The sequence below is a fragment of the Cryptomeria japonica genome, chromosome 9 (assembly GCF_030272615.1).
Source record: "Cryptomeria japonica chromosome 9, Sugi_1.0, whole genome shotgun sequence".
NCBI classification, from domain to species: Eukaryota; Viridiplantae; Streptophyta; class Pinopsida; order Cupressales; family Cupressaceae; genus Cryptomeria; species Cryptomeria japonica.
The window spans coordinates 263,662,045-263,734,133 of record NC_081413.1 but is presented as its reverse complement, the minus strand read 5'-3'; the positions used below and the strand labels follow the sequence as shown (position 1 = coordinate 263,734,133).

The window sequence follows — 72,089 nt, the reverse complement described above, 5'->3', positions numbered from 1 at the left end:
TATTAAGCTTTATTTCCATTAACCCAGTATTTTTAACAGAGGATAGGGGGACATTTCACATTCACAGAAACTCTGTTGTGCGACAGGTTCACGAATCGCAATGTGTCGAAGGCGAACCGGCCCTAATGTTATAAAAGGGCCGGAATAGCGCCGGTGAGAAAATTAGAATGCAAATCGAGGCTGCACAATTTATAGAAAATGAGGTCAGCTTCGAAAACATTTCTGGAGTGGAATTCCGTGATGGTGCACAGCCATGGCGTAAGGTGTCCGGTGAGCGCATTCCAGGCGACGTCAAATATTGGGAGGAAGGAAAGCTCGCCGATATCTTCCGGGAGGTTTCCGGACAGATTGTTGTTGGAGAGGTAAACGATTTCGAGGTGTGAAATCTTTCCTATTGATTTGGGGATTGGGCCAGAGAGGTTGTTGTGAAAGAGGTACATTTCCCTCAGGTTGGAGAGCTCTCCAATGGAATCTGGGATGTGACCGGAGATCCTATTCTAGGAGATGTTAAACCGCTCGAGACTCATCAAATTCCCGAAAGAAGACGGCAGGGGGCCATTCCATGAAAGCAGGCGGTGGGAAGGGTGGGAAGTGTCGTCGATAATCCCTGCCTTGAAACTCAGCAGTGCCCGCCGGTCTTCTCCCCAGCATTCCGAGGACCCGCCCTTGAGAGCAATCACTGATACGACCAGCAATGCGCTAAATAATTTCAATCTTTTTTCGCTGCAATTCGGTCTCTAATCTCACAGAAATTTGCTAACCTCAGTCAACCGTACCACTAACTCACTCAAGCGTAATGTGTATACTAAAACTAACTTTAACCCTGACTGAACCCTAATCAAAACCCTAATACTAACCCTTATTCTGACCCCAAGCTTTATCCCAGAATGGTAACCTGATCAAAACCTAACCTTACCTTTAACAGTAACCTAACATTAATCAAATCTATTTTGTTTATATTTTTATATAATTTTAATTGAATCGTAATCCTAATCCTAATTAAACCCCATTTCTTACCGGTGCTTTAGTCATAATCCTAATTAAACACCTATCACAACTTTAATTGAAAATTATATGAAATTCAAATCTAAACCTAACCCTAACAACAACCCAAAGATTCATCTTGTAGCCCTAGTTGAACCGTAACCCTTATCTTAATTAGCCCCTAATAATAATTAAACCATAATTCTAAATCTAAATATAACCTTAATTAAATCGTTATAGAATCATAATCCTAAGCATAACCCTTAGATGAATTCAACTAAATAATTGAATCTTCACACTAACCTGAATTAAACACTAACCCTAATTGAACTTTAATGCACACCCTAATTTAACCCAAACCATGTAAGGCATTAAATGAACTCTCATTGAACCCTTATCCAAATTTAAACTCAACCCCAACCTAAGTGAAATTTCATCGTAACCCTAACCCTAACCCTAATTACACCCTAACTCTTATTGAATAATAATGTTAACCTTAATTGAAATATAAAAATTACATTAACTATAACCCTAACTATAATCATTTAAGTGTAATCACAATTGAAATTCAACCCTATTTAAACCTAACCTTGATTGTACCCTAACCGTAATTGTAATCATAAGCATAATCATAATTCTAATGCTATAGTCATCCTTAATAGATTCATCTAAATTTTAACCCAAACCCTAATCTTTATCATAACTTTAAATAAACACTAACTCTAACTAAACCTAACCCTAACCCTAACCCTAAGATTTATCGTAGAACTCTAATTATAACCTTAAATGGACTCTAACCTTACTTGAATCCTAAACATAACTCTAACCATAAACTGTAACCTTAATTAAACCCAAACCCAAATACAACTACCCTAAACCTTATTAATCCATAATAGAATCCTAACCCTAACCATAATTGAACCCTAACAATAACTTAACATTAATCTTAACCTTAAATTAACCCTAACTTTAATAATATATTTTTTTAATTGAACCCAAACATTAATTGCAACATGAAATACATTATAAATATATAGAAGTGATATATTTAATTCTAGTTTTAAGAGTTATTTCATCTTATTTAACAACTATTTATTTTAATGAAGTAAAATTACATGCATTTGATTCAAAATCGTCTCCATATCAATTCTTGGTAGTTAACACTTTCACACTCACGAATTTAATTCTTAACCATTACAATCTATGTTTTTAGTATATTTTTATAGAGAAAAACCTATTAAATTTTTTATCTTAAATTAAACTTAAGTGTATTTTTATTGATCCATTAGACTATTTGTAGTTCTTAAAATTCTCAAGTGCAGTGAGGCAAGTCTTAGGAAGACCAAAGGAAATGTAGGCTTCTCTGAGAATAGAGTATTTTCTCCAATTGGATTGGGGGATCTTGATTAGAGAATCCAAATGTTTTAGTTGTTTCTTAATGAGGATATCATTAAAGCATGCATACCTTTGAGGTGCCACTTTTTGGCAGAGCACCCTTATAGTAGGGAAAGAGGCTTCTCTTTATGGTAAAAGTTCCACCAGATAAATATTAGGTACCACTGATTTTCTTGTTGTCCAAGATAACATCATTATGAGTAATGAGGCTTTTGACTAACTCACAAGCTTTCCAAATGGATTTGAACATCGTGGATCCAGTGAGAGCCATTGAAAAACTACCTATAAGTAAATAATTGAAAGGGAAAAATTTCCACGACTTGGCATGCTTAGGGACTAAAAGACTAATCTTATTTCTGATAAGGACTTTCCAAGGCTCCCCCTCTTCAAAGACCTTGAGAATTCATTTTTCTACAAGTGCTATTCCTTGAAGTTTGAGACTCTTTTGTCCTATTCCCCTCATCTCTTATCTAAGTAGCACCACTGCCATTTGATCAAATGTTGCTTACCATTACCTTTCCCATCAAACCACGAGAACCTTTTGAATTGGTTTCATATGTCATTGATTCGTTATCCACTAAACAACTGCATAAAGGAGTAGTAGATGTTGTGGGAATAAAGAATTTTTTGACAAAACTAAACTCTTGCAACCATCAATTCACACATAATGCATACATCATACATTCAAGTCATACATTTGCACTCCTAAAATATGAGAGATCATTTAAAACCTAATTGAGGGTCAGCTAAAAACAAAATAAGAATTATTACACAAAATAAGCCACCTGGAACAAAAATACACAAAGCAGTCCACTCCAGGAGAAAGAGGGGACCAAAACACATCACAATACATGCTTCCAAGATTAATCCAATGATCCACACATGCTAATACATTCTCCAAACATGCTACCAATTGTAATATGTAGAAATAACAATCAGTCGACCAAAGAACATCCTCCAATATGAAATACCTCACGTAGATCTCCACACGCCATGGTGAGGACCATAACAACTTCTTAATGTACATCCTCTTATGCATATCCAAACAAAAGGAATATGATCCTTGATCAAGATAATTCAATCGGATAACTAAAACATAACATAACTGAATGTCTCGAACATGAAACAACAAAGCTCTCTTATAGATCAAAGAAACCACTAGGGAAGCACACTGAGAATACTACATGTCTATTTAATACTTTTATTTTGTTTATCTACTTTTCTTCCTTCTTAGCGTCCTAATCTTGAGTGTGGTTGAAATATGTGTTTATTTGATTGTTAGTTTATCTTTTCAATCTCTTTAGTTTTGCATTCACAATTTTCAACATACATTAAACTTGCTTGCATTTATACAAAAACAAAAAAAAAATTCACCTTGGCTTGTTGTTATTTAGATTATTTCTAACTAAAATCCGTACTGGTTGTAAAACATCTTTACAATTTTTTAAAAAAAAATCTATTATTTGACTGTTGAAATCTTATATGTAAATGTATCCATTCACTCAAAAGTACCAAGCTACTTTCTAACCTTTCAACTCAAACAAAATTGGCATTTTTTTTTTATAAAATACACATGCTAACAATTCAAATAAAACCAATTCACCATTGAATTAAGAGGTAGTACAAAGTTTGTTTCAAGAATTTAGGGAAAGAGTCTTTAATAGATTAAATGCATGTTAGTTTAATTCTAGACTGAGAAAGGGGATAGATTGGAGACTTTATACAAGATTCTTTTTCCACAAAATAAAAGACATTTTCTATAATACTTGTTACAACTTGCTGCAAGTTCTTCCTTTGTATTTTTGTTGTTTTTTTGTTTGAAGGATCATTATCAATTCTACAAGTTTGTCTTTATCTTGTATTCATTCATTATTGAGCATCAATTTCTGTATTCATGGAAAATTAATATACTATAGAATAGACCATACAAGTAATGTTTGCATCAATTGCTATGTTGTATTTTTGGGGGGTTGTTTTCTTCTTTATAAAATTGTTGTTTTTGTTGTTTTCATCCATTAACTGTTAGAACAGAGTATCTAACTTGCATCCAAAAATATTGTCTCCAACAAATAATTTAATTGCACCTCCATTCCAACTATTGACAAAAACAACAGATGTAGATGTCTTGAACTTATTGCAGGGACAGAGGGGTAGACGGTTTTTGGCCTAGTTTTTTAAAAAAGCAAATCAACTCTGTAATTGTTGATCCATGACCATCAAGTCTTAAGGAGTAAATGTAATATAACATTAAATCAATATATTATATGTTGAAGGAGAAATATGAATAATTTATATCCAAAAACTTGAGCTAGTACAAAGGCAAAACTATAGAAATTAAAAATAGAGAACCATACATTCAACCCATAAATCTAAGAAACAATATTCTATGAGCTACTTAAGTAAAGACAATAATATTGTAGGAAGTTGCAGAAGTAATTTGGTGATGGTAAGAATAATTTGTGTATCTTCTTTAAACTAAATTAGTTGCAAGATCTAAAAAAATCTATCAATTGAATATCTGTTACAAAATACAATATGTTTTTTTTTTTAAATTCAGTGGATAGTATATAAAATAATTAAGGAAAAATAAATTAAAAGAAAAAATAATGAAATCTCAAAATTATTTAAAGATAAGGGTATTATGTGTTGGCACCATAAGTTATAATCATTATATGACAGTTATTTCCACTCATGTCGAAGCATGTAAGTTGTGAAGCATCATTTTTTAGGCCTTCCAATTATGACTTTTAGATAACATCTAGATATACATGTCCTTGTAAATGAGTCAATAAGGATTCAATAACCCGCATTAGAAGCATGGAGTCTAACTTGAAGCTAGTTTCTGCAAACGATAATAGGCTTATGGCTTTCAGGGGCAGAGTTAAATCTGAAAGATGGGGTAGAATACTACTGGAATTGGATGATTTGTCGATCCATGTTGTTCAAGAGATTATGGGAGAAGAATTCTTCAAATATGAGCAGATTTATCGGGTAAATTGTGATATCCCATTCACCTTTGTTTCTATTCTATTGACTATAGGAACCCCTAAGGAAGATACCAAACTTATTTCTAGGAATGTGTTTAAGGAGGAATTTTCGGGTAACCTAGATTTAGTAGTAGATAGTGTGGAAAGCAATCTCACCATACCGTTTCCAAAGGAATATGGTGTGGAGAATCAAAACCCAGAGGTTAGAATTAAGAGGTGAACCCTACTCGAGATCAGAGATCAAGAAGGTTTTGGTTAGAGGAAGCAAAGTGTCCTAAGGAACATTGATTTTATGCTTGAATGGCTCCATCTAAAGGAAGCGATAGGGAATAGCTAGTGGTCGGATTATCTCAATGCAAAAGGGCTACCAACCTCCAAAAGACATGGAAGAGGTGGAGGTAGAGAGAGTCCAGGTCATCCCCCCAGTAATTATCAAGGCTAGCTAGGTCAAAAAGGCGAGGAAAGACCATAATTCTCCCATGCATGAGGTTGGGTCATCTTCTTCCACTATTGAATTTATGGCCTATGACTATGTTGATCGTAGTTTAATCGGGGATGATTAGTATAGTAATAAGGGTTATAGTTTTGTTCTAGTTAGGACCAGAATTTTTGGGTTTTTGTCTTCCTCCTATGAAAGAATATAAGTAGATTATATCTGTTTTTAGGGTTTGGTGGTATATGGTTCGAAAGGGTTACCTTTAAGACTTATGGATTGGTTATGTAGGCCTTTATATTATTAATATATAATGTTTAGCTACTTATATCGAATGCAATGGTCTTTTCTGTTGATGATACCGAATTAGGCTAGTACTGTGGTTTCTACATTTTGGTTAATTCTTGAAATATGGAGATATGTGCGATTTTGTGTTCTAGTTTAATTTTGCATGTTATAGAACCTATTTAACATTAATAGAAAGTATATAGAACTTACACTCTTAATGATAAATGGTATATTGATTTGAGCAAGTGTTTAATTAAATATAGGCATTGTCTTTTAATTATGATTGGGTGATAGAATTTTTAGACTATGTTGAGTTTCGACTTAGCATTAAATCATTGTGTGGTCAGTAAATAAATGACTGAATTAACTAGAGGCATCGAGATTACTCCTATTTGGATTATATTTTGCTCAAATATCAACATATTGTATTTAATGACAGCTGGTAATATGTTTGCTTAGCATGGATTCTGTGAGGTTTTTGTAAGTTGTTAGCATTTTGAATTCTAGTGGATATATGGATGTTTCAGTTGATTATGGGGACTAATATTTTGTCAATAATGGGTAATGTACTACCAATATAGTATTGTAGCATCCTAAAATTGCGACACTTGCAATTTTGACTGCATTTGGGTCTTCACAATGGCGATGCAACACGGAACCTGAATGGAGACCCCGAAACTTGCTCATGACACCAAAAACTGCATTTTTCTAGCACCCTGGCCTGATCCTCCTTGCACCCTGCTGTCCCGGGAGGTGGGACCAGAGTGCCCAGTGCCCTGGTCCTTCAGGACTAGGGCGCCCAGCGCCCTGGTCCCTGGCCCTATTTTGGGCCTGGTCTCCTATGGGACTTCGGGCCTTTTTGTTTGCAAATTGGAAAATAACATTTCCTAGTCGGCCTAAGGTCGGGAAAATCAGTCTTTTAACCCTAATTGACAAGTATATAAACTACATTTTCCTCTCCCATTTGGGTAGATAAAAAAGAGGAAGGACATATGTGTACAAGGCGTGGAAACGATATTCAAACATTCCTTCAAGCAATTGATCATTGTAAGTCTCCATTCAAGGCTAGGTGTTGCATTCAAGACAAGGATTCAACCATTCAAGAGGAGATCACATACTACAACATACAACATACAACAAACAACAACATCTATACCTTCGCATATAAGGATACAAACATCCTTACAACAAGGTACTAGTACTTGTTTTACATTACAGTCATTTACATTTACAACATTTCTCATTTCTTGGTTAATTCCAAAACCGGCGTTTGACCTAAGGGCAAACCCCTAATCCCTAACCCCCCAATCGTCTTCGCTTTTCTGTGTGTAGGTTGCAGGTACGCGGCTGAAATTGAAGATCTGGAATCCTTGTGCAGAGACGAACAGATCCCCCTTCGTTTCGCGGATTTTTCGGAGGACCGTGTGCACGCCGGGCGCCATCGTCCCGTCAACTTTTGCTCAAATTTGCAAGACAGCACCGTCCGCAGCTTCATATCATATCCCTATCTCAGTTTATAAGCGAATCTTTCTCACTTTCTATGTATTCCTAGCTTAATCATTCTATCTACATTCTCTACAAAAGAGGGTATCCTTGCTATCACAACCCTTGAAACTCATATAGAATCCAATCTTGCATTGTGTGGGATTGGATCTTGTGGGTTTCAACCCCTCTTTTGAATGTAAAGTCTCTCTTAAGTGAAAACCATCAACCCTAGTGACTCCCCCTTCTCTCTCCTCGGAGTTGGGGAGGGGAGAACGACTAGGGTTCGATTTTTCCGCTTTACATTTTGGTGAACCCGACGTGAACATCCTTTCTGATTATTCATAATTAGATCTGAAAATTGGATTCCTTGATTACATTTCCATGTTTGATCTTTTGCAAATTTTAGAGGCTAATTGCATAAAAACCCTAAATTTTCTTTTTAAGTAATTAAACTTGTGAAATGTTTAATTGTTAATGCTTGTTTCAGATCTGCCCTTCTATTACAAATTATCAATTCATATTTGTGTGTTAATTTTGAAAATTAAGTGGTTAAGTGTCAAAACCCTAATTTTTGAAACCCTCTTGATTCAACCTTTGTCCGACAATTCCACTGATCAAAACATCTCCAAATCGGCTGTAACTTTGGATTCCGCAATAAAATCACAATATCTTTCATCCCTGAAAATTTGGAAAAAAGTTGCGAGGACCGTGTGCACCCCGAGCGCCATCGTCCCCGACATTTTTTCTGAAATTTCGGGAGCTAGATCTTACTGTATTTTTCTGCTAAAATCCAGAATTTCGGCTGATTTTATCAATTTTAACACCTTCAAAATTACAGTCAAAGTTGGTCTAGCGATTGCTTGGATTGAGGCTTCTAATCATTCAAAAATTGTTGAAATTGAAATTTGTGTCAAAATTGTGTTTCTTACAGTCCTAAATCTGAAAAGTGTGTTATCATTCATTCGAAATTTCAGTGATTTATTCAAATTTTTGCAATTTGTGACTTTTGAAATTAAGTGCTTAATTACAACAACTTTGATTTCCGCTTTCAGAATTGAATTTTGCATGAAATTGAGTCAACTTTCAAATTTCAAAACTTGCATTGCTTTTGGTATTCCCTCTAAAATCATAAAATTCAAAATTTCAGTTTCCCTCTCTTTTTCAAAATTCAAATTTTGCATTTTTCGACAATCTTGGTAGGGTTCAATTTTGAGATTGCAACTTTAATTTGGCCTATCTACAGATCGTAAAATCACTCAATTTTTTCAAGTTAGCTGTAAAATCATCATAACTTTCATCCCTGCAAATTTCGAAAAAAGTTGCGAGGACCGTGTGCACCCCGAGCGCCACGGTCCCGGGCATTTTTTCTGAAATTTCGGGAGATTGTCCTGATTGTATTTAACAGCTTAAATGTAGAAGATTGGCTGGTTTTACTGAAATTTGCTACCTTTAAAATTCAAAATCTTCTCTATTTCTTTAGTGCATGAGTTTTACAACAATAAGTCCTACTTACACTATTCCCATTAGACGAAGCCTTAGAATTAAGTCCTTCCAAGGTTTAATTACTGAGGAGATGGAACCTAATTTGAATGGTCTTTTTAACGAGGACATGGGTAATTCCTCTAATCCTCTTAATGATGAAGAAGCTCTCCATGGGGTTTCTGTAGAACAACTTTCAAAATTGGATAACCAATTTGATGATTTTCGACAATGGATGTCTCAAGAATACCCTGATAGTCAAGCTCTTCCTTTAATTGAGGGTCTAAAACGTATGCTTCAAAGTGATAAGAATGGAATTGATATTTTGTGTGGTATTGCACACATTGTGGATTCAAATGTGATGCCTATGAAGAGTTGTGCCGAAACCTTAGGTTATACACAACCTCCTACTCAAGACAATCATTCTATTCCTTTGACGACTCCTATTGCTAGTATACCTACTTTTACATCAAACATAATGACTACTTCTATACAAGACACTCCGCCTATGATCACTAGTCATGGGGGCAATCCCTCTTCTTCAATCAACCCTCTTCCTTCATTCAATCCAACTTCTTCATTCATTCCTTCAGTGAGTGTTCCTCTTATATCTCCACAAATGAACATGACACAAGGGGGCAATTCATTTAACCATTCCATTCCTCCTTGTAGTGTTCCTCCTTTCCAATCATCTCCTATGACTAATTATCATAGTGTCCCACCACCTTACTCTCTACCTTCTTTCAATAACATAACACCTCCATCACAATCTAACATGTCTAATATGAACTCGTCGACTGAAGCGACCATTAACAATCTTGCACAAACTGTCTCTTCTTTACAGCAACAAATTGCCTCTATGAATCAATCTAAGTTTAGTCTGCCCACATTTGATGTTGCGAGCCCACTCTCTCTTGATATTGTTCGAGCTATTCCCCCTAAACATGTTGAAATTCCGCATTTGGAGCTTTATAATGGTAAGGGTGATCCTCTAACACATGTTAAGACCTTTCAAACAATATGTACTGATTTTGCTTATGACCAAAGGTTGCTTGCAAAACTGTTTACTAGAACATTAAGAGACAAAGCCCTACAATGGTATTGCTCATTGCCTTCCTATTCTATTTCTTCTTTCGAACAACTTGCAAATGCTTTCATTCAACAATTTCAAAACAATATAAGTCCTAAAGTTACTTTGATTGATTTAATGCATTGTAAACAAGGTGTTAAAGAAAAAGTGACTGATTTCATTGGTAGATATAAGCATTTGTATGCTCAAATTTCTTTTCCAGTGCCTGACAATGATATTCAAAGAATTTTTATTTCTAATTTACAAAAAGACATTAGAGAAAAACTCCTATTTTCTGAGTTTACTTCTTTCCAACAGTTGTGCGCAACTCTTCACAATTATCAACTGACTGTGAGTCAAATGGAACAATCACATCCTATGGCTCCGAGTGATAAGGGTGATAGTAGTCAACAACCATTTCAGAAGTTTAAACCGAACAGAGAGTCCATTAAATTCAATGAAAACATCATCAACAACAATGTGAATGCAGCATCAGGTGTGTCTCCTATTTCTAAGTTTTTCAAGAAAGAAAGAAAGTTTACTCCTTTGAATGAATCATTGCATAGTATTATGAATAAGTTATTGAAACAAAATGTGCTTACTCTTCCTCCTATAAGGCAAATTGATCCTGCAAAGATTACTCCACCCTATTTTGATAACAAATCTTTTTGTCAATTTCATCGTCAACCTGGGCATGATACTGAAAAATGTTTTGCTTTAAAGGGGAAAATTCAAGATTTGATTGATAATAATACTATCTATGTTTCTGGTGTGAATGATAAAGGCAACACATCTGTAGCTCCTCCTAACCAAAATCTTCAGATTTTTATTGATCCATTGCCTTCTCATACCTCTAATGCGATTGATACTACTGATTCCTCTGTCTCACCTGATGATCTTGTGTCTATGACTCCAAATGTGATTAACTTTGTGGAACAACAGAAAATCCCTAAAGAACCTTCCATCACATTTGATTCCAGTGAAACTATCAGGGCACCTGATGCTCCTTTATATATAGTTGCAAAAGTCAAGAATACACCTTGCCGTGGAGTGCTTATTGATCCTTCTTGTATGGTTAATGTCATTACTGAAGAATTTCTTTTTACTTTGCAATTGAATCAAGTGATCTATGACAAAACAGATGTGATTCTGAAATTATTTGATGCATTTTCTTCTCCTGCAATTGGTTCTATTACATTACCTATTGAGGTCCATAACAAAACCCTTGATGTGGACTTTGCTATCATTCCATCATCCGGACAATTTCGTGTGAAGCTAGGCTATCCTTGGCTATCTTCCATGAAAGCTATTGCTTCTCCTATTCACAAGTGTCTGAAATTTCCCCATAATGGTGAAGTTGTTACTGTCAATCATAGTCTCTTTAAACAAGCTGAAAGAACTGCTAGTGTTCCTATTGATTACTTTTGGCCTAAACAATTCCAATCTCTTCCTCCGCGAAGTGATCATCTTTTCAAATCTTATCAAAAGTGGAAAAAAGATATGATCCTATCTCTAAGTGAACCTAGAACACCCAAACTTGATATTCCTATCATTCTTGAGAAGGAAGTTCTTCCTTTGAAAGATAAAACTAATGTCTTTCCTCAAGAAGATTCCTCACCCATTCCTATGGATGTGACTATGCCTATATCTAATAAACTTCCCAAAAGTAGACCTATACCTCCTCGTCATGATGGACTTGGTCTCCTTCCTAAACCAAATATTCCTCCCTTATATGGAGTAGTTCCTCCTCCTTCCTCTTATGGAGAGAAGAGACTTTCCTCTTCTCCTATTATTCAACCTAAGCGACCACAACCTAAACACCCAAGTGATAAGGATGAGAACATTCCTCCTCCTCAATCTTCTCAACTTCCTACTAAGACTAGACGAAATCGTTCTGCACGTGAACGCCGACGAAAGCGTCGTCTTAGAGCTCAGGCAGCTGCCTCTCAAACTTTGCAATCCCCAAAAACACCTTCAACAAGCATTATTCCATCTTCTCCAAAATCTCCAAAACATAAGATCCATGATGGTCTTGATCCTGTGCGAGTTAAAGACCCTATTTTTATAAATCTTGATGATGATATAGATGAAAGCGTTATTCATGATGAAAATGTTACTTCTCTTGCTTCTGATAGTGAATATGAACTTGTTGATATCGATAACCATTTATCTAATGAATTTTCTAAAGCACTTATCCTAGCTCCTAGACAAGAACAACGTGGCTTGGAACATGAACATAGCCCTTGTTTGGATCTTGTGATAGCTCCATCTGTTGTGTTAGATGTTCCTCCTCTAGTGTGTTCCCTACCTTCCCGAAACATTGATTAGCAAGATCGGTGGGTAGATGATGTGCTAGACTAGTTTCATTAGCATAGCAGATTCTCTCCCCCTCTCTTTTGTTACTTCTTCTATATGTTATTCTCATTCTTCTATTTGTTGTCCTTAGTGTTGTCTACTTGAGGACGATGCAAAACATTGAGATCTCTTTTGGTCTCTCTCATGTTGACTCAAAAGACACATGTGTTCCCTTCTTCTAGGTGACCTTCCTTGATTGGGGAATGAAGAACAATTATGCATACATACATATGATATACATGAATAATCATACAGCATACTAACCCCGAGGAAAGCGAAGTCACCTTGTGCTTTGTGTTTTGTGTCTATTATCCTTGGGTTTATCTCACACTTGGGGGCTAAATCCTTGTGATAACGTACTCCTTTCTCATTTCTTATATGTATCACTACCTTAAAGCAATCACTCCCGGTGAGGCATGTGCGATCACTTTAACGTAGGGGGGCATACATCCTGCTCATATCTTTTCAAGATACTTGAAAATTTCTCGACAAATTTAGCTTTGCCTTGAAAATTTTGATATCTTTCTTGCATGACTCATAGTGAGGGAACCTTACTACTGACAGTCATCGTTCTCCCTCGTGATCTTCCCTTTTACTTTGTCAATCGAAGTTGTAAGATCCTTAGTCCACTGGGGGCTTGGTGTATCTTGCCTCCTTGACGTGGTGAAAGTTTTTCAATGTTGTTTCCTTGTACTTTACCGGAAGTATGAGCGTACGCTTATACTCCCACTAAAGTGGGGGCTAAATGTAGCGTCCTAAAATTGCGACACTTGCAATTTTGACTGCATTTGGGTCTTCATGATAGCGATGCAACACGGAACCTGAATGGAGACCCCGAAACTTGCTCATGACACCAAAAACTGCATTTTTCCAGCACCTTGGCCTGATCCTCCTTGCACCTTGCTGTCCCGAGAGGTGGGACCAGAGCGCCCAACGCCCTGGTCCTTCAGGACCAGGGCTCCCAGTGCCCTGGTCCCCTAGGACCATGGCGCCCATCGCCCTGGTCCCTGGCCGTATTTTGGGCTCGGTCTCCTATGGGACTTCGGGCCTTTTTGTTTGCAAATTGGAAAATAACATTTCCTGGTCGGCCTAAGGTCGGGAAAATCAGTCTTTTAACCCTAATTGACAAGTATATAAACTACATTTTCCTCTCCCATTTGGGTAGATAAAAAAGAGGAAGGACATATGTGTACAAGGCGTGGAAACGATATTCAAACATTCAAGCATTCAAGCATTCAAGCATTCAAGCATTCAAGCATTCAAACATTCCTTCAAGCAATTGATCATTCTAAGTCTCCATTCAAGGCTAGGTGTTGCATTCAAGACAAGGATTCAACCATTCAAGAGGAGATCACATACTACAACATACAACATACAACAAATAACAACATCTATACCTTCGCATATAAGGATACAAACATCCTTACAACAAGGTACTAGTACTTGTTTTACATTACAGTCATTTACATTTACAACATTTCTCATTTCTTGGTTAATTCCAAAACCGGGGTTTGACCTAAGGGCAAACCCCTAATCCCTAATCCCCCAATCGTCTTCGCTTTTCTGTGTGTAGGTTGCAGGTACACGACTGAAATTGAAGATCTGGAATCCTTGTGCAGAGACGAACAGATCCCCCTTCGTTTCGCGGATTTTTCGGAGGACTGTGTGCACGCCGTGCGCCATCGTCCCGTCAACTTTTGCTCAAATTTGCAGGACAGCGCCGTCCGCAGCTTCATATCATATCCCTATCTCAGTTTATAAGCGAATCTTTCTCACTTTCTATGTATTCCTAGCTTAATCATTCTATCTACATTCTTTACAAAAGAGGGTATCCTTGCTATCACAACCCTTGAAACTCATATAGAATCCAATCTTGCATTGTGTTGGATTGGATCTTGTGGGTTTCAACCCCTCTTTTGAATGTAAAGTCTCTCCTAAGTGAAAACCATCAACCCTAGTGACTCCCCCTTCTCTCTCCTCGGAGTTGGGGAGGGGAGAACCTAGGGTTCGATTTTTCCGCTTTACAAGTATTATGGGCTAACTTGTAGTAGAAGATATGTTTGGGTTTTTTCATCAAGATGATAGGATAGGAGGAAGTTCTTTAGGAATAGGAGGTATGCTTGCAAGAGAAAAGTAAGTAATACAGGTAAGTTTCTAATTGCTTCATTCTTCCAACTTAGGCCTGTTGACCATCAAATTTTTTTTTATTTAAAGACAATAAAATTTGCCAAAAAGTCAAATTAATTTTGTTGTTTTTATAAGAGGGAAGAATAAATTTATTTAGCAACCACTTTAAGAAATTAACATTAAATTGTTTATACAAATCCATGTCTCTCATAATACATGTTGGAGTAAAAATAGGACTTATGTTGTGCACTCTAAATGAAGAAGAAAAAGGAAAATATGGGTCAATACTGACTTCACAAGGAGTTTTGTAAGTTTCTTGGTAGCTAATATGCATAGTTTGAATATATGAGTAGGCATCATTTTTGTCAAATAGAACAAAAAAGAAATTATCAAGATAGGTTAAAGAGCAACTTTTTATTCTCATGACTCTTCCAATGTCTTTGACTACATTCATGTTTAATGTTCTCTCTTTGTAGTTGATTTCTTATTTCGCATAATCTTTGATTGTAAATATTTCCTTTATATGTTCCGTAGGAATATTTGAAGACATCGATTTGGTTATATAGGAAAGTGTTTTCTTATTTTGTAAGGTTTTGGTGTATGAAGAAATTTTTCAAAATTTCTCAAAATTGATTTTCATTAACCAGGCCTATACACCCCGCAAAATTTCTAATTGACTGCCTTTTATATTTTTATTGCTTCAACATAAGAAAAAGAAAGAATTTTTTTTATTCTATTAGTAAAAATAATATACATATAAAACAAGTAATCTTTGAAATGGATTCCAAAATAGTTAGTTATCCGAGTATTTATCATAGTTTTCCTCAAGATATATTCTTCAATATTTGTATATAAATAACAAAAACAAGGTAACTTTGAAATACCAATAGTAATAACATTAAAATTAATTTGAAGTTGAAAAAGAATACTCACATCCTTTTCAGGGGAAATTGGAGTTGTTGGTGGTGGAATTTGAACAAGTGGTCCGTCTTTGTTAGGGATAGAGAGTAGGCTGAAAAGATTATTTGTGAGTGCCTCAACAAGCTTTGTGTCTTTCTGTAGATATTCATTCACAATTTATTCCTTGAAATAATAAAAACTATCAACTAAATATAAAAAATGAGTACATAATCTATTGCAAAATTTCAAACTTGAATTGATCTTCAACTTCAGTAATATTTAGATTGACGTTGAAATACTGTGAAGACTTAGTGGATGCACTAGGATCCCTTGATTCATGATATACATTGATCTTTCATTGCCATATCATGATAAGTAAATATTAGAGTTTAATCTTACATTGATACATTTTTCTCCTTATAGATTCACACTTGGGTAAGTGAACCAAGTTGTGGTACCAAAAAGGTGCCACTTTTTTATATTTTCATAAAAATGCGTCATTGACATGACAAGGTCGTCCAAACCTACGGGTTGGATGCCCAAGGAAAATCCAACCCAAAGGGTTGGTATTCTCCCAAGCAAACCATATGCCTTAGAAAATCATATGACCCCTTAGGACACCATATGGTGATGTTAGGGGTCATATGGTATCCTAAGGGGTCATAGAACAACAAATGACCCCTAAGGACACCATTTGACCCCTTAGGACACCATTTGGTATCGTTAGGGGTCATATGATGTCCTAAGGGGTTATAAAACACCATATGACCCCTTAGGACACCATATCGTGTCATTAGGGGTCATATGGTGTCATTAGGGGTCATATGGTGTCATGTGGGGTCATATGGTGTCCTAAGGGGTCGTAGAACACCATATGACCACTTAGGACATTATATGACCCCTTAGGAAACCATATGACCCCTTTGGACACCATATGGTGTTGTTAGGGGTCATATGGTGTTCTAAGGGGTCATAAAACACCATATGACCCCTTAGGACACCATATGGTGTCATTAGGAGTCATATGGTGTCCTAAGGGGTCATAGAAGAACATATTCCCCCTTAGGACACCATATGACCCCTTAGGATACCATATGGTGTTGTTAGGGGTCATAAAATACCATATGACACCATATGACCCCTAAAGACACCATATAACCCCTTAGGACACCATATGACCCTTAAGACATCATATAACCCCCAACAACACATGTCCTAAGGGGTCATATGGTGTCTTAAGGGGTCATAGGGTGTCCCGAGTATCAATACGACCACTACCCTCAACCCTATCTACCCTAAACAATGTTCCATCAATCTTGTACCCCATGCCATAAATCTTATATCCTACAACCTATTATTGAAATACTATACAAGGGAGGGAGAAAAAATAGGGGAGAGGGAAGAATAAAGAGAAAGGGAGAGGTGGGTAGGGAATGTCTGAGAGACCTAGAGAGGGAAGAGTAGATAGGTGAGGGAGAGAGAATAAAATAAGAGAGATAAGTTCACAAAGAGAGAAAGAGGGGTAAGGAGGTGGAAAGGAAAGAATTAGAGAGGAGAGAGATATAGAGGTGAGAGATCTAGAGTCTAGAAAGAGAGAGGTGAGAGACCTAGGGTGGAAAGATAGAGGTGAAGGAGGTACAGGGGGATTAAGAGACAAAGAGGGAGATGTAGATATTTAAAGATGGAGGGAGGAGAAAAATAGGTATGGAAAGAGAGGTTAGGAGGGAGACTGGATAGAATAAATAAGAAGAGAAGAGAGATGGAGGGAGGGAAGGATGGATATGGAGATAAGGAGGGAAGGTGAGAGAGAGAGGGAGAGAGTATAAGAGAGACCTAGAGAGGGAAGAGAGAAGAAATAGAGAGAAGGGGGAGTAATAGGTTTATATTTTTGGTAGATAAAGCGATGACGAGAGAGATAAGAGGACAGAGTTAACAAAGGGAGATGGGTAAGGGGTGATGGAGAGAGAGAGGTGGAGAGGAAAGGAGAGAATTGTTGAAATGTGGCAGCTGATCAGCAAAGTACTGTACACTCAGCACATATCCTCGCCAGGGTCCGGGGGTTCAGGGGCGGGAGCCCCCAAGAAATTTTTTTTTGCCATTTTTTGTTGATGAAAACCGACATTGTAATAAAACCCTAAAAAGGACGACTTTGTTTGTTGCCCTAAAAACGCATGTTACAAGCGGCTGGGATACTTAAGGCATTGTAAGGTTTATGTACAGCTTTTTGCTGAATAATAAGAAAGATTGGACGACTGTGTATGGTGGACGTAACCCATTCTAGGTGAACCATGTAAAATCTCTGTGTTATCTGTGTCCTGTTTTATTTCTTTATCTTTTGTATTTAAATCTGCATATAATTGTTAGTTCATATTTGTTTCGGATCTGATTGAAACCCTAACAATTGGTATCAGAGCGAGGTTTTCTATAAATTGGCAGGACTTTCAGATTTGAGTGGGAGCAATGGAGGATTCCAAATTCAAGGTTGAAAATTTTAACGGCCAGAATTATCAGTTATGGAAAATGTAAATGGAGGATTACTTGTATCAAAAGGATTTGTGGTGGCCATTGGAAGGAAAGGCAAAGAAAGCGACCACAATGTCAGATGAAGAGTGGGACATTTTAGATAGAAAGGCACTGGGATCCATTCGATTGTGCCTTGCGCTGTCTATAGCATTCAATATAACAGAAGCAAAAATGACTGTAGATTTGATGGTGACATTGGCTAAGTTGTATGAGAAACCCTCGGCTTCGAATAAGGTATTTCTTATGAAGCGTCTGTTTAATTTAAAAATGAGTGAGGGAGGATCTGTAGTGGAGCACTTAAATGAATTTAATACAATTACCAGTCAATTGTCTTCGGTAAAAATTACTTTTGTGGAAGAGGCTAGGGCTCTCTTGATTTTATGTTCTTTGCCAAAAAGCTGGAATAGCTTGGTTATGGTTGTAAGTAACTCTCTCTGGTAAAAATACTTTGGTATTTGATGATATTGTTGGTGTTATCCTAAGCGAGGAAATGTGAAGGAAAAGCACAAGTGAGACTCCAACATCATCGGGTAGTGTTTTGAATGTCGAGAACAGAGGAAGATCAAAGGAAAGAAGAAAAGGCCCTGAGAATGAGAAGTCACGAGGGAAGTCAAAGAAAGGATGCTCTCAATCTAGAGGAAAGAAAGATTGTTGGTACTACGGAAAGCCTGGTCATCTAAAGAAAGACTGTTGGTCTCGGAAAAATAAAGGAGGAGACAAAAATGAAAATGACAGTAAGGAAGCTAATATTGCAAGTAATACTTTACAAGATGATTTAATCTTATGTTTGGATAATGTTAATGATTCCTGGGTAATAGATTCTGGGGCTTCATTTCATGCTACACCCCATAGAAAATATTTTCTAGATTATGTTCAAGGTGATTTTGGACAGGTATATTTGGGTGATGATGAGCCCTATCAAATTGTTGGAAAAGGAAAGATAAAGATCAAGTTACAGAATGGAAATGACTGGTTTCTGCAGGAGGTAAGACATGTTCCTAATTTAAGAAGAAATTTAATTTTTGCAGGGCAACTAGGTAGTGAAGGTTGCATAGTTACCCTCTCAGACAGTATGTGGAAGGTTGCTAAAGGATCGGTAGTAATAGCTAAAGGTGCGAAGGTAGGCACATTATATCTGTGTACAAGTAACACTTACTCTACCCTAGCTGCTACAGATAAAGTTACTGCAGGGACAACAACAATAAATGTTGCAAGAACAAATTCGATAATGTGGCACCATAGGCTTGGGCACATGAGTGAGAAAGGGATGAAAACCCTTCACTCCAAAAATCTATTGCCAAGACTAAAGAAGATTGATTTAGAGTTCTGTGAAAACTGTGTTTATGGTAAACAGAAAAGAGTCAGATTTCTCAAGGTTGGGAAAGAGAAGAAGAGTGAGAAGTTAGAGCTTGTACATTCAGATGTATGGAGACTGGCTCAGGTATCATCTCTTGGTGGCTCTTGTTATTATGTTATTTTTATTGATGACTCAACCAAAAAAACATGGGTATATTTCCTAAAACAAAAATCAGATGTTTTTGAAACTTTTAAGAAATGGAAAGCTTTGGTTGAGAATGAGACAGGAAAAAAGTTGAAGTGTCTTAGATCGGATAATGGAGGTGAGTATTGCAGCAAAGCATTTGAAGATTACTGCTCCTTAAATGGGATTCGAAAGTAGAAGACAGTTCCAAGAACTCCACAGGAAAATGGTGTGTCAGAGAGAATGAATAGGACTATCATGGAACGCACGAGGAGCATGAGATTGCATGCTGGATTGCCCTTACATTTTTGGGCAGATGTTGTACATACTGCTGTCTATTTGATAAATAGAGGACCTTCAACCCCTTTGGATGGTGGTATTCTAGATGAGGCATGGACTGGTAAAAAGGTAAATTATTCTTTTCTAAAAACTTTTGGTTGTGAAGCTTTTGTCCATGTTGATAAAGAAAACAAAACCAAGCTTGATGCTAAATCTCAGAAATGTACCTTCATTGGATATGGGATAGATGAATATGGCTATCGGTTATGGGATTTTGAAAATAAGAAAATAATTAGAAGTAGAGATGTTATATTCAATGAGAAGGTTATGTATAAAGAACAGATGTAGGAAAAGAAGCATGAACAACACAAACAAGAATATGTGGTGTTGGATGAGATTCCTGAAAATGAAATGCCACAGGTACCTAATGCATAGCAACAACAGATTGTCCCACAAACTCCTGCAAGTGTTAGATGTTCTACGAGGACAAGTAGACCCCCTGAAAGATTTTCTCCTTCTTTGTATTCTATTTTATTAACGGATTCTGGTGAACCAGAAGAATATGAAAAAGCAATGTAGGTAGATGCCAAACAACAGTGGGAGCTAGGCATGAAAGAGGAGATGGACTCCTTGATGAAAAATAAGACTTGGGACTTAGTCCCTTTACCTGCAGAAAAAAGAGCCTTGCCTAACAAATGGGTTTATCGGCTAAAGGAGGAGAAAGGACGTCAAAAAAAGATATAAGGCCAGACTTGTGGTAAAAGGTTTTGCACAGAAAAAGGGTATAGATTATGATGAAATATTTTCTCTAGTTGTAAAAATGACTTCAATTAGAACTATACTTAGTCTTGTGGCTGCAGATGATTTACATCTTGAACAATTAGATGTCAAAACAACTTTTCTCCATGAAGATTTGGAGGAGGAAATTTACATGTTGCAACCACAGGGATATGAGGTCAAAGGTAAGGAGAACTTGGTGTGCAGGTTGAAGAAAAGTCTGTATGGTCTAAAGCAAGCACCCCAACAATGGTATTTAAAATTTGATATTTTCATGGCTAAACACGGTTATCATAGATGTCATTCTGATCATTGTGTATATTTTAAGAGATTTGATAATGGTAGTTATATTATCATGTTGCTTTATGTTGATGACATGCTTGTTGTTGGGTCTAACATGCAACATATAAATGATCTTAAATAGAAATTATCCAGGTCATTTGCTACAAAGGATTTGGGTGCAGCTAAGCAAATTCTCAGTATGAGGATTACATGGGATAGGAAAAATAGAACCTTGAATTTGTCCCAAAGTGAGTATATAAAGAAGGTGTTGAAAAGATTTAACATGCAGGATGCAAAAGCAGTTAGTACACCTTTGGCTAGTCATTTCAAATTGACTAAGGAGATGTGCCCAAAGGCACAAGAAGAGGTTAATAAAATGTCTAACATCTTGTATTCATCAGTTGTTTGCAGTCCGATGTATGCAATGGTATGCACAAGGCCAGATATTGCACATGCAGTGGGAGTTGTGAGCAGGTTTATGAGTAATCTGGGTATGGAACATTGGAATGTTGTGAAATGGATTCTTCGGTATTTGAAAGGAACTACTACGAAGGCATTATGTTTCAAAGGATCTAATGCTGCTCTGAGTGGATTTGTTGACTCTGATCTGGCAGGTGATATTGATTCACGGAGGAGTACTACAAGGTATGTTTTTAATATAGGGGGAACTGCAATCAGTTGGATTTCTAGGCTGCAAAAGGTTGTTGCACTTTCAACCACTGAAGTTGAGTATGTTGCTTCTACAGAAGCTAGCAAGGAGATGATTTGGTTGCAATGTTTTCTGGAGGAATTGGGTCAGACACAAGAGGATAGCCCATTGTATACTGATAGCCAAAGTGCCATTCATCTTGTGAAGAACTCTGCTTTTCATTCAAGGACAAAGCACATTCAGCTCAGGTACCACTTCATCCGGACTGTTTTGGAGGAGGGTCAGTTACGGCTTGAGAAGATTCACACAAGTGAGAATCCTACCGATATGTTCACGAAGGCAATTCCACAGGAGAAGCTGATTTCTTCATCAGTTTCTGTTGGTCTTCTTGATTGATAATTGTGGAATTTATACCAGTCGAGTCCTAGTGTTTTATCTAGTGGATGTTGCATGTACAGTGGTGTCGTGTAGTATCAATCTCCGAGTGGGAGATTGTTCGGTGTGGAGCCTGATCAATCTTCAAGTGGGAGATTGTTGAAATGTGGTGACTGATCAACAAAGTACTGTACACTCAGCACGTATCCTCGTCGGGGTCTGGGGGTTCAGGGGCGGGAGCCCCTAAGAAATTTTTTTTGCCATTTTTCGTTGATGAAAACCGACATTGTAATAAAACCCTAAAAAGACCGACTTTGTTTGTTGCCCTAAAAATGCATGTTATAAGTGGTTGGGATGCTTAAGGCATTATAAGGTTGATGTATTGTTTTTGCTAGATAATAAGAAAGATTGGACGACTGTGTATGGTGGACGTAACCCATTCTGGGTGAACCACGTTAAATCTCTATGTTATCATGTCCTGTTTTATTTCTTTATCTATTGTATTTAAATCTACATATAATTGTTAGTTCATATTTGCTTCGGATCTGCTTGAAACCCTAACAAGAACTAGAGAGGGGATAAATAGTGAGATGAGATATGTAGAGCATGAGAGAGAGGTTAAATACCTATATGGGAGAGATAGATAGAGGGGTATAAAGATAGGTTCCTAATGAGACATTAATGGATAAGTATAGATGTGGAGAGGGAATGAGGGATAAACCTAGAAATATAAGAGAAGGAGGTAGAGAGAGTAGGAGGGAGAGGTGACAACCTAGACAATGGAGGAAGGAATAGATAGAAGATAAAAGAGATGAATAAGAGGGGATGGATGGAGAGGTAGACATGGAGGGATTCAGAGACCTAAGGAATGAGGAGATAGATAGGTTTGGGGAGAGAGAATAGAGGGAGAGAGTTCATAAATGGATAGGGGTAAGGGAGAGGGAAAGAAATATGGAGATGGGGGGAGATAAATAGAGGGTGGAAAATTAATTAGGTGAGATACCTAGAGGGGGAGAGAGAGGTGGGTAATAATATAGGGATGGGGGAAGAGACCTAGATATTGGGAGAGAGAAGATAGAAGAGATAGGTAGTGACCAAGAGAATAGAGAAGGAGGGGAGTGAAATAATAAGAGAATGAGAGAGAAGAAGGGAGAGGGAGGGAGTTAAGGATACATATGGGGTTAAGGAAGGAATGAAAGGTAGAGAACTTGGGTTTACCTAGAGAGGGGAAAGAGAAGTGAGAAAGACAAGAGAGGGATAGAGATAGGTCTCGAGTTTGGGGACGATAAATAGAGTGAGATACATAGCTGAAGAATGCTAATATGAGCATGCTGATTACTGAAATTTGACTATCTAAAATTTTATATGATCCTCTTAAAACTAGAATCTACATTATAAGTCCTATAGAGCTAAAACCACTCTCAAACATCCTGCCAATATATACATGAAATATAACTTAAAGTATAAGAAAGAAAAAAGACATATTGAAATGTTATATTTCATGTATTTATTCTCCTTCGAGGGTGGATTTAACTTGTGCCCGGATTGGAAAATCTACACACTCACAAAACTTTCACATTGGACAATGCATAACATTTGGTGCTCGCCAAATGCAAAAAATTGACTTTTCACATTTGGCGAGCGCCAAATGTGAAAATTCAAAATTTTGCATTTGGTGAGCATCATATTTGGTGCTCGCTGAATGGTTTGGATTGGAAACCACTAACCCTTTAGGTTGGATTGTACTTGGGAATCCAACCCAAAGGGTTGGATGACCATTTCAGGTCTGAGACATGTTTTTATCAGAAGATTAAAAAAATTCACATATTTTTGGCTATGCTCTCCATCACGTTTGCATGTGTTTCAATGAAACTAAAAAAACACCATAGAAACCTCAATCTCTCTCTTAGCTATCCAACCATGTAATTTTTTTCCCATTTTGATTTCATTAAGGCTTTCATCTATAATTTCTTTTGTTAGTGTGTCCATTTTTTGTCAAAAACCAACATGCACTATTTTGGGTATAGCTTTTTACACATTCATCAGATATTGAAGAAACTTATATTTTTAGAAACTAGACTGCCTTCTACACAATTTAAAAAAAAAAATTTGATATTTGATTAGTTATCAATGATTTTAGGGGGGAGTATGCTCAAATTTTTATTTTTCAGGATGTGTCCACTTTGAAAATTAGTTAAAAATCATATACTCATTAAAAAATTAGCTGAAAAATATGACTTAAACTACAAGGTGTTAGCCAATTTCTCGCTGAAGCGATTTCAAAAATTCAAAAAAAAAGTTAACATTTTAGGGGGGCCACAACAGACGATATGTTATATTTTTTGCATAAAAACAAGACCACTTTTTGTGGCCCCTCTTTTTGAAGCCCTTAATCTCCACCATTTTCAAAACAAATTATAGTTTAGAGAGTAGACTCGAAGCACTCTGACTCTTGTTCTTGTTGCATCTTCAAATTTGGAGTGTAACTATCTTCAATTTGTCATTGAAGTTCAGAATTTCTTGATTTCAGAAAAAAGTAGCATCTTAAGACCCCCTTTTGGTACCACAACTTGGTGCACATGCCCACTTTCACCCTATATATTAAAAAATCTTACTTTCTAAAGTTATTTTTTACAATTCATTTGATATATCATGTTTATAGATATTTACATCATAGTGCTACATTCCAATAGCACATTCTTTGAGTTACCTTTACTTTGAGGGAGCATCGTCTCTTCCCCCATCACACATAGAGCTTACTTTTTCATATCCCTACATTAGGGAGAAGCATGTTTCTACTTATGTGTTCCTATTGTCATATCTTTAACACTTATACCTTTACATTTGGGGGCATCATACTTCCCTTTCTCTATGTTGTACTTGTTGGAATCCAAGAGCACTGAGAGGGGGAGGGGGGGTGAATCAGTGTTCTGATGGTAAGATAAATTTTAACCTTGTTAACAAAGTGTTTCAGTAACCAGTAACCATAAAAGAATATAACAAAAAGTATAAATAATGCCACCACAAGAACATAAACCATAACAAAGAGATTTATACGTGGACAACCTCAAAGAGGAAAAACCACGGTTGGATTGGTGACCCACAATATCTATCCACTAACCAAATGAATAAATATTACAATAGGGGTCTATACATGCAGGAAGACCAACAGCCTAGGGCATACTTCTCATCACAAAAAGAGCCTCGCTGACTACAAACACCAAATACTGGTTTACAAACAAAATTTTGAACTCAAAGAATGCATCTGTTATGCTGGATGAGTTCTAGTTCAAGCACTAATTGTACCAGTTTCCACTATATCTTCCTTTATCAATAACTTTCTCTATATCCCAAACCTTTAAACCAATAACCAAGACCAACTACAGAATATTATATTCGCATACAGTCGATCCATATTGTTTGCACAATATCACATTACTATATCTTGCATCATATGTATATCTCTCATTATCATATATAAAATATCCTATCCAGACTGACTTAAATACCCTTCCCAAACATAACCATAAATTCCTTATGTCGGCTTACAATGACATTACAATTTATTTACATGTCGGCCTAGACAAAAATAAATACATTAAACTTCATGACCGATGCCGCTGATTGCTACCATGTAGACCTACCGGATCAATCTCCTATGTCGGCCTCATATACTGGTTCCTAGTTTGCCGATTTCTCTGAATGTCGGTTGTTGAATCATGAATACCGATGAGTACCGGTTAAGTGTCCAACCCAAAATGATATGTGTTTCCATCAATGACAAAACAACTAAATCGGATGAGTGTCAATTCCCAACAATCTCCCCCCTTGGCACTAATGGCAACACTCATGAAAAACGAATCGCTGAAGTGTTGTCTCGGTTCCTCCAAAAACTGATGACCAAAACTGACCCTGCTCCCCCTAAGATATACATTACTTCTTATGTCCCTTGACATTTTTCATAAAAACCACTCCCCCTTTGACATCAATGACAAAGGTGGGGCAAAAGAATGTGAAAGAATAAAATCAAAATGTGTTTACCAGATCTAGATGTACTTGAATATATCCAGGTAAGCACCCTTCAAAAATCCTAAGTTAGTATCCCAACTAGTTTTCAAAGCTCCCAAAATAGATATAAACCCATTAAGAATGTATGCATGTAGTTCTTCTTCTGTTAGATCCGTCGGTGTGGGTTTATCCATCAATTCTAGACTTTCCCAATTATGAAGTAATAAAGTGTTCAACCGGGGACTTACCAATCCTCTCAATTCCCTAGCTTGCCAGATTAATCTGTATATATCTTTCTCCAAGGCTAATATCTCAGATTCTGTAACCAAAATTTGACCGTCAATGGCGTTGGTCAATGAATGAGTACCATCAAAATTGTTAGCCAGATGTTTCAATTTGGCCTTTTCCACTTTTGTTTTTACCTCCAAGTCAGTTGTATGTTTGTTGGTGTTAGTGCAAGACCTATATATACAATTGCACTGATTAAGAGCTTAATCAATCTTTGTAAGTTTCTCTGTCATCTTGACCTTGTCTGATATGATCATATTGTCATAGGTGTCCTTCCTAGATACATTGTATCTCTCTATCAACTGCCAGTTTGATAACTTTTGAAGAGTTTGAAACTCTTTTGCAATATGTTCGATCAAACTCTTAAGTGTATCCTAGAACTAGCTGCTAGCTATTGGACTAGTCTATCAATTCAGTAACTGAGAGAGGAGGAGTGACCTCAATACTCTTACTGGATTTGAGATCTATATCTAATTCTGATTTCTTCTTCTTGTTGGGAGTAGAAGTATATTCCTTAACCAATTTCCTCTTATCTGTAGGTTTCCTCTCCTTCAAAATTTTCTTTGGGGCTGCCAGAGGAGTGACCTTCACTTTCTGTACCTTTCCTTCCGCAAGATTCTTCCTCTATATCCTGATCTATGTTTGGGGAATCTTTGGGGGCACAACATCAGTATCAAAACCGTATTCAACAGGGGCAGTATAAGTTTTCATTTTCTTCCTCTTCAATATACCCTTGTTAGTTGTTGTTGTTGGTGGAGTCTGAACTGTTGCCAGAGATGACCCTTCTACCAGTCCAATGATTTTCTTGATTTCAGAGGACATCTTCTCCACAGCTTGCCCAACCTTCTTGATTTTTGCTTCCCTTTTCTTCTGAATGAAACCTATCTGAACTTCGGATTCCTTTTTCTTTGATGTCCCAAAGGTTTTCTCGGTTTCATCAATCGGGGCATCAATAAGAGTCTTGGCATATAAGTCCAAGATCTCAGCATCAACCTCATAACCCATCTCAGTGATCCAATTCTTCTGTGGTTTCACTTCTTCCATCAATGTTTCATCCTTCTTAACCACAAAGCAGATTTTTGTAGAGTACTTATCAACAATATGTTTAGGCACTCTCTCTCTTTTCTTCATAGCCTTCAGAAATGATTTGAAATAACCCCATAGAATGGAGTCTCTCTCCTTGTCCTATCCTAAACCTCTTATAGAATCCTTTATTTTCTTTCCTACTGGCATATCAAATGCCCATTGAGTTTTACCGAATCCCGGTAACTCATTCAAAAAGAAAAGCATCAAGCAAACAACAAGATTGCCATATTGGAAAACGCCTTTCTTTTTACCCTTAATCCTCCCTAAGTTTAAAATAATCTCTTCACACATCCATTGATAGAGATCATACCCATCAATTTTTTGACCATCTGATGAGCATAGTAAATGCATGAACTCGAAACAGAGTTCAATCAATTTGATTGGGTTACCTTGTAACCGATGATCATGCTTGCAAATTGAACAACTTTGTCTCTGATAGTACTTATCCTCATTGACCATTTGTCAAAAGTTGCACCAGTTAACTTCTCAACTTCATTGTTAGGTCTTTTCCTCCTTCCGGGAGTCTGACCAGTTTGGGGCAAATCAGTGATTGCACGAATAACCTCCTTGGTGATTTTGTAAGGTCGGTCCAACCATATGAATTCCCCATGGACACGACTCAGTACATACCGGATCATTTCATCTTCAAATTTTGGTATCTCCAAAATGTCTGTCAAACCCTGATCCTTCAGAATTTGAAATTCTAGTTTCATCAATCCCCTCCTATCTAGCAAATTTGTCATGTACATTGTTTTGGTCTCAGTTGAACCTAAATCCTCCAAAGTGCAGTGCATATATGCACAAACATCTTCAACATACAGAACTCCATCTGAAACCCTACAAAATGTGTCGATTGAAACATCAACCTTCACAATCTGAGGGCATTGCATGAAAATCAGGCGTGGACGATCCTTGATGTCAACAACAATAGGGGTAGCCACACCTATCAAAGTGGGAGAAGATCCAAAAGCCATTGGAAAACAAAAGATAGTCCAGAAACTGATAAAATACCTCACAACCTTCATTAGTGAAAGTTCTTGAAAATCCACACCAAATGCACTAGAATTCGCTCGAAAATGCTTTTGATCACCTTGAATCTCCTTAAACTCGCTCTGCTTCACTCTAAATGTTGTGTGATTAGAAATGAACCAACATTTCTCTTTAATTATGTGAAAACCCTAATTTCTCATTGACATAAATGCATGTTGGCCTATCATACCGGATTCAAAATCCATGACCTTAGTGTCGAGAAACCTTCAGACTGACTTCTCCAAAATCTGAAACAAGCTTTCAGACCGCTACTAGGGGTAATGCAAGATCTATCATTAATTTGCCTCCCCCTAAGGCTAATGCCTTAGTTACCAGATGAGTTTCCTTTCGATGCAGGAACATTTTGCTCTGTCAGTTGAGTAATCGGGTTGATTGTCTCTATCGGTTGATCTTCATATTTCCTAACCCGTTTCCTCTCATGCTCCTTCCAAATATCATCAACTTTCTATTTTCCTTTTTCATCATTTCCTACCGGATTGTTCTTGCTTCTACAGAATTTAGCAGTATGTCCTCTTTTGTTGCATGCATAACAAGTGACATTATTTTTCTAAATTGCCTTACTATATCCTTGATCATTCCTTGACCTGCATTGATTAGCCATATGTCCAAACTTTCCAAATGCATGACATCTCACATTCGCTCTACAATCTTCTGTCCTATCTCCATACTTATTATAGTTTGAACACTGACCGAGAACTGTATTATTGTCCTGATTTGCTCTATTTCTACAATGTCTTGCCATATGACCAAATTTATTGCAAACAAAACATCTACCATTGAATTTATGTGCATTGGGTTGCCTTATCGATGGTTTCTTGTTGACAAGTGGATTCTCCTTCTGACCGATTGTTTTAACTTCATTTGCAGTACCAGATCTTTCTCCTTGCTCAAATCCAAGACCTCTAATGTCTCCCTTGCGCCTTTGATCCTTCAATAGTTCATCAAGGTTTGCAGAACTTTCCTTGAACTTATCTTTGTATTTGTTTGCAGTATCGAGATCTCCTCTTAGGATTGTTATCAATATTTCCAACTCCTCCTCATTACTCTGGGATTGCACCAGTTTAGTTCTCAACATATCATTCTCATGTGCTAGCCTAATTCATTCCTCAGATCTGTCTTTCAGAGATCTACCAAGATTTTCTTCATTTTTTTGCCAGTCTTCAATATCCTTGGACATCCTCATAGTTAGGGCTTGCATTTCAATCTTCATGATATTGTTCTCCTGACTCATCTTCTGACATTGTTCGTTAAGGGCATTCTTCTCTTCATCATCCTAATTTTGTAAAAGTTCCTTCCTTCTAGCTTGAGAAGATGACAACCTCTCTTGTAGGATAAGAATGAATTACTTTGCAGAGTTCAATTCATCTTGCAATTTCATGTTTTTCATCCTTTCATCATCATAGTCTTCAAGAGCTACTTCAAGGTTGTTTCTCATACTCATCTCCATGGATTCTAGATTCAGGATCTTCCTTAAGTTATTATACTTACTCCAAGGCACCAGGCTCTGATACTAATTGTTGGAATCTAAGAACACTGAGAGGGGGGGGGGGGTGGATCAGTGTCCTACCGGTAAGATAAATTTTAACCTTGATAACAAAGCATTTTAGTAACTGGTAACCATAAAATAATTTAACAGAAAGTATAAATAATGCCACCACAAGAACATACACCATAACATAGAGATTTATACGTGGACAATCGCAAAGAGGAAAAACCATGGTGGGATTGTTGACCCACAATATCTATCCATTGGCCAAATGAATAAATACTACAATAGGGGCTTGCACATGCAAGAAGGCCAACAACCTAGAGTGCACTACTCATCACAAAAGGAGCCTCACTGACTACAAACATCAAATAATGGTTTATAAACAAAAATCTAAACTTAGAGAATGCATCTTCTATGCCAGATGAGTTCCGCTTCAAGCACTGACTGTATCGGTTTCCACTGTGTCCTCCTTTATCGACAACTTGCTCTGCATCCCAAACCTTTAAACCAATTACCAAGACCGACTATAGAATATTATATTTGCATACAGTCGATCAATATTGTTCACACAATATCACATCACTATATCTTGCATCATATGTATATCTCTCATTATCATATATAAAATATCCTAATTGGACTAACTTAAATACCCTTCCCAAACATAAACATAAATGCCTTATGTCGGCTCACAATGATATTACAATTTATTTACATGTCAGCCTAGAAAAAAATAAATACATTAAACTTCATGACCGATGCCACTGATTGCTACCGTGTAGACCTATCGGATCAATCTCTTATGTCAGCCTCATATACCGGTTCCTAGGTTGTTAGTTTCCGTGAATGTCGATTTTCAAATCACAAATACCGGGAGTACCGATTAAGTGTCCAACCCAAAATGATATGTGATGCCATCAATGACAACACAAATAAATCAGATGAGTGTCAATTGCCAACAGTACTTTCATATCATTTACATGTTTATATTTTGGGCACATGCTTCCTTATTTAGACATATTGAACTATTACTGTTATATCTTAGGGATCTATCCTATAGTTGTGGCATCATGCCCTTGTTGTAACTTTATGCCTTTGTTATATCTTTGTTCTTGTTTACTACATCTAATGTTAACACCTTTCGTGTGGCCCTTGGGAGCCTTTCTTAGGTTATTTAACCAATAAAACCTTTTATGGTAAATCAATTGTGCTAATTGTATGCACTTACTTTATTATCATATATTTATGTATAAGAAATTGCATGGAATAATTTGTTGTGATATGGTGTTTATGTCAAAATTCAATTGCATGTTTTTTTGGGTCAAACTCATTGACTCACATTTCATGAGTAGTGGCTAACACAAGCCCATCTTTCATGAGAAAAATGGTCCACTTAGCACATATTTTATCTAGCACATACTTGCAAGAATGAAACATTGGGGATTCTTCAGAGATTACCATCCTAATACTATTTTATCTTAACTACGCTTAACCATGATGTTTTCTCCAAGATCAACCTCATCTTAATTTGCTACCCCATTTGTTAGAGAGTTGTTTTTTATTATTTTATTAATTGTCACAAAGGGTAAGGATTACATTTTCAAACAAAGTGTTTATTTTTTTCTTCCTTTTGTTGTTATGAGGATTATTTATCAAGCTTTGTATTCAAATGATTTCATAAAGAAACACAAATATATACATGTTTGAATGAATGCTCCATTTTTATAGAAAACCACATGCGTGATTAATTAAGATTTTGACTTAGATGTGATGCCATACATGTGCTTATGAAATATCTTGTTTCCAAAGAAGTTTCCTAAACTTATGTCATCTAAGTATTTTAGCAATTCAACATCATTAGATCCCATTCAGAGGGATTATTCACAAAAAATATCTACATAGCATAGATATTCTATTACAGATACATTCATTGTGTACAACCAAAATCATTCACATGGTTTCAATAATCATTTCTAGGAATTTATTCTTTCAAGCTCATGACTTGGAGTGTGGATAGTACTTTGCATGAGGTGATGATTAATATCTATGAATAATTTTGTCGTGTCTCAATCCATAGATTGTGATTTATATCTATGGATAATTGACCATGTCTTAATCCATATAGCAAAAGATGTGTATCTATGTATAGTTTGTTACATATTAATTTATAGAAGAAGAAATTTTTATTGTTGTCAATAGTTGATTTGATTAAATTAACAATTGGTTTGTGGTGTTGTGTTGTTGATAGTTGAGTATGTTTTAATTCACATGCAAAGTGATATTATTGTGTATAGTTGAGTATGTCTTGACTCACAAAAGGTGTGATACACTTATGAGCAGTTGAGTATGTATCAATTCATGCATACTATTTAATAGTAAATAGACTCAATACATCTTTGATGTATTTGGTTTTGTGTGTTTTGGGTAACCAAGGAGATTTGGTGGATCCAGTTCACCAAATTTTTAAATAGACTATATTAATTCTATGTGATGCTCAATTCTTTGTTTGGATTGATGTACAATAAGGAGAGGAGTATTGTATTATTACATCAAGTAGATAGTGATAATACATATAAAATAATGTGTTAGCATGAAAATATTATTTTATAAATGAGTAATAATTTAGTAATGAATTAATATTTAGAATTTACTTTCCCACATGGAGGTGGCTATTGTGTGATTATTGCATAGAAAAGAAAAAATGTTTTATAAATTTATACTACATCAATTATATAAATCATCTCGAACATGAATATTGGAGAAATAAATATATCATTTTTATTATTCATATATCATTTGTGTGTATATGCTATACCCAATTCAATACATTATCTATGTCTTTGTTTAAATGTCTAAAAACACCCCCAAAAAGATTAGTTTGAAACATGTGTATGAGGGCATGTATAGCCAATTTCCATATGTGTCCCAATTAAATTGATTGTTTTAATGTAAATTAATAAGATAATATATTTTATCCAATAATTAAAAAAAAAACTAATAGCCATAAATACTTAATTTTACATTTTAATAACTTTCTATTGATGGAGTTATTGATAGGAATCAAAATAGGAATAAGTATGAGATGCTTCTAAATTGAAATATTTATATACATTTGAATTGTTATTATATATTTCATATTGTTTATGAAGAAATTTGTCTTTATCATTATAACAAAATTATAAATGGTTGGTTTGTATAGATAAGATACCTGATATTATGGTACGCCTTTACGCTTTTCAATAAATATTTTATCAATATAAATTTAAATATTTTTGATAGTAGGTTAGGTGATTATGATTGAATATATATCCAAATCCTTAATTTATCCCAACAAATAGTTTGGATTTTAAATTTATATTCTAATAAACCATTTAAATGTTCAAATAATGAGTTGATCATATCCCCTCTCATGAAACTAGATTCACCTAATTAAGACATTGAATTTGATGCGGGAGCATCTCGATGAACAATGATCAACATCAACAAAAAAATATTTAAATTCCTTTGTCTCATTTTTGGTTTTGTTTTTCGTTTTTAGTTATATAATTTACGACGTTATTGTCATTTCATTGACAAAATATCATGATTGATTTACTTTCGGTCACCAATGCCATGAAGCACAATTAGCCCCAGTGAAACAAATAATTACAAGAGGTCAATTTGGAAGATTATTAAAAGTGTTTTAAACTTCCAGCTCAGTTAGCCGATTGAGAGGCTCACAAGGTGCCATCTCAGTAGTAAATAATTTTTAATGAAATACATTTCGAAACACAATGCTATCTAGGTAGGGTAAAAACAATGCGTTGAACAAGAAAAGAAAGGAACAAAGTTAAAGTTGAAATAAGAGAGAATTGTGTAGAGAAAAGATAAAAATTACAAAGAATGAGAGGCTCCTTGTGCCAATTATGCTAAGATTGATAGTTATTTGATGAAGAAAGGATTCAATAGAAGTCACTTAGAGCCTACCTTATATGTTCAATGTATTGATAATGATATTCTCATAGTTTTCCTTTATGTTGATGATCCTATTTATATAGGTAACAATAAAGCTCTCGTGGAGAAGTTTCAAGTAGAAATGAAACAAAAATTCAGAATGTTAGATTTGGGACTCATTCACTATTTTCCTGGTGTGGGTGTACAACAAGCGTTAGAAGATATATTTATTTACCAAATTAGGTATTTAGTTATATTTTTGAGGAAGTCTAGAATGGTGGCATGTTAAGAACTTCCAACCCCCCATAGCACTTGGTGAAAAATTAACCAAGGAAGATGTCGGTCCCAAGTTTGATGCTACTTTGTATAGAAGTTTGGTTGGCAACCTCATGTACCTCACAACCACTAGACCCGATATTATGTATGTTGTGGGCCTCATCTCTTGGTTCATGTAGGATCCACATGAATCTCATTGGTGGATTACAAAAAGAATCATGAGGTATGTGAGTGGTACACAAAATTTTGGCATTCATTATTCTCCCACTAAAAAGTTTGAGCTAGTTGGTTACACAGATTCAAATCAATTGGGTTGGTTCAGTGGATGGTCGAAAATATACATTTGGTTATGTTTTTCCACTTGGTTTTGGAGTAGTAAGAAATAGACAACAATGGCTCTTTCTTCAGTAGAAGCAAAATACATGGCAGCTACATCAGTAAGTTCTCAAGTAGTATGGATTAAATTGATATTGGCAAGTCCTCATTTGGTTCAAGAACATCTAACCACCATTTATTGTGATAAAAATAACACTATTACCATGACAAAGAATCCTATGATTCATGCTAGAATGAAGCACATGGAGATTTGACAACATTACATTCATGACTTGGTTCAAGATGGGCAAGTGGAGTTACAGTTTTGTCCTTTATCTGATCAAGTTGTTGATATTTTCACTAAAACTCTTCCAACCACAAGTTTTATTGCCTTCTAAAATTAGTTGGGACTCACCTCCATTGATCACTTAGGGGGAGATTGAAGATAGGATTGATCCACGAAGGATCATTCTTTTTATCTTAAAGTTTTTTTCTTTTATAGGAACGTCATTCATAAACTATTTTTTACTTTTTTAAACTGTTGTAAATGCAGTAAGAAAATGGTTCTTGTTTTTTTTCCATACATAAATCAACATTTTTGGCAACTGCTATGATAAGTTTTTTTTTTTAGATTTTTGTTTTTTGGTTTTAATCATTTCTTAAGCAAGAAGACAATCAATCTATAAAACAAGATTATGCAATTGTAGTTTGTATTGAATTTTTTCAAATGGAATAATTTGCAGTCTTCTTTTCAACTCTATTTTTTTTTTGTCTTTTAAATTTATTATCTTTAAGAGATTGAGGTTGTTTAATAGGAAGGTTTTTAATAAAGCAATTGCAATTGTTTGGTGTTGGAAACTACAGGGGTTTCAAGAATAGATTAGTTAATGATGCTTGGTTGGATCTTGTTTTCTACTTGTTGTAATACCCATTTTAAATTTGTATTGTTATCGTGCATGCTAAACTTCTTTTTAATAGCAAACTCGAGAGTCAAAAAGTCATGTATGTTTGTTGGTTTTGTTTCTATATAACATAGCATTTAGATATCCTATTTACAATGAAATGTAAGGCACTTCTATATAGGATAATAGAAGAAAATACAAAGGCTTCACTTAGTGACTTGAATTATTCAAATTTTGTTAAAGAGTACTTTTGATTAACATTGAGGTTTTCTTATTGCTTCTAAAGGAAAGATAGGGTGATGATGTCTAGGGGAAATTTGGGGGAATTTTATTATTGTTTGTTGATGTTCGTATTGACAAAAATGAAGTTTAGTTAAACATGTTATGAATATATGATGCACTGTTCTATATAACGTGGGTGCTTTTATGGGTACCAGATTAGCTGAACTTAAAATCTCTTCCATGGTCTTGTTTGCAAGGTTACAAGAATGTGCCCTTACCATCCTCTAGGAAATGAGGTTTGATGATTGAATGTTTTTGTTAGTTATTTTCTACATTTTAGAAGCTAAAGTTGTTTTCTAGGTTAGAATCCTAGAAGGTTATGTTTTTGGTCATATTGTTGTATTAAAGTTTTGGTCATTTGCTTGTGCATATTGTGCTTTGTTGGCCTTCAAGTGGATGACTTAAATCACACATACCAAGCTTTGACTTCTAGGCTTAAAAGTGTTAAACTCTCAAAGTTGACTAACATTCTCTAGACTTAATATGTTGCTTAGTGTATGTGGTTTTAAGGTTGACTTCCTTCAAGGGATGACATATTGCTTTGTTTGTAACAAATTTCAGGCTTTCAACTACAACCTTTAATTGTGCTCTCATTTGTTTTTAAGTTTTCTTGGAAAAGTGGTATATAATTTAATAATGTTTATATGTTGTTTACATTTTATTATAAGCTCAATCAATTTATGGATTGCATACTAATGTGTGTGATATTTAGGCCAAGAACAACAATAACAAGCAATTTTGTCTATTTTTTGTTTTTGTTTTTCTAGCTTATAGCAGTAATCTGCTTGTTTAGATTGGTGTGATTTTGTTAAAAACTCATGAAATTATATGTGAGAATTGATAGTTATTGGATTGTTGTGTTGTTACAAGAGAAAATTGAACAATAGACAATATACTTACCTAATGATCTCAAATAGTCTCATCATATGGAAAAACTCAGATAAGAGATGAAGTAGAAAGCATTATGCATTTATGTATAGAAGAAGTTAAGAACACACCAACATGAAATTATCTATATCACTTAAACGAAGAGCTCACAAGGAGCTTAAACCAATTTTATTTCTAATAATGCACAATGGATAGTTATAGACATAACCATATAGTGGATCCAAACCTACTTGACATAAAAATAAGCGATCGATAACTTTTTAATTAAGTTGATGGCCAATGTACATTTCACATTGATGCTGATTCCATTTGTCAATAAATCATTTTGAATTGGAATATCTAACCTCCTCCCCTCCCAACTCAAATCCCCACTTTTAAAAATATTGGAGAATATGAAATTCAAACTATTTCCCAAGTGTTTGGAAAATAACTGTAATATTTGGACATGACCAAAATAATTGCATGGATGTCTTCGAACATGTAGTGTCATTGTTAAAACACTTCGTTGGTGAAGTGACCACCAAGGTTCAAACCCCTGCTGGACCATTGTGCTCGCATGCCTTGTGTCTTTGTTGGGTCATTGTGCTTGTGGGTTTGAACAAGTGAAGTGTGGGGATGAGGTCCCTCAGTTGTGGCCTCACTGATTCATAGCTTTGGGTCAAAAGCATTTCATGTAGAGCCGGAGGGTGTGTCATGCTAGCGTCATCGATCATGTTAAAAATTTTACCAAGCATTATTTAAAATAATAATAATAATAATAATAATAAATAATTGCATGGATGCACCAAAATTTATGGAAGTTATCTATCGAATTTGTATTCTTGCACAAAAGATGATAAACCAAAATTATGCTTCAGCCTAACCTCAATTTACCAAAGTATTCAACATACCATTTTTTCTATCTTAGATGAGAAAAAAATTATGAATTAAAAAAGTAAATCACATTATACAAATGAATTCTCTTACATCATGAAGAGCATGGACCAACCAAGACTTGAACCTAGGCCCTTCTAGTGGCATCTATAGGTGCCTGACCATTTGAGGCACTAGTTTGACATGGTTTAGAACCATTTGAGCTACTAGCTTGATATGGTTTAAGGATTCTAGAGTGTGGATTGGAATTTCAATATTAACTTCAAAACATATATGGTTCATTTGAGCTACTAGCTTGATATGGTTTAAGGATTCTAGAGTGTGGATTGACCTTTCAATATTAACTTCAAAACACAAATGGTTCAAAAACCAGTTCATTTAGTCTAGCTTTGATGCCATGTTGAAAGCACATACCAATAAGGATTCTATTCTGGAATATCTTTGTGAGACCATTGGTTGCTTTGTCATTTGGACTGTTGGCTCTATATGATTGGGGATTATATAAAGTACAGTTTTCTCAATGTGTTCAATTTCATTAATTCCCTTAGTCCAAGCCTTTTTCCAATGTAAACAAATCAAACAAAATAAAAAACCATTCTTCTAGTGCGGTAGGAACTTTGCTACCTGCAACCCTTGTTATAAAATATTATCTTAAGATTGACTAAATGTAAGAAAAATATTTTTTTTTAAAGTAATTTTTCAGTTAAATTTCTTATAGGCATTTGAAAAAATCAGACATGAATATTTTATAAATATAAAAAATAGTTAAATTTCTTATAGGCATTTGAAAAAATCAGACATGAATATTTTATAAATATAAAAAATATGAAAAAATAGCCTCGTTGCAATCCTATTTTTGAAAAGTTTTGTCTTTTCCCTAATGTTTGATGTCACCCACCCCTCACCACTTCCTTTACAAAGCCCATTTTTCATTTGGGTTAGTGATTACAACTTAGAATTCGTGTTACACAAGCCATAGACATCATAATTAATCCCCATGCAATTGCATTATTTGGAATTTTTTAATTACTAAACTAGTTAGAGTGAAATTAGATAGCTGATCAATGTTGTAGATTATATTTAGGATAAGAAGAAATTTAACATTTTTTAAAAGTCTTATAATATGATTTACTATATTTTTATATAAAATTGTAAAGATGGAATGTCTATTATTTGTATTTAAATAAGATTGTTTATGTGAGATTATTTATAAAATTTTTGTTTCATTTGAGCTTATTTTTTAGATCTCATTTTTTATTTTTTTTATTTTTTTTTAAAGTATTAGATTATAGTTGTAGTCTTAAATTTTAGGATTATATGTATAGTTTTGATTTTCAATTTTTAAATTACATCTAATTACAAACCTTTTTTCTTGATTCTAACTAGTCATTCTTCTTGAATAAGCATTAACTATTTAGCTTTGATTTCTAAGGTGTTGTATAAAGGACAAATTCGTAGATTATATATATTTTTTAATTATAATAAAATTGTTGAGGGTATATAATGCATGTAAATATTGAAGTTGTAATAAGGAAAGTCACAACATAACTTCTACCAATCAATGGTTTCAATTTATAGAGGTGATGGGCTTAGAATAGAAATTTGCAATCTCAAAACAAGAGGTAAAAATCATACACCCCCACTCATGGAAAACTTGTAAAGTAGGTAGTAAAAAAAATAAAAAATCACATGGGCTTCACATGAGCACAATAAACTCATACACAATAGAGAAAATGTAACTCCCATGGCATTTAATACCTCATTTACTCTTGATGACTCAACATAACTTCTACTAAACAATGGTTCTAGTTTATAGATATGATAGCACTGGAGTGCTATCTCAAAACAAAAGGCAAAATCTACTTGCAAAAATAATAAATCCCCACTCATGGACAACCTATAAACTTATTAAAAATGATAAATGTTCAAATGGGCTTCACATAGGCACCATAAATCCATACCCAATAATAAAAATGTAACTTGCAAGAGATCTTACACCTTATTTACATAGTTCCCTTCTCCAAGTCTAAGTTCTTTTTCACATACCACATCAAATTTGTACATATAAATCTAAACCAAAATGTAGTTAAATTGTCTATTTTAATGTTTATTATGACAAGGTCCTATGTAAAATAGATTAATGAGAATCAGTGATACTGTATCTAAGATAGCATCATGCATTAAATTTCATATAAGAATATGCCACTTATAAATTTGTTATTACATAAGACATTTTTTTTATATATTAGAAATCAAGAGAATCCAGAACAAGGAGGCCAGGCCTCAACAAAACAAAGTTGTCACCCCCACAGGACAACAAAAACCAAAGTAACAATAGGGTGCGTATTCTGCACAAAAGAGTACTAACAAACTAACTGCATCATGAGAAGTCAACAAAAGAATCAAGAGAGGATGTCATCATGGGGTTCAACCCATGTCGTCCATCCCTGAGGTCCTTCCATCCAAACAATGGTCTTCTGACTCTGAATCTGTGCCAGCATCTCAACTTGGGCATAGGAGGGCTCCCTGCTATCTTTAATTTTGTTGTTCAGCTTCTTGAGAGCCTCCTCAAAGGAGGATAGGTTGTCCTCGTTGCGCCTCCACACATAACCATCCTTCATCTCATTGATGAACATGGTGGTGTGACCATCCTTGAGGAACATCAAGAGCTTGTGCCCCTCAGCATTCATAGTAGAGGCGACCTGCACAACAATTTTGAAGAATGTGAGTCTTCGAAAGGATTCAGTAAGAGCCCTGGCTTGGCCTTCAAACCTATCAACATTCTTAATTTTCCAAATATACCAAAGAATATTGGTAGATAAATTAAACCAAAAGATATTAGCATCCTTTTTCAATCCTTTAATGTGCCCAGAAATAATTTTCATAGTATTCACAAGATTAGGGATAGAAAAGCCAAACATTAACCAGATTTCCTTAGCAATGGAGAAATCAAAGGAAATATGCCTACCAGTCTCAAGAAGTTTACAAATAGAGCACAAATCATTATTATCATAATTCCTCCGGAGAGGAAGTCTATTAAGTAACATAAGCCATTTAAAGCACTTGATTTTTGGCTCGATCAAACTTTTCCATAGCATGTTGAAGGTCTTTTGCCATTGCATAATAGGCAAATTAGAATACCATAAAAGGTTAACATGCTTAATGATAGAAGCCTCATAAGCTAAGACAGAGTAAATGTTATGAGCCTTAATTTTAGCCAAAATAGTACCATCAACCCATTTAAAAGATAGAAATCTATGAGAATCAGTATCACAGTCTTTAGGAAGACCGAAATCAATACAAGCCTGCTTAATCATGTTGTAGGTTCTTTTTTGAGAAGGGGGGAGGTTAAATTTTGAGCCGAGATCTTCCCACATGATAAGAGTATCATGTTCCAAAACATCAATAAGACATTTGATCCCTTTGCTGGCCCAAGCTCTAGCCGAGCATCCTTGATTAAGGGCCAAGGGTTTGCTAGCATGGAAGAGGTTCCACCATAAGGATCTCTCGCCATGAATCAGGTCACCATTGTTGACACTAGTGTTGACCAAAAACCCCCTAACATGTTCCCAGGCTTTCCAAATAGACTTGAACACACAAGTGCCCTGGACAGAAACAAGAAAACCACCGGCCACAAGGTCAGTGAGAGGTAAACCCTTCCAAGACTTGGCATTCTTAGGGATAGCCCTCTCAATATTGTGTCTGATTAAAACCTTCCAAGGTTCCTAGCCTTCAAGAGAATGGAAGATCCATTTAGTCGCAAGGGCAATACCTTGGATCCTAAGATCCTTTAATCCAAGGCCACCAAGAGATTTCTCAATATGTCACCACTCCCAGTTAACAGCATGTGATTTATTATTACCTTTGCCATCAGACCAAAGGAAGCATCTAACAGCCTTTTGAATTTCTAAGATCTGATAGTTGCTAAACATCCAAGTAGAGGAGTAGTAGATATTATAGGAGGAGAGGACTTTTTGGCACACTTGAACCCTGCCAGCTAAGGAGAGGAATCTATTGTTCCATTTACTAAGTTTCTTATCAATTTTCTCCTTAACCCAGAGCCACATATCTTTGAGGGAAGGGGTCACCGAGAAGGGAACTCCAAGGTATCTAACGATTTTGTTAGGACCACCCCATTGGTAGCCAAGGTGTCCAAACCAGTCAGGGGGGTGATCCATTCAGCTAAGGAAGGTAGACTTGGTCTGGGAGATCTGAGCTTCAAAAATTGTTCTAAAGCATTGGATTTTAAGGTTAAGGTTATCCATGTTTTGCTTGGTGAGCTCAAGAAAAAGAGCCGTGTCATTGGCAAACTGAATATTCATCAATTCATTATCATCAGGAAGCCTAATCCCATTAACCTTTGGGGAGAGGGAGTTATCCCTAAGGAGGTAGAATAAAGCGTCAGAGGCAATAATGAAGAGAGCAGGGGCCAAGGGGCAGCCCTGTCTAATGGACCGAGAGAGCATAATGGAAGAGGAGAGGGAGCCATTAACTTCAATATGAGCAGAGGCATCTTGAAGGAGGACCTTGACATAAGTACAAAATTCACTAGGAAATCCAAAGGCTTCAAGCATTGTAATAATAAAGTCCCATTCCACCCTATCATAAGCTTTCTCAAAGTCAAGGAGAAACATAGCAGTGTCTTGACTAGAAATTTTAGACCATTCCACTGCTTCCCAACTTGTGATGAGATTTTCCAGAATATACCTACCTTTAATGAAGCTGGTTTGGGTGGGGTAGATAAACTTGGGCAGGATCTTTTCCAGTCGGACGGCCAACATTTTAGCCAGGATCTTATAGGACACATTGAGAAGGGTAATGGGTCTCCGGTTCTTAACGAGGGCCTTGTCACCATCCTTGGGTATGAGTTTAATAATTCCCTTATTGATAACATTGCCAAGGGAACCCTTACCCAGAGCCTCATCGTATATATCAAGAAGATCAAAGCAAATCCACTTAAGGTTGGCTTTGTAGAACTCAACTGGGAGCCCATCAGGCCTCAGAGCTTTGTCATTGCAGAGGGAGTTGATGGCTTTCCGAATTTCATCAATTGTGAAATTCTGTTTAAGAAGGTTAGATTCCCCCTTGGAGATCCTACAGGGAATGATGGATTTTCATTTAAGTCTAAGGGTTTTGGCAGCCTCAGAGTCTTCAGAGGTGAAAAGTTTTTGGTAGAAGAGGGCAAAGGCTTCTTTAATGTTGTCCAAACCAACAATCTCTTGATTATCAACAATAAGTCTATTAATCTTTTCTCGGATTTGCTTATGTTTAAGAAGATTAAAAAAAACATGGAGCCTTTATCGCCAAATTGGAGCCAATGGCTACGGGCTCTAATCATGGCCCCCTTGATCTTAACTTGCTGATGTAATCTAAGGGCATCCCTAGTTTTTGCCACTTGGTTGGCAAGGTCAGGGCAAGAAGGAGTCAACTAAATTTCATTTTCAAGGTGAAGAAGATTAAGATTAAGAGTCTTTTCCACAAATCTGGAGTCTTTGGCCCTTTTTTGACCAAAAGTTTGCAAGAGTTTTTGCTAGGAAACAACATTATAATTCCACCTATCAATATGCGAAGCTAAGTTCTTATTATCCTTATTTAGGAGTCTGATGAGGTTAATGGCAGCAAGAACATCAAGATCTTTCAGTAGATTAGTGTTAAGAATGAACTTCTTAGGCCCTACTACATTAGTGGGTAAGGAGTTAGCAAGTTGGATGTGAGCAGAAATAGGGTGGTGATCCGAGAGAGTAAAAGGCTAGACAACAACAAAATTGCCATGGTTACTAGCGATAAATGAAAAAAAATCTTTATTGGCATAAAAACGGTCAAGTCTACAATAAATTCTATTACAACCTTTTTGGAAATTGCACCAAGTGTTCCAGAGACCCCTTGTATCGGCCTTATTACCAAGAAGAGGATCAAATGGGTTTTTCTTAAATTTCATTCTATCCCAATGGGATTTTTCAGAGCCTTTCCATTCAAAAGCATTACCCCCCATTTTATCATCACAATTCTCAATCATATTAAAGTCTCCTCCAAGGATCCAGGGAATATCAGGTAAGGATGCAATCCAATCCCAAAGGGCACTTCTTTCCTTATAGTCATTGGATGCATAGATAGAGCACACCCTAATGAGGGTGTTGTCAATATTAATAGAGGCCCAAACAACCTTGTTATAGGGGGAGCAACGCTTGTCAATAATATGGTTTGACCATCTAGGGTTAATGAGTAGTCCAACACCACCTTTACCCCTGAGGTGATTGGAGCAAATTTTGATGGAGTCTTTCGATATGAAATTAAGGTTAATATCCAAGGTAAAATTAATAGTTTTAAGCTCTTGAAGCATCAGAAAGTCCAAGTCTTTATGAGAGTCCAAGAAATGTTTAACAATTTGCTTTCTGTCTGGGGCTTCCAGCCCTCTAACATTCCATGAGATGTACTTCATGGTAAACAAGGGGGAATTACGAGTTCTTAGCAGCATGAAGGCTGCTATCATAGGCAGGGAAACCCTTGCCCTTCTTCTTCTTGTCAGAGGGGGCCTTGTTCTTTGAGCCCACAAGGCGTCCTCTTCTATTAGGTTTGGAAGAGCCCTCAATTTGATCATCATGGTCTTCACCAGAATCATCATCTCCTTGAGAGACATTTTCAGAAGGAGGTTCCGCGTAGGTAGTAGGCTAGATCGGGGTATCATTCACTGCCATCCAAGGCATTTGTGTGGAGGACGGGTTAGAGAGAAAAAAGATAGAATTTCTATCAGCCCTAGTATCAGCAGTGATGACCTGAATCACATCATCAACATCAAGTTCTTTGAAGACTTTTGGAGGCAAACTCACACTAGATTCACTAGTAATACCGATACAGGGGGTGGGATCGACGAAGCCGAGGTTATCAGAGATGCGATTAGCCCTTGGGGAAGTCACAGAGCCATCACCCATATGGAAATCACTAGTGCACCTACCAGGGGTTTCAAAATTATTAATGATACTCTTAACTTTTGAAAAACTAGCATCAACTGTAGGTGGGGTGAGATTGACATTATTCTGAGCAGGGTTAACACTGACATTATCAGACCTAATCTTATCAATGGCTAATTGTTGCGCATTCTTCCTTCTACACTTCTTAGACTTTTTTGAAACCATTAGAAAACTATCTTGTTGATCCACACCCGGTTGTACTATGTTATCTCTAATAGGGGAGCACGAGAGGGGAGCCTTATTGGTTTGAGAGCTTTTAGGGCACGTATCTAATATGGGTAGGTCAGGAATAGTTGCAGGGGTGTTGCTCATGATAGGCTAGACCACAGGGGAGGATTTAGGGGGGGGACCACTATTATCTGTATGGGCTCTCCGCGAGTTCAAACTTGAGGATTTCTTATTAAGAATAGGGCAATTTTTATGAACATGGCCATCTTTTTTACAGAGGAAACACGCGTTTAAACCCCCTAAAATTTCCAAAGGGCAGGAGAAGATTTCTCCCTCAATATTGAGATTGAGAAAATTAGGAAGATCAATCCCAGGTTTAATGGAGATGAGCACTCTGGCATCGAGATGGGGCACAAGCCGTGGAGAGTCATCCATACGGATGAATTTACCAATGGGTTCCACAATTTGAGGGATAAATTTCCACAAAAATGGAGGAATGTTTTTTATAATTACCCACCTAGGGGACGACAGAGCCAAGATTTCTTTAGAAATCGCCTCAGGAGACCAACCTAGGGCACGAAATGAAGTTTTACCAACATTCCAGTACAATTTTTTAAGAACCTCTAACTGCATTTCATGCGTATTAAAAAAAATAATGAACAGTCCTTTCTGGATTTGCCTACAGAAGGAGATTCGAAATCCTAATTTTAAATTCCAGTAGTTATGAAACCAATCATCCATAAATTTCCGAGGAGGGTGTTTATCAACATCCACACAGGCAAAAAAAATTGCAGTGTCTTTCAACCTATTTTTTTCAATAGCAATTTCATTGGCCATAGAGTCATTAGACAAAATGAAGATAGCGTTGGAGTCGAGGCCAAGGTCCATACCATCTGGACTCACTCCACCATCTCCACCGATGGCAACGAATCTGGCATCCTGGTCAATTGCCGACGAAACCCTACCCACGGCTTCACTGAAGGTTTTTTTGGTTGCAGAGGGGGTTGGGAGGAGGTAGGAAAAGGATGAGACTGAGGGTCTCCATCCTTTTCCACCTCCATTAGGGCAGACAAAGATCCACATGCAGAAGAAGCAATTAAAACAGAGGACGCAAAGTAAAGAAGAGCATTAAATGAAGAGTATAAGGAAGAATTGTCTGCAAACCGCATGGAGGAGGGAGTCCTCCTCCAAAACCACCGAGTGTTCACACGCCTCAATCCAGATTTGACGATCCACTTTCAGTAGTCCTTTGTTGGATTTCGATTTCATGCAATTTGCATTTTTCGCCCTTCACGCATTCGATGTCTTCACGTAGAGCCAAGAGATTAATTAGTTTTTGCTCTTCACGTAGAGTCCAGTTCGCACTTTTTCCGCAGAGTAGACATATCGCATTTTATTACGTAGAGAAGACATATCGCAGAGCAGACATATTTGGTTTGATGAGTCAGATATTCAATTTAATGAAATGCATACTGCACTATCGTAGAGCAGACATATCGCAGAGCTTTTCCATCAATCCATGTTTCAATTTCATTTCATCTCTGTCAATCGTAGAGCAGACATATCCCAGAGCTTTTTCCTCAGTTTTTTGTTCGCATATGTTGTTTCATCTCTGTCAATCGCAGAGCAGAATAATTCGTTCGCAGAGCCTTATGTAAATCAAAACTCCTACATAAGACATTTTAATTAAATAGAGTCCAAAATATTTTAAAATAAAAAAAATCATGATTACAAAATTTTCATCATTATAAGAATAAATTAAAAATATAACCGTAATGATTTTTAACATGAATATTTCAAATTAAGCCTCATAATTTATTATAAGAGAAAGGGTACATTATTGTCCATGTTCTAATTATCATTCATTGAATTTTGTTAATTAAAAGTTCACTAAAAAAATAATCTAATAAGACAATGAAAAATTTAATAGTTAGATCAATTATACAACTTTATCGATACTAATAACACACAACTAATGTCATTTTTGACCATCAAATTCTTGATGCCTGGCCGCTGCTGACCTAAGGGGATAAGTGGCGTAAATTTAGTGCCTATTTGCATTCCTATAAAAACATCTCTTTTTAAGTTTATTACCACCAATCTATTATCATCGCCATCCATATTTTTTGTTTTCGGCATTGAATTCGACTATTATATTTAAGTTCAAAATTCAAGTATGATGTAGTGGGAGTAGTTGTATTTTTAGATTTGCAAGAGAAAGTGAGTAGTGTAATTTCTTTTTAATTTATTTGTATTAGTAAGAGAAATAATTTAAGATATAATTAGTATAAATCATAAAATTATAATTTTTTATTTTCTTCTGAGTATTACGGATTTGTTATTTGAAAAACTATTTATGTTTGAATTTGTTGATTGTTATATATTATTAGACATTCTTAATTTGTTTTTAAATTTCAATTGTTAATCAAAAGAAATAAGTTTACAAAATTGAATATAGTTTTATTTGATATGTGATTTCGCTGAAGTTATAGGTATTCCAAGCTTGCTAGTAATTTAAATTGGGACGAAATGTTGTCTTGCAATTTGTTGGAGCTTATTAATTCCTACAAATGATTAATTTTTTTGAAAACTATAGAAAAAGTTAAAAATTTCTATGATAAACAATTCACCACAACTTTTAGCATTTTATATTATTACCAAAATGGCTACCTATAAAAGTACATTGCATTGATGATCATATAATCACAAAACTACAAATTCTAATATCAATGTGAAAAATATTTGTAGAACACAAATTGTGAAAGAAAGAAAAGGAAAGAGTTAATTTATGCAAAACCTTTTTCGTCTCGGTTAACCAAAATCAGTAAAGCCCCGTGGTTCAACAACTGAATTCAATTCAAGCTTCACATAAACAACACGAGAGAAATCACCCCATGTACGCCCTTCACTAGTCAAATTGCATCTCACAAATTTCTTTCCATTATCATATGTTAGATAATGTTGATGCAAATGCAATAACAACCAACTCACCATTGACGTTCCATCATAACCGCCATTGCCCAATACAAGGTGAAGCACGTAAAACTTATGTTATTTATTGTGTTATGTGCAAATGGATTGCATCCTTATGTCATTGTGGAATGTATCTCGACATACTAAGTAGGGGAAGAGCATTGTCCATGTTTTAATAATGGTTTACTTTTTGCACATTCAATCTTTTAATAATAAATTTTAAAGAAATAAAAAATTTAAAAGTTCATTAATAAATTTCACATGTACTGATAGTCATCCATTTTTTAGGATTTTTGGACCATAATTGGTTCAGTTGTGTTTCATTATTGGTACCCATAATGCATTACTAGAGAATTTATGCATAAGTATTGGCAATTTTAAGTGCATAGTGTAGACACTTAAAAATAATTATTTTAATTATTTTTAATTCCTCGCATAATTAATTAATTAATTATGTTAATTCAAATTCCTCTCAATATTAATTAAATATAATTAATATTGTCACTATAGCATATGATTGATTTATTTAATAAATCAATCCCTTTCTTTATTCTTCTAAAAAAATCAAATCCTCACTATAGACACCTAAAATTGTCCAATCTAATTAAATAAATATCTTTATTTATTTAATTACTTTAGCCTAATTCATCTATTAATTAAATAAATCTTTATTTAATTAATTAATTCATTTATCCTCTTCTAGCCTTATTTCTCATTTAAATAAATACATTTATTTATTTAAATTATCCTTTTCCTAAATCAAATAAATATCTTATTTATTTAATTGATCCCACTTCCTCTATTAATTAGATAAATCTTTATTTATTTAATTAATTCATTAACCTTTTCTACCCATGACACATGTCATTCATCTCTTAATTCATACACTACCTACCCCTCTCATTATTTTATTATTTCTTTTACCTACCCTCTAATCATAGTTGACCATTTATCTTTTACACCTCTCAATCTTATCCCTCTTTTTCTTATAGTGTCTTCTATATAAGGAGATGCTTCCTTCATTATCAAACCCTAATCAATCTATCCATTCAACCCCCCCCGTTGACTACTTGACTACACTACGCTTTTGAACATGGGCGATCCTACTTGCAACCACATTTCCTTTCTTTGTTGAGCTCTTGTGCACACATAAAATCTGAGAGCAAATATATCAAGCAAGATCAATGGAGATAGGAAGAATGGAGATCCAAACCCTATTGGACATGTGATGGTATAATCTTTGTGATTTCATTTGATTTGCATTGTCTTAGGTAATCTTCATATGTTATGGTGGATCTTTGTTGTTGTTAGGCTAGGGTTTTGTGGTTGAATTCATTTAGCCTTTCAATATTGTTATTATTGTTATCCATTTTCACCATATACATTTTGGCACGCCCCGTGGGACATGAATTTTTGTTAGATCTATGTTTTTTTGCAGATTTTTCTAACCCTATATTTTTGTTTTGTAAAACAATTTGGAGAATAATCTTGTGCAGCTAGGGTTTTGGACACAAAATCAAGATCTTGGAGAGATTTGATCATATCTCACAAACAACCTGGAAATTTGCACCAATTGTTTTTTGCAAGTTGAAGAAAGTATCAAGAGCTCTCAATCCAAAATTCAGAAATTTTGGAGCACATTTTCATTTTCTATGAATTTTTTATGATTTTTCATAAAAAATTAATTTTGAGAGCAAATGAGAGAATTTTTTGGATTTTCTTACATTTTTGGAAATCTCTCGTAATTATATATAGGATCTGTTCTTTGTGATTTTAATTTTGATGCAAAATATTTCCCTAAAAATCGGATCTTTAAAAATTAGGGATTTTCCTTATTTTGATTAGATCTCACAAACGGCTTTGAATTTGGACATCAAATTTTTTGTGCAGGTCAAGAAAAGTATCAAAAGGATTTAGTAAAAATTTCAAATTTTGTGGATAACCTGTTCAATTTATATGAATTTTTTATGAGTTTTCATAAAAAAATAATTTTGAGAGAAAATTAGCGAATTTTTTAGATTTTCTTACATTTTTAGAAATCCCTCAAAATTATACACAAGATCTATTCTTTGTGATTTTAAATTTGATGCAAAATAATTCCTCAAAAATTGGATCTTTGAAAATTAGGGTTTTGCATTATTTTACTCATATCTCACAAACTGCTTGGATTTGTTGCAGAAATTTTTCTATGCAGATTTGGAAGACCATTAGGACTCTCCAATAAAAATTTAAGATTTTTTGGATCGATTTTGCATTTTATATGAATTTTTTATGATTTTTCATAAAAAATTAAATTTTGGAGCAAATTAGCAATTTTTTTGGATTTTCTTACATTTCTGGAAATTTCTTAAAATTTTACAAGTGGTATTTTTTTATGATGAATCAGAGCTTTGAATTGGTCAACAAAATGCATTGTTGAAGGCCCCTATTTCACAAAGTCTTTTGGATCTAAAATTTACCTAACTTGTGTGCTTGCAGGAAGGGGTGATCATTTGAAACAATCCAAACTACTAATAGATCTTTGTTGTAGGACTTTGGCAAGGGTTTTTGATCTTTATTGTGTGCCTTGTTCTCATAGATTATCAAATATTTCAATTGGTGCACTAAAATTGAGTCATTGTCTTTTGTGTCTTGAGCAATAGGCTCTTTTTGTTTAATCTTTAGAGGGCTTGTCTTCCCGTGTAGTCATTAGGACTATTAGTGAGGAGAGAACAACCCAAGTGGTAGCAAAAGAAAAGCCATCTTCTTTCAAACCACTATAAATAACTGTATTCATGGTGAAAACTATGAATAACGTGTGCTGATTAGTTCATACCGACACTATGTCTCCCCATAAACCCGTTTGATCAAATTTATTTGATCATTTGTAGGGCGTAACCCCTACTGACTGGGAGCCTTCTGTATTTACGAAGCTGAAAGTGCCACATGTATGGCCACACGAGTGGATGCCCTTACTAGCACCTTTTTGTTTTAGAAGCCAAAATCCTTCTAGTTGTTGGGGCAGGAGGTCGGACCTCTGGTAGCGGCCCACACACATACGGTTCTTAGTAGAGATACAAATTTCTCCACGAGGAGTTTTCATGGGGACTGATGCTTGGCTGCCCCGAGAAGTGAGTGCCGAGGGTGGAGCCAGTAGGGTCAAGCATCTAAGTATCCACTCTGAATAGCGTAGCCTCAGTGGTAAAACCTCATGTGGGATCAACAACTATTGTCTTGGCCAGCCATAAGAATTGTGCTTGACTTATTTTGAACAATCAAACATTCAAGACCAAACAGCAAAACATTGTGTCTTTTGTGTCTTCAAGTGTATGCAAAACATTTTTACATCAAACAACACACTTTTCTTGGAGTCATTTTGAGTCTAAACACTTGCAAACATTGAGTCCTCATCAACATTGTGTCCTCTTGTCATGAAAAATAGTCAAACATTCAGATTTGGTCACAACCAACAGCTTCACAAATTGGAAAAATTTAATAGTCTAGCAAACAAGAGCAATTAGTTTCAGAATTCTTGAGCTTCCTAGGTTGTTTCTCCAAGTTTTCATCTAGCATTCAACTTGTCTTTGGGTCTCACAAAGTCCATCATTGCTTTACATCTTGCATTAAATTTACATTTGTCTAAACTTGAGTCAAATTGTTACTTGCTTGTCCTCATCATACTTTGTCAACACACTACATACAACAACATTTTGCTAAGTGGTCCCTCATCAACATCTATCGCCTTTGGGTCTCATTTGGTCTTACTTAGAGTCAAGGTCAACTTACCTCATCAAGAGAAACTATCCTCTCTTTGGAAGTCACACCTACTCTACTACATACATACTTGGTCTTACACTTTGGACATTGCAAGTACACCTCAGATTCATTTACATTCCATCCAACTCTTGGTCTTCCATACTTTTTCCATTTTCATCTAGTCTCACACATCTCGGTCAATACCTAGTTCATGGTTGAAACCCATCTTCAAAAATCTAGGAGAGAAACTAAAGAGGCTCAAGAGTCCACAAACATGAGTTCTTATGAGTATGACAATGATATCTTTTTCAATTCTGATCATACTACATTACCTGACATGGATGCCTATAGAAACATTCCAAATGTTGAGAACATGGACACTACAAACAACAATGATACACACAATGATGATATGGACAACTTTTTAGTACATTCAGCAGATGTGGAAGAATCCATTATGGATCCCCATTTCAATCGATTGGTTGAGGAAATAATGAGGAGGGATAGACAATACTTCTTACAAATGATGGCACAAAGTGGAGCCAATATACCTCATGATTTTGACATGTCTCAAATAATGGAAAATCGACCTTTGCAACAACCTCACCTCAACATGGATCAAAGGAGGCCTAATAGTGGAGGCAATAGAAGACCACATCTTGTGCCTGAATCACCATCATCTTTGTTTCAAAAACCAGAGGTCCCACATACACATGGTCAAGCATATGATACTCACCTTCGCAGACCATTATGGAAGTCTTATGCAGAGAAATATGCTCAATCACATATCAATGCTAAGGATCAACCACCAAAGCAATTGGATATTCAAAGGCATGCTCAAAATATGGACACAAGGAAACCCCACGTCAAATTTGGGGACAACACACTAGAACAAACTCATGACATTCCTATAGAGTATGGTATACATGGACAAAACAGATATTTCGTTCCTCAACATGAATCTATACCAAGTGGTCCATATACGCAACACCATTATAGACCTCCTCCATATGAACATGTGTATGATCAATATTATCCATATATGCAACATGCTTATCCTCCAATTGGTGCCTCAAGCATGGGGTATGGTCCAAGAAGTCGATCTCCACCTAAGAACAATTTGGAGCAACAAATCAGGGACTTACAAAAGAAAATGGAGGACATAAATACACCGAAGCCAACATACACAATGAGAGACATATGTCCTTATCCATTTGACAAGAGCATTCCAATGCCTCCTTTTCCTACATACTTTGTGACACCTAAATTTGATAAGTATAGAGGAAAAGGGGATCCTAAGGAACACATAAGACAATTTTTCACAGCTTGCATTGAGATAGCAGCAGAAGAGACATATTTGATGAGATTATTCCCACAGAGCCTAGGAAATCAAGCTATGGAATGGTTCTCCCAACTTCCACCTGGAATTAAGTCATGAGGTGACTTAGCAGAGGCATTTATTCAACATTTCTCCTACAATATAGAGACAGACATATCAGTCACTACTTTGTGCAACACCAAGCAAAAAGATGGAGAGTCTTTTGCATCATTTTTATAAAGATGGAGGAATCTAGCCAGCAGATGCTCTTGTGAAATTCCACAAAAACAAATAGTAGAAATGTTCACCCAAAATGTTAACAAAGAGATTGGTTATGACTTAAGGAAAGCTTGTTTGTCCACCTTCAAGGACGTCATTGAAAAAGGCTTAGCAACAGAGAAGGTCCTAATTGAATAAGGAGTCATTAAGATATTCAAGGAAAACAAAGATGACTTTAAAGGAAAAGACAAGCCAAGATTTTGGAATAAAAACAAGAACACAGTCAATGATGGTGTTGTTGATGCCAATATAGTGCGACCCAAATTCATTTTTTTTGGATCAAATCAGGTGAATACTCAAACAACTTCTAAATCACGAAGGAAGTACACTCCATTGGGTGAACCATTAGAGTCAATTTTCAAGAAGCTAGTGGCAAACAAGATAATCACAATTCCAGATTTGCCTCCATATGAGCCAAAGGTTAAACCAAATTGGTGGAATGATGATGAGTATTGTGAATTTCATAAGAGCAAGGGTCATAAGACACGAAATTGTCATTGACTAAAGAACATCATACAAGATCTCATTGATAGAGCTGACATTGAGATTGAAGGACACTCATCCAATCAAGAACATGAGATGTTTAAGGAACCATTCCCAAAACATGACAAAGGAAAAGCTAAACCCACAGATGACCAAACCAACTATACAAGAGCATCCTATAACTATGATTCAACCATCAATCACATCTCAATGGATAATTATGTCTCTACCATTATCATCAAGGACAAAAACCCTAAGAATTCTACCCAAAGACCCAAGATTGTCCTAAAAGGCATTGGATCTTCTTCTGAACCTACCTCTGAATGTAATGTTACAAATCATCGAGGTAAATTCACTTTGCAAGGTGCTCCAGCTAAGAAAACCACTTCCTCATCAACCAAACCTGAGTATGAACTTGTAGAACAATTAGGGAAGACACCCACGCTCATCTCCATTCTTGAGCTCCTGTGCATATCCCCCGCACATAAATCCATTCTTGACAAAATCTTGAGAGAAACTGTTGTTCCTACTAATCTGAACGTGGACTAGTTTCAAGCCATGGTGGGATACCTTTCCATTCCACACTCCCATACATTCACAAAAGCTGATGACGCCTCCATAAGTCAGTCACATAATGCACCTTTACACATTGAAGCCTTCATACACAAACATTGAATAAAATGAGTCCTGATAGATGGAGGAGCAGGTCTGAACATTTGTACATTGAGCACTATTAAACAATTGGGATATTCTGATAAAGCTGTGAATTCTACAAACAAAATTACCATCAAGGCATATGATGACGAAGAGCGTTCATCCAAAGGCACAGTCACCTTGCCTCTTAGAGTTGGGCCATTTACAAAGGATGTGGTTTGTCAAGTCCTAGACTTGGATCTCACATACAACATATTGCTAGGACATCCTTGGATTCATGAGATGAGCGCAATACCATCTACATATCATCGATGTATCAAGTTTCCACACAATGGAGTTGAAGTGACCATCAAAGCAGATCCAAATCCATTCATATATTGCAACAATCTGCAACCTCGGTCAGAAATAACAATCCGAATCAATCGAGAAGCTATTCCTTCATCAACATATGTGGATCCAAAATCCTTAAAAGCTTCTACATCCAAACAAGCAGAGCTAAAAGAAAAATTCAAGATTAAAGACCTAGGATGTGGTGAGTATATATTTCATGTTGACCAACTCCCATTATCTCCTAAGATATTCAATCGACAGGAACAATCTATAAACAATTTGCAATGCCAAGGAATTGGGTGTGAACCACCTAGTGTTGTGGCTACTAAGTCCGAATGCAAATATCCTCTAGTGGTGCAAGCATCTCTTGATATCAATAGTCCTAAGAGTGGTTCCAACAAAGAATCTATTGAGCATATCACCAGCCCTCTTGAGAACTCACATAGCCTTACCATTTCATCCACTCATTCCATTTCCACTCCACTTCCAGACTTGGATCAACAAGAATTACAAAATCCCTCACTTATTGGGGATGAAAAATCAAGCTATGAAAAGAAAAATCTAAAAGTCAAAAATAAAGAGAAGTCCTTTAGTCCAAATCAAAATCAAAAGCTATTGGACTCTGCAAAAATCAAAGTCAAGGATAAAAATCCTATGAAAGAAAAGGAACAAGAGTTGATCTCCCCTAATATCAAAATAACTGGGGGCAAAAGTTCTACAATTTCAAGTAAAAAAGCATACTTGTTGATCCTAAGTCTCCATCATGCTATCCTACTTTCACTTCTTTTCACAATCATAAGCCTTCATCACTCATCCACTTGTTCCGCACATCCATCCCCTTTTGGTGATACATCATGGAACTTTAATGGAGCTTCCTTGAAGGACTTTGTTATCAAGGGTGCCCAGACTTCTTCAGGTGACATGCATATGGGCTTACGTAGTCCACACACTAGTAATTCTATCTCAGTTCCTTCATCAAGGAAGATAGTCACTCGAGCTACACATCATTCAGTCAAGGAACGATGCAACCACAATCATAAAGTGAAGCCTCACACTTTGAGGTAGGTGATTTGGTTCTTAGAGAAAACCCCAAAAATCAGCAAGACAAAGAGAAGAAGGGCAAGTTCGAACCAAATTGACTTGGTCCTTACATCATTACAGTAGCATATGGATCTAGGGCATATCAGCTCTCAACTACAGAAGGTGAACCTTTGGAGGATCCTATCAACAACATGCACCTTCGCAGGTTCTACACATAGCTCTTTGGAATATCCTAATTCAAAAAATAAAATAAAAAATAAAAAATTTCAAAAATATAAAAAATTTCAAAAATTTCAAAAATACAAAAAAAAATCAAAAAATTCAAAAATACAAAAAAAATTATAAAACAAAAAAATCGTTACTTGGTGAAAACCTGACAAACAAGCGCCTTGTGACACAAAAAAAAAAAAAAAAAACATTGAAAAATCGAAAAAAGTAAAGAGAAATAATTTCATCCAATGGTGAAAACCACTTCGGTGGCGCCCTAGGCAAGTACCATGGTGAAAACTGGGTCACCAATGCCATGCGTAGAGACATTGCTCCTCCCTCCTTCAGGATTCACTTTCATCCTTTCACTTTGCACACACTCACAATCTATTCGTTCATAATAAACTTACCCATTCCCATCATGGCTTGTTATTGATCTACCCAAGATTGGTTAGCCATTCATAATAAACCTCCCTTTTCACCTCCCTTTCCATACATAATAAATCAGATCCTATCTGTGGCTAAGGCAAATCCTACGTCTAGTGATGGGTGTGGAATTGAGAACATCACATGTTTCGAGGAGTACAGTTTCTTCCAGCTTCCTTTAGTCTATCCGCGCACAATCCGCAATAAAGCAACATTTGCATCATAGATCCGCAATAAAGTTTCATCTTCTCCGCAATAAAGTATCAGTTTCATGGATTCAGTCAATTTCAGATGAGACAGCAGCAACAATGGGCTTCAACATATCAAATCTTTCAACAAACTCAGACAACATATGGTTCTGTGCTATCTATCCTTTTTGTGAAAGTAAACATTGGGACCACAATCAAATAAGACTTATACAAGTGACAAGAGACACTAAACTTGAGGACTACATTGGATGTTGGTGTCAAGTCTTGGTTTTCTTTTGATTTTATCTTTTTGGTGACATGTCTTTTAGCTTTTTCAGGATGTCTCTGACTAGAGATTCTATCTCCAGGATGTCTTTGACTAGAAAGGCGAGGATGGGGTATCGTCACCTATTTGTATTTGCTGTCTGTGGATTGTCTCTTAGTAATGCTATGACTTGTCCAAGGATATGAGGACACTGTGAGTCTAGTATGAACTGGGGCATTCTTTGTTTGTGACTGTCTTATCTCCATGCAAACAAGTACAATGACTTTTTGGGTCGAACATATGCCTCGATTGTCATAACCTACTTGCCATAATAAAGCTCAATGATGATAACACACAAGAAGCTCTTTCACTTTCATATCTTTTGTCTTCCATCCCCCTTTCTTGATTAACTTTTATCATCCTTCCCAAGTCCGTGTAGCCCGCTATCGTACGATCGAGTATAATGACATGCCAAAAACATTTGCATTTCATGTAGTTGCACCTGCATTACCACATATAAGCATTTCATACATACATATAGATATCACAACTGCATCACATCCTGCACACAACACCTGTTAGCACAATTTACATTTGCATTATCATATTCATCTGCATTACATGCATTCACATTTGCATCATGCATACACATATAAAACATAAAAGAACAAAAAAAAAATATATTGCATTGCATCATATACATATTTGCATCCATATCATAAGCATCACATAAGAACATCTCATCACATAGGTACACATGCATATAGCTACCGCAAAGATGAATCATCTCATATATATATATATAAAGTGTCATGATACAATGATGTCAAAATCATATGGCTACAATCACCCGCAGGTGTCTACATCATCATACAAAAATGGTACAATACTGATACATAGGGAGCCCTCTATGGCTATGATGAATTCCCTCCCTCAGAGCCAGCTGGCCTCAACGTAGTTTGATCCCACAGCCAATCCTCGTGTCGCCCTATCCAGACAGAGGAACCCACTGATCACTCCTGCCAATACTACTGGTAGTGCTAATCCTGTCTATGTCATTGTGTCCCATGCCACATGTCTGGCCCTCATCTCTAGTCCTAGATCCTGAAACACTCATCTCAGGGCCTCCCTATCTCCATCTCGATCATACGAAATCAGCTCCCCATTGATCGGTATCTGCAGAATCCTGTATACATCCTCCAGGGTGACTGTCATCTCCCCCATCAGCAAATGAAAAGTGCAAGTCGTAGAGTGCTACCTCTCCGCCAGTGCAGTCAGAAATCCCATGTTCGCCTGAAACTCAGGCACATACAGAATATGTCTCAATCCCATAGCCTCAATCGCAGCTCGATCCTTGGCTGTCAACTCAGGTCACAACCTCTGAGTCGATGGGAATCTCTCCCGTGACTCTAGCATAGGCAAATACTCCTGCAGTCATACAAATCAATCATCTCAGTCCTAGTGACACTCACTGTTCATCACAAAGTGTTGCTTCTATCCTAGTGGTACTCCCTGTTCATCACAAAGTACTACATGTTTGGCACTCCCTATTCATCACAAAGTGCTACTCACATTTGCACTCACTGTTCATCACAAAGTGCTGCTCATATTTTAGTACTCCCTGTTCATCACAAAGTACTATATCTTGGTACTCACTATTCATCACAAAGTGCCTTGATCTATCTTATCCTAGGGCCTATGCTTGAGTGAATCCTCTTCAGTAGTTTCCTAATTGGCAACGTATGTTCTATCATAGAATTGTCAATCCTAGCCCTATTTGTTATCCTAGTCTTCCCTAGAGGACCTGCTTGAGTGTATCCTCTCAGCAACTTATCCAATCGACAACGTATGTTCATCACAGAACTGCCGATTTGACCTAGAAGACACAAATTCACATTTTTGGACACAAACGTGTTTTCCTGACATAAACACGCATTTATTACATTACCTAGCATGCATTAATGACAACAATAAATGCATCAAAGTACAAGGAGGTTTTGTGGTACTTATTGGCTCTCCTGCCTTTGCTAGCCTCTGGAATCGGTGAATGCGGTCGAATCTGTGAACAAAGCCATCGCTGCTGACTGTTGCTACTCTTTTCTCTCTCTGCACTCTAATCTCTTGGAGGTGTAGATGAAAATGAGGATATATTTCCCTCGTGGTCTATTTTATAGACTACCCTAGCCCTATCCCTAGCCCTCATTTCCTGAGTCAGTCTTCATTATCCCGTGACTCTGTCACTTTATCCGGTCAGTCCATTCTATCCCGTCTTTCTTATCGAGAGATTGTCTGCGATCTTTTCAAACATTTTTTCATCCAATCTCTCGAGGGGGCATATCATTCACATCTTGGGGCAACTTTGTATCAGTTCATATTATCTTCTTTGAAACAATGTGACAGGCTGCATTGTCTCAAAGTGGGGCAAAATGTAGACACCTAAAATTGTCCAATCTAATTAAATAAATATCTTTATTTATTTAATTAATTTAGCCTAATTCATCTATTAATTAAATAAATATTTATTTATTTAATTCATTCATTTATCCTCTTCTAGCCTTATTTCTCATTTAAATAAATACATTTATTTATTTAAATTATCCTTTTCCTAAATTAAATAAATATCTTATTTATTTAATTGATCCCATTTCCTCTATTAATTAAATAAATCTTTATTTATTTAATTAATTCATTAACCTTTTCTACCCATGACACATGTCATTCATCTCTTAATTCATACACTACCTACCCCTCTCATTATTTTATTATTTCTTTTACCTACCCTCTAATCATAGCCGACCATTTATCTTTTACACCTCTCAAGCTTATCCCTCCATTTCTTATAGTGTCTTCTATATAAGGAGATGCTTCCTTCATTATCAAACCCTAATCAATCTATGCATTCAGCCCCCCCCGTTGACTACTTGACTACACTACACTTTTGAACATAGGCGATCCTACTTGCAACCACATTTCCGTTCTTTGTTGAGCTCTTGTGCACACATAAAATCTGAGAGCAAATATATCAAGCAAGATCAATGGAGATAGGAAGAATGGAGATCCAAACCCTATTGGACATGTGATGGTATAATCTTTATGATTTCATTTGATTTGCATTGTCTTAGGTAATCTTCATATGTTATGGTGGATCTTTGCTGTTGTTAGGCTAGGGTTTTGTGGTTGAATTCATTTAGCCTTTCAATATCGTTATTATTGTTATCCATTTTCACCATATACACTCACAAATCTTCCTCTTAGCTAATTAATTTCAATTAATTAGTTAACCTACATGATTCCTATAAATCATCTTCTTAATTCATCATTTACCTAATAAATTCTTCTAGAAACTCCCTAAACTCACTTAACATTATTCTTATAATTTTTTATTCCCTCCACTCATTCTCTCTCCTAGTCAAATTCTCCTAAAAATATTAATCCCACCTAACATTTCCTCTAATCCCTCTCCTAATGAGTCGTTAATGGTTAATCATCATGATTTAAAGCCACAAAGTCAACTCTTTGTCTTTTTCATCCAGCCACTAGCTTTAAATGCTCTTTTCCTAGGTGAATGTAAGATTTTTGAAATCACACATTCCTCTAGGCATCCCCTCTCCCAAGGAATTTTTAATTCCTTTTTATTCCTCCAATCCCCATGATATCCTTTTTTGGAGAATTATTAATTCCTCCAATGCATCTTGTGGAGTGTGGAGATACAAAATGCCTTTAAGGCATATTTCTTGGTCTCCACACCCTCTCTTGGACCTTGTGTGAGCTCACAAGTAAATCTTAGCCCTTCATCTTGAATTCATCCTAGCCATTCATTTTCCTCTCATCTTCCTATAAAATAGGGCTCCATCCCTTCATTCAAAACATCTTGAAATCCAGTAAGTTTATGCTGCCCTTTTGAGCCCAGGAAATCATCTTGGCAACTTGATAATCTCATCCTTATATTTTTTCAAATCCATTCCATTTGTGCACAACATTGGAGAGCCATCCACATCCAGCAATCAAAGGAGCACATCAAGTGGAGCATTATCAAGGGGCGCCTTCACTTCATCAAGCTCAATCCGAAGGAGAAGGTAAAATAGCAAGGTGAAATGTTCTTTTAATGATATTTTAGCATTCTGCATGTTTATTTCATTATGTTTTGATCATTTGACCTTCAAATCTATTTTCCCCTCTTCACATAGTTATTGGGTTATCTTTAAGCAAGTATTGGGTGACACTTTGAAATATTACTTTTTGACCCTTGCGCATATAATGGATCCCACAATGTGCATCATTACTACCTAGAAGTCAAAATAATAGCTATAAATAGTTGAGTCGCATATAGAGACAACATATAGAGACAACCCTTCCCCGAACTCAGAGGTTAAAAGGACATCCTCCAAACTTGCTTCAAAAGGCTATAGGAAGAAGACCCCGGTTATTGAGAATCTGGACTTTGAGGAGGACCCCATTGGGGACAATAAGGAGGAGGGCCCTAAAACTAATGGGGCCCTTTTTGGGGGTGCTGATAATGTTAATATGACTAGGGACCCCATAGTTCCAACCACTGTTGGTGTTGTTGACATGACTACCCCTGAAAGGAAATCCCAAGAACTCATTGACGATAAAGATACGACCCCTATGAACACGGACACTGAGGGTCTTATGAGTGTGGAAATCCCTAACAACAATGCTCTAGATCCTGAAAATTTGAATAAGGATTTAAACTTGGCTGAACAGGTGATGCATTCTATCCCTCTGATGGACCTGGTTAAGGATACTGACAACTCCATTGCTGGTGGCGAGCCCAAAGAAACTACTGAAACTACTGATGACTTGGCTGTTGAGAACCCCCACGAGACCCCTACTCTACACCAAATGGAAAAGTTGAGCATGGATGTGCTGGAAATCACGCAGAGAATTGAAAACCTCGACCTTGTTCTCGATCTGCAGTCTATCAAGGTGGAGGTCAAACAACTCAAGAACAAGATGGAGACTTGGGAAGCCCAAATGGTGGGCCTGAACAAATTCCATATGTAGGTGTTACATAGCTCTGCACTCACCCTCTCTCTATTGAGGGAACACTATGTTGGCATTGAGGAGGACAAATAGGAGGCTAGTGTCCTCTACAAATTCCTATCTACCAAATGGAGCAGTACCATGGAGGCCACTGGGGTGCGCAAGGCACCCCTATAGTTTATTTTTTTTGTTGTTGTTTTTTATTGTTAAAAAGACTCGGTTCCTTTTTCATGGTTGGTGTTGTTAATTGTTGTTATAGTGTTGTTTCTGTGCTATGAGTGATAGTTTTTCTATGTAAAGGGTCAGTGCCCTTGTTCTCACTACTTTTTAAATCAAAAACAAAAAACAATTGTCAAAATCTGATGTACCATTTAAAATTTTTGGGTGTGTGAAATTAGTTATAATGGTTACTGGTATGTTTATAAAATTATTTGAAATGAAACAAATAATACATTGCAAACAATTATAAAGTATAATAAATTAATAATGAATGAATTTGAAAACAAAAGATAAATCACAAGTGACAAATCTAGTGTAATTTAAAATAAGAAATTCCATTATCCATTTAGTAAAATATAAATTGTGAATAAAAGAATTGTAACTATGTAGAATATTTTGAAATAGGTTTAAGAGTAGTGTTTAGAAATTAGACTTTGAGTAGCTAAGATTTGAACAAATCTAAGAATAAATAATTGTTAGATTTAGATATTTTTTATTAATAGATTTAGGTAGTTGAGTAGCTTAGGTTGTTGTTCTTTATTAGACTACAATAAGATGAGTTTAGATGTGGTATAAAGGAGCACAAAATTATCTTTTTCTTATTTATTTAGGATAGTTGTATTGTTTCCACATCCAAGAGAAATTTGAGTCTTATAGATGGTCTTTTACATTTTCCTTATGTAGATTTAATGTATTTATTTTTTGTCTTTTTAGTTATGAATTTTGTATACCCATGTCCAAATAATAGCATAGTTAGCTATTGGAAATTTATTTCCTTAGTAATAGATATGAACATATTTTGGTTGTAGAGTTACTATAATATAGTATTGATAACGAAATAGAATATAAAGATTGAAAAAACTTACTAGTTTGTGTTTTGATTGATTTAAATTCTTTGAACATATTCTTTTGTTTTTGTTTCTTTCTTTGCTTGTGCAATTCCACCAATACAGGAAGCTTGTCCGATATAGACTATTAGAGTATATTGTGGGAAATGTCTTTGATTTGGTAAAAGTGAAAGTAGAAGAACCTATGTCCATTTTTTGAAGTTGTGTGAGTAGTGCTTGACAATTTTGTTCCTACATTATTTTCATAAATAATAAAAAAAATTAGTTAGTATAGTTTTCTGTAGAATGTTTTAATGAATATAAGAAATAGATTTTTTTGTAATGAGATGGAAGATTACAAAAAGTAAGAAAAGTTACCTCCAAGTCATTTGTGAAATTGTCAATTGTAGCGTGGGCAACAAAATGCTTTGTATTTTTGGTGCATGTGATAACTAATGGATTCATATGTAGCTCCATTGAAAGTGAAAAAAAAAAATTCAAAGTGCTTGAAACCTTCATTTAGTAATATACATTTTTTGTGTAAACTACATTGCAATTTAGTTTTGAAATTCCTAGGTGGATGATCCATTATGAAGTGCAAATTTATAAGTATATACTTGTGATTGAATGTAGGAATAGAATTCAATTAGGAAATTTGCACTATATAATTTATTGTATAGTGTATTTGATTTAGTAAATAATCTTTGGAAAGACATCATTGAACAAACAAATAGGGGCATGACAATTTTTTTATGCTAAATAACATCTTACTATTTTAGAAGATGGCATGCTATCCAAGTGATGCAGTCAAGGCAGAGAGGTCCAATGAAGGACTGCCCAACCTTGCAGCTTAACACATAAACCACGCAAAGCATACCGGTAACCGGTAACAAGGTACCAAAAACAACAAAAAGAACAACCGGTAACAACACAGAAGACATAACCGGTAAACAATGTGAATGAATCTTATTACAAACTGAAGATTTATACATGCCACATGCTAGATCGCAGTCCAAGATACAAACAATACTACAACACAATTACAAGATCTGCAGATCATCCTTAGATCAAATTGGTTTCCGGTAATCAATCTGTCGGTTCAACTCCAATTGGGACCTCGGCCTTCCGGCCTCGACCCTATTGGATCAGAATCTAGTCAGTTCTACATCTTTGCCCAGTATCAATGCTTTGTCTTCAATCTTCTAACTTCCCTGATCTGACTTCTATGATGTGCCTTCTATGATCGGACTCCTTTGATGTGACTTCCTTAATTGTCCCTCAAATGATTCACAAACCTTCATATACATATATATATATATATATGTATGTATGTATATATACCACCCACAAATAATTACAACTTAATCAAGTCAGCCTAAAGACAAACAATTACAACTTAATCAAGTTGGCCAAAAGACCAACTAGTTCAAGAAACGTGTAACGGTAACATGTCAGCTCAATCACTCCAAAACACAAAATGATGCACAGCCCTCCAGGATCACTGGCTAAGGCCCAAAACAACATCTCCAACAATTTGCAAGTCACAGAGATCATCTACAACCCAAAATCATCTTCGTTCAACACACGGCAAGGTAACCGGTAAGAACACACCAACTGGTTGGCCAAAAGACCAACCAGTTCAAGAAATGTGTAATGGTAACATGTCAGCTCAATCACTCCAAAACAAAAAATGATGCACAGCCCTCTAGGACCACCGGTTAAGGCCCAAAACAACATCTCCAATGATTTGCAAGTCACGGAGATCATCTGCAACCCAAAATCATCTTTGCTCAACACACTGCAAGCTAACCGGTAAGAACACACCAACTGGGACAATACCAGAATTTGCTTACTACCGGTAACAAAGCCAAAAGCTATGAAACTCAAACATGATAATGGCCATGAATACAAGGGAATAAACCCTAAACACTCAATTATGACGAAATGCCAAGCTCTCAAGCAATTCTACTAAAAACTGCTCAACCGGTAAGAACTAGACTGGTGCTCCTGCATCAAACTCTTAGGATTAATTGAAAAGTGAGTCCCATCACTTAGTATGGTTCAGCGATCGACTAGTAGGTACTTGCAACTTCCTCAGGTGATTCGACGATCTAACCACAACTTCTGGTTGCCTCTCCACGGTGATCTACTAGTACAAACTGTAGCCTGCCTCAATCGGCAATATGTTCAAGTCTCCACCCACTAACTACCTCAAGCTCAAGTTTTTAGGATCGGCGGTCTACCTACAAACCTTTCTCTACCTCACGTTCGACGATCTGAACAAGTCCACAAGTTGCCTCAACTTCATTTCCAACCAACTGGTGCACAAACAACACTCTATCCAACAACAAGTTCATGAACCAGCTCTGATACCATTTGATGCAGTCAAGGCAAGGAGATCCAATGAAGGACAACCCAACCTTGCAAGTTAACACATAAACCATTCAAAGCATACCGGTAATCGATATCAAAGTACCAAAACAGCAGAAAGAACAACCGGTAACAACACAAAAGACATAACTGGTAAACAATGGGAATGAATCTTATTACAAACTAAAGAATTATACATGCCACATGCTGGATCACAATCCAGGATACAAACAATGCTACAACGCAATTACAAGATCTACAAATCATCCTCGAATCAAATCGGCTTCTGGTAATTAGTTTGTTGGTTCAACTCCAATCCGGACCTCAGCCTTCCGGCCTCAGCCCTACCGGATCAGAATCTAGTCGGTTCTACATCTTCACCCAGTATCAATGCTTTATCTTCAATCTTCTAACTTCATTGATCTAACTTCTATGATTTGCCTTCTATGATCAGACTCCTCTGATGTGACTTCCTTAATTGTCCCTCAAATGATTCACAAACCTTCATATATATATATACCGCCCACAAATAATTACAACTTAATCAAGTTGGCCCAAAGACAAATAATCACAACTTAATTAAGTCGGCCAAAAGACCAACCAGTTTAGGAAACGTGTAATGGTAACATGTCGACTAAATCACTCCTAAACACAAATGATGCGTAGCCCTTCGGGACCATCGACCAAGGCCCAAAACAACATCTCCAATGATCCACAAGTCATAGAGATCATCTACAACCCGAAATCATCTTCACTCAACACACTGCAAGCTAAGCGATAAGAACACACCAACCAGGATAATACCAGAATTTTCTTACTACCTATAACAAAGCCAAATGCTATGAAACTCAAACATGATAATGATCATGAATACAAGGGAATAAACCCTAAACACTCAAATATGACAAAATGACAAGCTCTCAAGCAATTCTACTAAAAACTGCTCAGTTGGTAAGAACTAGACTGGTGCTCCTGCATCAAACTCTCAGGGTTAATTGAAAAGTGAGTCCCATCACTTGGTCTAGTTCTGCGATCGGTCAGTAGGTACATGCAACTTCCTCAGGGGATTTGATGATCTAACCATAGCTTTGGGTTGCCTCTCCACGGTGATCTATCGGTACAAACTTCAGCCTGCCTCAATCGGCAATCTGTTCAAGTCTCCACCCACTAATTGCCTCAAGCTCAAGTTTTTAGGATTGACGGTCTACTTGCAAACCTTTCTCTACCTCACGTTCAATGATATGAACAAGTCCACAAGTTGCCTCAACTTCATTTCCAACCAAACGGTGCACAAACAACACTCCATCCAACAACAGGTTCACAAACCAGCTCTGATACCATTTGACGCAGTCAAGGCAGGGAGATCCAATGAAGGACAACCCAACCTTGCATCTTAACACATAAACCATGCAAAGCATACCAGTAACTAGTAACAAGGTGCCAAAAATAGCAGAAAGAACAACCGGTAACAACATAGAAGACATAACCGGTAAACAATGTGAATGAATCTTATTACAAACAGAAGAATTATACATGCCACATGCTGGATCGCGATCCTGGATACAAACAATGCTACAATGCAATTACAAGATCCGCAGATCATCCTCGGATCAAATCGGCTTTTGGTAATCAGTTTGTCGGTTCAACTCCAATCTAGACCTCAGCATTTCAGCCTCGGCCCTACTGGATCAGAATCTAGCCGGTTCTACATCTTCGCCTAGTATCATGCTTTATCTTCAATCTTCAAACTTTGTTGATATGACTTCTATGATGTGCCTTCTATGATCGGACTGCTCTGATGTGAATTCCTTAATTGTCCCTCAAATGATTCACAAACTTTCATATATATACACCGCCCACAAATAATTACAACTTAATCAAGTCAGCTCAAAGACAAACAATTACAACTTAATCAAGTCGGCCAAAAGACCAACCGGTTCAGGAAACATGTAATGGTAACATGTCGGCTCAATCACTCCAAAACACAAAATGATGCACAACCCTCTGGGAACACTGGACAAGGCCCAAAACAACATCTCCAATGATCCACAAGTCACAAAGATCATCTGCAACCCGAAATCATCTTTTCTCAACACACTACAAGCTAACCGATAAGAACACACCAACTGGGACAATACCAGAATTTTATTACTACTGGTAACAAAGCCAAAAGCTATGAAACTCAAACATGATAATGTTGGCATATGTGTAGAATATGTTGACATGATGATATTGTGTTGTCATTGATGTCAATATGCTGAAAGTGAACCAATAACCTGATGGAGATTGAACTGGCATATGTGACTGGTAACATGATGAAGAGTGAACCGACATATGTGAAAAAAGGTGAAGCGGTATGCTTGTCCAAGTGAACCGGTATGATGTTGTGAACTGGAACCGGTATGTCGAAATGAGAACTAGTATACAGAATGTTGTGTATCTAGGGTTCATATGGCATAACTACCGGTTGGTAGTCTCAGCTTCAGGGTTTCTGATTGAAGTGTTTTGAGCTTGTGTGTTTCAATCGATGGCATTATGTGATGAGAGAATTGTAATGGAGATCAGATCATGTTGCCACATCAGCCTTGTGCACGTGAAGGATCTTGCATGAAGGAGATTGATCATATCTACCTTGGGAATGTGTGAAGTTTCTGCAAATGGTGGAGAACGTGTGATGGGTTATCACCTCCGAGAAGCAGCGAAGAACGAATGATGGAGAATGTCTTAAGATTTGTTCAAGACCATTGTATTCAAATGCAAACTGTTCAATGGTCGGGATTGAACCGACTAAATTTCTCAACCTAAATGTTTAGGGTTTAGGGTTTATGCTACAGACCTATATGTTTCCTATAAGGTTGATGTGGTGTTTCATGCTCAGGTTGTTGGAAAATGTTGTGTGTGTATCTATGTGCAGAGATATGTGATTCTTGCTAGACCACTTGAGAGGATTGATACCTACATATTGTGTGTGCAGAAGGAAGGAACTAAAGCGGATCTACATTGGCATTGAGTGCTATTACCAAGTCATTGTAATACCTGTTGATCTCTAATCACTTCAACAGTTGGAAAATCCCTTAACAGGGTAGCTTTAACCAGCTTGTTGTAAATCCTTTAACAGGGTGACTCAAAGCCATTGAGTTCATAAAATCCTTTAACAAGGTAACCTCTAACAGGGTTTAACCCTTAACCGAGTATTCTAGCCATCCCTTAACTGGGTGATCTCTAACAGGATCGGTTCCTAATAGAACCTATTGTAACAATCTTTAGCTGGACTAGGCTTCTAACAAAGCGGACTTCTAAAGAGTTCAAAACAGCTTGTGGGTATTCATCCCCATCATGGTTTTTCCCAATTGGGTTTCCACGTGAAAAATATGTGTGTCATGTGTGATGTTCTTTTTCATGTGATGCTTTGTTGTTTTTTGTCAAGCGATGAATCATGTTGATCTAGCAAGTTATTATATTTCTGATGATGGATTATTTGTTTATGCATAAGGACAAAGTGGAAATGAGGGAGTAGGTTGTATGTAAAGCTAAGAAGATTGACCGGTTCATGTCTTTCACATATGCACTGTGTTTAACCAGTAGTAATATGGTTTGGACCGGTGTTAGGGACTGCCAGTGGCTTACAGTCTACAATCAAACCAGTTCAAGAAAAGTTTTTGTGCCTATACTGATTCACCCCCCCCTCTCAGTACCAGTTTGGTACTCATTATTCATCATTGAGTTATCAATTGGTATCAGAGCATCCTCCAAGTCCTCTGTGTTGTAAGCTTAACCGCTTGAGGGAAAGATCCTATTGCAATGATGAAGAGGGAAGGTCCAAAGTTCAACAAAGATAACTTTAAAATATGGAAAGACGGAATGAAGATATACATCAGAAGCATGGGTGCTCAACATTGGAGCTATGTTGAGAATGTTTATGTTATCCCTACCAGTACTCTCACTGATGACCAAAAGAGAGAGATTCAGGAGAATGGGCAAGTCATGGAAGCCCTAATCAGTAGTTTATCTGGCATTGAGTTTATTGATGTCTAGGATAAAGAAAATCCCAAAGAAGTATGGGATACTCTTGAGAATATCTATGGCAGTGATGAGCATGTAAAACAAGCTAAGAAAGAAAGCCTTAGAGGGAAGTTTGAAGACATACAGATGGTTGAAAGTGATACCATTCAACAATATGGAATAAGAATCAAAACTGTTGTTGGAGATATCAAGAGTGCAAGTGGTAAAATGGAAGATTCTACTGATGTTAGAAAAGTTTTGAGATCCTTATTACCGGTCTATGCAATAAGGGTTGCTACTATTCAGGAGTTGAGATCAATAGACAAGACTAAGGTATCCCTAGACTCCATCATTGCAAAGTTGACAGCCTATGAGCTAAATAGTTTTGATGACAGTGTTTAGAAGAATGAATCAACTTTTAGAGCATCTGCTGCACCATCTAGAAAAGGAAAAGAAGCAAGCACCAGTGATGAACCAAGACAGAGAAAAGAAATGGATGATGAGGAGATTCTGATGGAATTTGAGACTCTTCTTGCCAAGATACTTCCTAAGGGAACCAACAAATACAGAGGTAAGCTACCTTTGAAATGCTTCTCTTGTAACTAGATAGGACATATCACTATAAACTGTCCTAATGGTGACAACAAGGACAAACCAGAAAGGTTCAAGAAATTCAAAGGAGGAAACCAAAGAAACTATTTTGTATCAGTTGATGAAGGTGTCATAGACGAGGAATCAGAAGATGAAGAAAAGGAAGATATTGTGTTTGTTGCAATTAAGGAGGATGTGTCAGACAAAAGGGCTCTTGTCTCCTGCTTTGATAATTCCAATGAGTGGATTATTGACAGTGGTTGTTCTCACCACATGACTGGTGACCGGAGCAAGTTTGTATCTCTAGAATAGTATGATGGTGGGGTGGTTCATTTTGGTAATGATGCACCATGTATGGTCAAAGGCAGAGGGTCCATCTCTCTAAGCAGTGCTAACAATGTGTATTGGGTGGAAGGTCTCAGACACAATCTATTAAGTGTTGCCCAGCTAAATGGCAGTGGACTCACTCTAGAATTCAAAAATGGAGTCTGCAAAATCAAAGGAAAGAATGGTGAACTGATGGCCACCGGTATGCAGACAAAAGGTAACTTATCTTAGCTGAATGCAAATATAAGTACATGTCTTATGACTAAGTTTGATGATAGCTGGATATGGCATAGGAGACTCTGCCATGTAAACTTTGATAACATAGTAAAGGCTAGTAAGATCAAGGCAGTTAGAGGACTGTCGATGCTAAGCAAACCGAAAAATCCTTTGTGCAGAGAATGTCAAATGGGGAAAATGTCTTCCGCGACCTTCAAAGGTAAATCTTTCACTGTTGACAACTTACTTGATCTTGTGCATACTAATTTGTGTGGTCCTATGAAAACTAGGAGTGTGCAGGGAGATAGGTATTTTATGATTCTTACAGATGATTTCTCAAGAATGATGTGGGTCACATTCTTGAAGGACAAGTCTGAAGCCTTTGGAAAGTTCAAAGCTTTCAGAGCACTGGTAGAAAAGGAAAGTGGTAGAAGAATCAAATGCCTTAGAACTGATCAAGGAAGGGAATTCACTTCTGGTGAATTCAAAGAATATTGTGAAGAGAATGGCATCAAGAGGCAACTGTCTGCCCCCCGGACTCCATAGCAGAATGGCCTAGCAGAGAGAAACAACCGGACTGTGGTTGAAGCGGCTAGAACTATGTTGATCCAAGGAAAGGTCACTCACACGTTTTGGAGAGAAGCGGTGAGCACTACAGTCTACACAATGAACTGGGTACTCATCAAGAAAGGAAAGGATAAGACTCCTTATGAGTACTAGACCGGTAAGACACCAGTGGTAAGCTACTTCAGAGTGTTTGGTAGTAAATGAACTATATCAAGAGGAGTGAACATCAGAGCAATTTTGATGCTAAATGTGATGAGGGAATATTCCTAGGGTATTCCACTAAGAGCAAAGCTCTCAAATGTTTCAACAATAGGACTCAGAGAATTGTTGAAAGCATCAATGTTAGGGTTGATGAAAACTCTGAGAAATCAGAGGAAACTGATAGAGAGCATGTAGAAGATGAACCAGTAGTAACCTTTTGGGAACCGGTTGCAAATCAGCCCAGTACTAGTAATTGTGCTCCTACATTGGTAGATGTTGATGAAGATGAGGATGATGAAGAAAAGGAAAAGGAAGTTGTTAAGAACATACCTAGGTATGTCAAACTCAATCACGATCCAAAGCAGATCATAGGAAACAAAGATGTAGGAATTCTTACAAGAAGAAAGGTTAGAGAAAGGTCATGTATGATCTCTGAATTTGAGCCTAAATCATTCAAAGAGGCACATAAAGATGAAGAATGGATAAAGACAATGGAGGAGGAACTTGACCAAATAGAGAAGAATGGTACATGGTCTTTGGTACCCAGACCGGAGCATAAAAATATCATTGTAACCAAATGGGTCTTCAAAAATAAGCTGAATGAGGATGGCACAGTGGTAAGGAACAAAGCCAACCTAGTATGTAAAGGATATGCCCAAGAAGAAGGAGAAGACTATGGTGAAACCTTTGCTCCAGTAGAAAGATTGGAAGGAGTTCGTATGCTTCTTGCATATGCAACTTTTAAAGGATTCAAGGTATACCAAATGGATGTAAAATCTGCATTTTTAAATGGAATACTTGAAGAGGAGGTGTATATAGAGCAACCATATGGGTTTACCCTACCAAAAGATAGTGATATGGTGTGCAGGCAACATAAAGCCTTATATGGACTAAGTCAGGCACCAAGAGCATGGTATGAATGATTGCACTCCCATCTTGTGAAGATTGGATTTGAAAGAATAAGTGAAGATAGCAATATCTACTTGAAATCAGAAGGAGGTCAGATTCTGATCTATGAAGTATTCGTTGATGACATAATCTTTGGTGGAGATGACAAGATGAGTCATGACTTTGTAGATGAGATGAAAAAGGAGTTTGAAATGTCACTCATAGGGGAAATTAAGTTCTTCATTGGACTGCAGATTTAGCAAATGAAAAATGGAATCTTTATTACTCAGTCCAAGTATGTCAAAGAGGTGTTGAAGACTTTTGGCATGGAAGAAAGTAAACTGGTTGGTACACCAATGGTGACCAGTTGTAAACTATCAAAAGAGGATGACTCAGCATTGGTAAATGAGAAGGAATATCAATCAATGATTGGTAAGTTGCATTATGTAGTGCATAGCAGACCGGACATTGCACATGCAGTGGGTATTACCACTCAGTTTCAGCAAAGCCCAAGAGAATCCCACTTGGTAGCAGTCAAGCGAATTCTTAGATATCTGAAGGGAACTATTGACTACGGGTTATGGT

The 72,089-nt window shown here is 36.3% G+C and overlaps 1 protein-coding gene across 1 annotated transcript; it reads right to left on the bottom strand.

Moving 5' to 3' along the window:
• Positions 1-39,659: 39,659 nt before the first annotated feature.
• On the bottom strand, positions 39,660-44,537 carry LOC131858359 (uncharacterized). Its single transcript, XM_059211582.1, has 4 exons — positions 44,031-44,537; positions 43,717-43,925; positions 41,616-42,351; positions 39,660-39,959 (listed from the first exon to the last, which is right to left on the bottom strand). Exons 1-4 carry the CDS (start codon positions 44,535-44,537, stop codon positions 39,660-39,662), a joined length of 1,752 nt encoding a protein of 583 aa, XP_059067565.1.
• Positions 44,538-72,089: the final 27,552 nt, after the last annotated feature.

Coding starts and splice junctions, on each gene's coding strand:
- LOC131858359 (XM_059211582.1), bottom strand. CDS start 44,537: ATGAGCAACACCCCTGCAACTATTCCTGACCTACCCATATTAGATACG. Junction 43,926..44,030: donor ATGTTGATGATGTGATTCAG/GTCATCACTGCT, acceptor ACCCCGATCTAG/CCTACTACCTACGCGGAACC. Junction 39,960..41,615: donor ATAACTCCCTCTCCCCAAAG/GTTAATGGGATT, acceptor ATTGTTGTGCAG/GTCGCCTCTACTATGAATGC.